At 38.4% G+C, this 72,089-nt stretch overlaps 1 pseudogene; it reads left to right on the top strand.

Annotated features, from left to right (window-relative positions):
- The first annotated feature begins 22,042 nt into the window (after positions 1-22,042).
- LOC131826739 (mRNA decay activator protein ZFP36L2-like) lies at positions 22,043-23,383 on the top strand (annotated as a pseudogene).
- The last annotated feature ends 48,706 nt before the right edge of the window (positions 23,384-72,089 follow it).

The raw sequence follows: 72,089 nt of genomic DNA, 5'->3' as shown, positions 1-72,089 counted from the left end.
GTGCCCTCCACCTGGGGACTGTCTGAGAGGACAGAAGCCTGGAACACATTAGAGCTCAGGGGGTCAATTGCAGTGTATGAACCCTGCATAGGGAATGTGAGCCAACATCTCAGGAGTGGGTGCACTCAAGTGACATCTATATTACTCTACCAAAAAGGGGCTCTGATTATCAAAGAGGGGATAATGCAAAGAGATAACCCCAAATGATGTCATTAGCCTATTCTGGAGAAAAGGGGGAGAAAGTAGTATTCTGAGTCTGTCTTGCCTTGTTAACATATTATGCTTATTCTTAGAAATACATGCCCTAAATAAAAACATTATTTCCATCCCCTCAAATTACAATCCAAAAATACATGTGTGAATTATCACTCTCTTAAGTACAGAGTCTCTAGGTTCTTCCCCTGTAAATGACATTTCAAAACTAATGAATGTCTTAGATCTTTTACTTCACATCTGGGAGACACCAAAAACTGCAACGCTTCAACACTAAGTCACTTAAAAATAATGCAAGACATTTCTTTACACAATAAATGATGAGTAGCTCTATTTTTTTGTGTGTGTGTCTTAATGCATATTCAGCAACCAAGGAAGTATCTAATTAATCTGTACTACCAATTCCAGGACAATATTACTTCACTTCTCAAGGATAGTTCAATATATATGAGAGATTTTAGGGGACAAGGGAGGAAGGGTTAGTAGTTGAAGATTTCAACATTCATCCAGATTTTGTTTTCAAGACAATGTATCTTTACTTTTTTTATTATTATGTTAATTAACATATAGTACATAATTAGTTGTTTTGTTTGTTTTTAAAGATTTTATTTATTTGAGAGACAGAGATCACAAGTAGGCAGAGAGGCAGGCAGAGAGAGAGGAGGAAACAGGCTCTCTGCTGAGCAGAGACACTGATGTGGGGCTCCAACCCAGGACCCTGGGGATCATGACCTGAGCCAAAGGCAGAGGTTTAACCCACTGAGCCACCCATGCTCCCCCATCATTAGTTTTTGATGTATTGTTCATCAATTCATCGTTTGCATATAACACCCAGTGCTCCATTAAATATGTGCCCTTCTTAATACCCATCACCAGGCTAACCCAACGCCCCACCTCTTCCCTTCTAAAACCCTCAGTTTGTTTCTTGGAGTCCATAGTTTCTCATAGTTCCTCTCCCCCTCTGATTTCCCCTCCCCTTCATTTTTCCTTTCCTTCTCCTAATGTCCTCCATGCTATTCCTTAGGTTCCACAAATAAGTGAAACCATGTGATAATCTACTTTCTCTGCTTGACTTAATTCAATTAGCATAATCTCCTCCAACCCCATACATGTTGATGTAAAAGTTGGGTATTCATCCTTTCTGATGGCTGAGTAATATCCCATTGTATATATGGACCACATCTTCTTTATCCATTCTTCTGTTGAAGGGCATCTCAGCTCATTCCACAGTTTCGTTATTATAGACATTGCTGCTATGAACATCGAGGTGCATATGACCCTTCTTTTCACTATATCTGTATCTTTGGGATAGGTAACCAGTGGTGCAATTACTGGGCCATAGGGTAATTTTTTGAGAACCTCAACACTGTTTTCCAAGGTGGCTTTAACAATTTGCATTCCCACCAACAGTGTAAGAGGGTTTCCTATTTTCTACATCCTTGCCAACATTTGCTGTTTCTTCTTTTGTTAATTTTTGCCATTCTAATTTTATAAGGTGGTATCTTAATGTGGTTTTGATTTGAATTTCCCGGATCACTGCCAGTAACATTTTTTCATGTGTCTGTTAGCCATCCATATGTCTTCTTTGGAGAAATGTCTGTTCATGTCCTCTGCCCATTTTTTAACTTGATTTTTTGTTTTTTGGGTGTTGAGTCTGAGAAGTTCTTTATAGAACTTGGATATCAGCCCTTTGTAGTGTCATTTGTAAGTATCTTCTCTCATTCCACAGGTTGCCTTTTTGTTTTGTTGACTATTTCCTTTGCTGTGCAGAAGCTTTTTTAACTTGATGAAGACCCAAAAGTTCATTTTCACTTTTGTTTCCCTTGCCTTTGGAGATGTGTTGAATAAAGTTGCTGTGGCCTATGTCAAAGAGATTACTGCCTATGTTCTCCTCTAGGGTTTTGATGGATTTCTATCTCATATTGAGGTCTTTCATCCATTTTGTGTTTATCTTTGTGTATGGTATAAAGAATGCTCAAATTTCACTCTTCCATATTTAGCTGTCCAATTTTCTTAGCACCACTTATTGAAGAGACTGACTTTTTCTAATTGGATATATTTTCCTGCTTTGTCAAAGATTATTTGACCATAGAGTTGATGGTCTATATCTGGGCTCTGTATTCTGTTCCAGCGGTCTATGTGTCTGTTTTTGTGCCAGTAGCACATTGTCTTGGTGATCATAGCCTTGTAATATAGTTTGAAATTGGGCAACATGATACCCACAGCTTTGTTTTTCTCTTTCAACATTTCCTTGGCGATTTAGGTCTTTTGGTTCCATACAAATTTTAGAATTGTTTGATCCAGCACTTGGAAAAATGCCATTGGTATTTTGATAATTGGTATTTTACATTCCTCTGTGCAGCATAGATATTTTAATAATATTTATTCTTCCAATCCATGAGCACAGAATATTTTTCCATCTTTTTGTGTCTTCTTCGATTTCTTTCTTTAGTGTTCTGTAGTTGCTAGAGTATAGATCCTTTACCTCTTTGATTAGGTTTGTTCCAAGTTATCTTATGGGTTTTGGTGCTATTTAAATGGAATCAATTCTTGATTCTCTTCCTTTTTTTCTTTCTTTTTTTATGATTTTATTTATTTATTTGACAGAGAGAGAGATCACAAGTAGGCAGAGAGGCAGGCAAAGAGAGAGGAGGAAGCAGGCTCCCCGCCAAGCAGACAGCCCAATGTGGGGCTCTGACCCAGGACCCTGGGATCATGACCTGAGCCGAACGAAGGTAGAGGCCTCAACCCACTGAACCACCCAGGCGCCCCTCGATTCTCTCTTTCCACAGTTACATTGTTATGTATAAGAAAGCAAATTATTTCTGTGCATTGATTTTGTATCCTGCTACATCACTGAATTGCTATATGAATTTTAGCAATTTGTGGGTGGAGTCTTTTCGGTTTTTCACACAAAGTATCATGTCATCTCCAAAGAGATAGATTTTGATTTCTTCTTTGCCAGTTTGAATACATTTTATTTCTTTTTGTTGTCTGATTGCTATTGCTAGGACTTCCAGTACTATGTTGAACAACAGTGGCAGGAGTGTTCTTCCTGTTTTAGTCTTGTTAGTTTATAGGTTTCCAGAAAAGCATCCATTTCTTCTAGGTCACTTAACTTATTGGCATATAGCTATTGATAATAATTTCTGATAATAATTTCGATTTCCTTGTTGTGTTCCTGAGAGAAAGGCTCTCAGCTTTTCCCCATTGAAAATGATATTTGCTGTGGGATTTTCATACATAGATTTTATGAAGTTGAGGAATATTTCCTCTCTATCCCTACACTCTGAAGAGTTCTAATCAGGAAAAGATGCTGTATCTTCTCAAATGCTCTTTCTGCATGGAGAGGATCATGTGGTTCTTCTCTCTTATTAATGTGTTCTGTCACATTGATTGATTTGTGAATGTTGAATCACCCTTGCATCCCAGGGATAAATCCCACCTGATAATGGTAGATGATACTTTTAATCTCTTGAATGCCGCTAGGTCAAAGAGGCTCCTTACTTATAGAGGAAAGCCCATCAGAATAACGTCAGACCTGCCCACAGAGACCTTGCAAGCCAGAAAGGGCTGGAAAGATATATTCAGGGCACTAAATGAGAAGAACATGCAGCCAAGAATACTTTATCCAGCAAGATTGAAATTCAAAATGGATGGAGAGATAAAGAGTTTCCCAGACTGGCAAGGCTTAAAAGACTATGCAACCACCAAGCCAACACTGCAGGAAATATTAAGGGGGATATAAAAATATAAAAGAGGAAAAATCCTAAGAATAGCATTGAACAGAAATATAGAGACAATCTACAGCAAGAAAGACTTCAAAGGTAACACGATGTCAATAAAAACATATCTATCAATAATCACTGTCAATGTGAATGGCCTAAATGTGCCCATAAAATGGCACAGGGTTGCAGATTGGATAAAACAACAGGACCCATCCATATGTTGTCTACAAGAGACCCACTTTGAACCTAAAGATACAGCCAGACTGAAAGTGAAGGGATGGAGAAGCATCTTTCATGCCAATGGACTCTCAAAAGAAGGTCAGGGTAGTGATTCTCATATGAGATAAATTTGATTTTAAACTAAAGACTAGTCAGAGATACAGAAGGACACTACATAATTCTTAAAGGGACTATCTACCAAGATGATCTAACAATTGTAAATATCTATGCCCCCAATAAGGGAGCAGCTAATTACATAAGAAAGCTGTTAATCAAGATAAAGAGTCATATTGATATTATTTAGGATCTTGTTGAGAATTTTGGTATCCATGTTCATCAGGAATATAGGTCAGAAATCCTCCTTAATGGGATCTTTGTCTGGTTTGGAGATCAAGGTGATGTTTGTTTCATAGAAAAAGTCTGGATGTTTTCCTTCTGTTTCTATATATTTTTTTAATTTTTAATTTTTTATAAACATATATTTTTGTCCCCAGGGGTACATAGAATAGGTATTATATCTTCTTTGAATGTTTGGTAGAATTTTCTAGGGAATCCATCAGCCCCTGGACTCTTGTTTTTTGGGAGGTTTTTGATCACTACTTCAATCTCCTTACTGGTTATTGCTCTAATCAGGTTGTCAATTTCTTCCTGTTTCAGTCTTGGTAGTTTATAGGTTTCCAGAAAAGCATCCATTTCTTCTAGGTCACTTCACTTATTGGCATATAGCTATTGATAATAATTTCTGATAATAATTTTGATTTCCTTGGTGTTAGTCATGATCTCTCCCCTTTCATTCATAATTTTATTAATTTAGGTCCTTTATCTTTTCTTTTGGCTATAAGTCTGACCAGTGGTTTATTGAACTGATTAATTCTTTCAAAGACCCAGCTTCTAGTTTCATTGATGTGTTCTGTTGTGTTTCTCATTTCTAATTCATTGATTTCTGCTCTAATCTTAATTATTTCCCTTCTCATGTATGGGTGAGGCTTAATGTACAGAGTTGAAATTATTGACCACAACCCAAACAGCATGCACCTGTTTTATAGGGACTTTAATGTTGTAGGCCTTTTCTTCTGGGACTGGAACTGGGAATGCCATTACTCAGGCAACCCTGTTTGGGCAGAGTTGAACAGGCTCAGTGAAAACTGGTTTTGGGGGGCTTTTGTTCTCTGCCAGCTTTTCCTGGCAACTTTCTGCATCTTTCCAAGAGTCAGAGCAGAAGTGACCATATCCAATATGATGAATACTGTTATGCTGAAAATAGAAAAAAAAATAAATTAAAAAAAAAAAGAAAAAAGAAGTGACCATATCCAAACTTATGTCTCAAAATAGAGATTGCATTCTGTTCTCCAGTGAGCTCTCTAGGCCACACTGTTTCTGTTTTTGTCTGTGCTGCTAAAGGGCAACATCCTGAGTTGTGCACCCCACAGTACCACTCCCAGTGCTCACTTCCAAGTGACAGACAAGTCTCTGTCCTTTGTGCTTCTAAAACTGCCAGTCACCCCCTGTTCACTTGTGTGCCCCTGCGGCTTCAGGTTTCAGTCTGGGGGCTGCCCTAAAGTCCTATCCCCACTGCTAGCTAATAGGCCTTTGTGCCTGGTTCCTGGAGGGGAGGCTTTTGTGCTGCAGAGGTGCAGGATCCTGGAGGCTCCTTCTCCATTCCATTTATCTTCCAATATTTGCCCTCATAATCATAGCTCCCTGCTTCATACCTCAAAATCAACCACCAGATATATTCTGTTTATAGAGATCTGGATATATCTTCTTACATCTCTGGCTGATTCTGTGGATGTTCAGAGTGGGCTGGCAGCTATCCAGCTCAATTCAGGAGACTGGTTGAATTAGGGTCCCCTACTCTACAATCTTTGTCCCCTCTCCCACAATGTGACTTTCAAAAGTTAAGCATTTATATGATAAATTTCTATATGGATGAAAAATGATGCTAACAGTATAAGCTAGACATAGCTGACACCTAGCACAAACGTTGTGAAGTAGACATAACATGCTTAATATAAAATTTTGCTCTCTATACATTTTCCTATGTGAATTTTCTCACCCTATCACTGCTGCACTGTCCTAACCTCATGTCCCACAAGGCACAGAGTCCATGGTCAATCATGAGAGAAAGGCAAACACAAGAACTACTCCCCTCAACATATCCCAAGTGCCTCCATCTCTACCATTTCCTCCTCTTATATGTAGATCCTCTGGATCCTAATAGATGCACAATAAAGTCTGCCTCTACAAAAAATGAAGAACACAAACTGAGTGCACTATCCTCTGTGATCTGTAAAGATCTTTTTAAAGATAGGATTTTATACATCCATAAACATAATTAAAAAATATAAATAGCCTATTGAAATTAACACTTGGGAGATACATACTGACATCAGGAGAGTAAATGGAGCAATTATTTTATGCAAGTGATGTAAAACTAAAGGCTTTGTGGAATCAGGACAAATTTATTATTTTTTCCCCTTTGATGTCCAAAAGTAGGTCAGATCCTCTCTAAGAGACCAGCCCTTGCCAATTACCCTGATGTCTCCAATATAGATGAGAGATAACTCTTACATAGCCTTTCATTTAGAATTTTAGATACCTGCTTTTGACTCTGAAAACTGGGCTTTTGGTGGGGGGGGGCACAACTTTCTCAAGTGTCTAGGGACCAAAATAGATCAAATTATTTCCCAATCAACCTTTCCTATCAGTACACAGAATTCCTACTTTCTCTCAACTAATAGGTTAGCTATAAAAACAAGTGTTAACTCTAATATCCATGTGAGTCACTGTACTGCCTAAAGAGGTCAGAAAAATACAAAGAAGTGAGAGAAGAGAAGAGGAAATGCTTCTTGGCCATAGCAGAAAGCTGGCACTTTAGAGAGCTGAAGGACCTAATATATAGCACACAGCAGATGAGCAATGAGTTAAGTCAAAAGCCAGTTATCTAGACAACTTTCACTTTGCATTGTGGGGTCTTCCCACCATTAATGTATCTATAGCTGCCTCCCCCCACCCTGTTTCTCACTTGAATGATCACAGGAGAGTAAGCTTGTCTTCAGGAAGAATGGGGTCTATTAGACTAGCCAGGTAGCATCCATGTGCTGACATGTCATTTTCCAGTGTGTATTCTGAGAACAAGTTTCTCAAGATGCTCAGGTGAAAAATTATCCAAACCTTCTGGAAAACTGTAGAATTTGTCCCTTCTTAAGATTCACAATGAATATTTACATTTTCCTAACTGGTTTGACCTTGGGACCTATTTATTAAGTAGTTTTTATTACTATACCAAACATCTTATATTCTATAGAACATCTTCTGGAAAGAGTTGAGTTTATGCATTTGAAATCTTCTTATTAATGTCTATGTTTTAGGTAACTCCACAAAGTGGTGAAGTGGACTTTCTGAATTTATTAGCCCCAACAGCTTAGAATTCATTTCTTCTGCTCTACCTTTCTGAATGAAAGAAGTGCTGTTTTCACCATATACACAGTGTTCACTGCTGAAATATACCCCTGAAATGTATACTCTGTTCTCTTTCTCAGTGCCAGCAATCTGAAGGTCTACCCTACCCTCTTTCCTTAGCCAGCTAACTTCTGCTCATCATTAAAGACCATTCAGTCACCAGGTAGCTGCATAGTATTCCATTGTGTATATATATCACATCTTCTTTATCCCCTGGGCATAAAAATATATGTTTATAAAAAATTAAAAATTAAAAAAAAATTTAAAGACCATTCAGTCATCACTTCTTTTGGGTTCTGTAGGATGTCTCAACTTCTCTACTTCCCACCAGCCCTAAACTCTCTCCTCCCCCAGGATTGATCAAGTGTCCCTTATCCACACTTATCTCCACCATTAAGCAAATAAAGGTAAATAAATACTTCTTTATTACTTGCTTGGTGCTTAGAACTTGAAGGTAATTCAACAAATGCTTGGGAATAAATTTCCAACTAATATACTTGCTCTTGAAGGGCAAGTAATATTTTACTCATATTTCTTATTCTAGCACCATGCAAGAAGTTAGTAGCTATCCAATAAATATATTAGCTTCAAAAATACTTTTTGTGTATATTCCATTCATATCCAGCTCCTCACATCTGCACAAGAGTCAAAATATTAACTTTCTGGATAAATTAATTTATATATAATAGAAAAGGGTTGGGATAGGGAAAGGTGAGTCTTCTAGTATAGACAAAATATGAGATGTTCATCCTCCTGACACTGTTCCACTTTTGCTAATTAGTTCAAAAGAAATTTTTGTTATGAAGTAGGCGAGGAGGAAGGAGACCATTTTTCTAGCCACTGTCCTCTGCTTTAGATCTGGATTAGGCTTATGCTAAAACTATAATAACCAAGAAGGCCAACCTGTGTGCCAAAGAGCCTCTAAAGTTAAACAGTGTGGGGTTCTATGTGCTGTAAGCATTTCCAGCACTCTGGACAGCTGCACTTTTCTTCCACATTTTCAAAGTAGAATTTGTACTATGTCCTGCCTGTGCAGAAGACAACCTGGGGGACTGCAGGCAAATTAATTCACAAAGAGCACTAAAATTTGCTACGCATGGCAATTTCATTGTTTCATCGCTCATGTGAATTTGAAGTGTCCATTTGAGAAACACAATTATAATTAACCTTAAAACAGGACTCTAAGGGCTCCCAGATCTGAGTCAAGGAAAACCATATAGCACTGAGGTTGAGAGAACAATAACACAGCATAAGCTCAGTCACTCATCAGCTGTGTGATCTGCAATAAGATCCTCAGCTTCACTAAGCATTTATTTCCCAGTCTGAAAAATGGTCATTTATGGCTAAAATTAATTGGAATGGCATAGAAGTTTTCAGACACTTATTATTATAGAACCATCTCCCCTCTCCCATAATTTGAGCAGTAGAGGATGGAGGTATGCAAATTGTTGCTTTCTCTCCATGGAGCTCAAATTAAGGTATCAAGCAACCTATGGAATTCAGAACCATTGTATCTAAAAGAACTGCCAAACTTAAGTTTAAAGAACTGACAGGAGCCTATGGGGATACAAAACACCAGCTAGCCCTAACTGCAAGTTGATCATTTACCACTGGCTGGGTGAAACGTCAGACAAAGGAGTATTTTTCCCAGGGTACTTCTCCCTTCACTTGTTCTTCCTTTCTTTTGCATGTTTATGGGACAGGCCAGATGGTTCTATAGAAATAAATGCAATAAAAATATTTAATAGGGAAGCATTTACTGCTTATTTTCTGAGTTACTTTTAAGTGTTGAATTAGTTCCATTTGCATTTGTCTTAGAGAACACTGGCCATCACTTCCCTTTTTTTTAAATTTTTTTAAAATATTATTTATTTATTTATTTGACAGAGAGAGATGACAAGCAGGCAGAGAGGCAAGCAGAGAGAGGGGAGGAAGCAGGCTCCCTGCTGAGCAGAGAGCCAATGTGGGGCTGATCCCAGGACCCTGGGATCATGACCTGAGCCGAAGGCAGCAGCTTAACCCACTGAGCCACCCAGGCACCCCTGGCCATCACTTCCTTGAGCTTGTTTTATAACAATAGTATTAACATCAACGAATTACAATTTACTATTGTCTAAAGACTTCTATACCATTCTAATTAATTTTAGCCACAAATTACCATTTTTCAGACTGGGAAATACATGCTTAGTGAAGCTGAGGACCTTATTGCAAATCACACAGCTGGTGAGTGACTGAGCTTATGCTGTGTGATTGATCTCTCAACCTCAGTCCTATATGGTTTTCCTCAACTCAAATCTGGAGGCCGCTAGAGTCCTGTTTTAAGGTTAATTATAACTGATGATGAGTAACAGTGGTTTTCTCACTTTTGAGTTTTAAGAAGCTTTTATTCTTAAAAGAGTGGGGAGGTGGGGTGAAGACCCAAATGGTTTTTTGTTTATGTGGGTTATAATGATTGGTATTTACACTATTAGAAATTAAAACTTATAGGGTGATGCTTCTGTGGTCTTTTCTTTTCCAGTTTAAAACTAATATTTGACTTTTAAAGAGTTCATAGTGTCTACAGTATAAATATTCAATTCCCTTTTCTTTAAATTCTTAATGATTGATCTCAAAATAATGCCACAATTTAACTAGGATTACAATGCTATAACAAAATGTTCTGTTGCATAAGACAAAAATTATTCACATTTATAAAGCAGAAAGTAAGATAACTTTCATCATATTTTCATTTTTCATTTACAGTTTTACCCAGTTCCTTCAGAGTAGATTCTTCTAGAAGTCTGAGAACTCACCATGTTCATTTCAATATCTTCAGCATGAGTCAGGGGAATAAGTCTTCTATTTTTTCTTTTAGTCAACAATCCATGGTGCTCCATGTCCATATTATTCAGCATATATTAGGGTGGTCCAGGTGCTGGATTTGGTGCCATTATCTCAGAGAGGGAACAGAGAAGGGTCTTCATTTATTCCTTCTCTAATATTCTTCTGTATGTAGAAAGGAGTTTTTAGGGCAACTGGTTAAGTGTCCAACTCTTGGTTTCAGGCTCAGGTCCTCATCTCAGGGTCATGAGACTGAGCCCTGTGTCAGGTCCTGCATTCTTCATGGAGTCTGCTTAAAACTCTCTCTCCCTCTCCCTCTGCCCTTCCTCGCTGCTCTGTCTCTCTCTCTCTCTTTCTCTCAAATAAGTAGATAAATCTTTACCAAAAAAATGTTTCTGACCTATATCATTTTCCTCCTCTCTGAAGAACTTCTCTTAACATTTCTTGCTTGGCAGAACTACTGGCAACAAATTCCCTTAATTTTTGTTTGTCTCAGAAAATTTTTATTTCTTGTATACTTTAGAAGGATAATTTTGCTGGAAATAGATTTTTAGGTTGGTGGTTTTTCATGCTTGCTTGCATGGTTTCTGAAGAGAAGTCTGATGTAATTCTTATTCTTGTCCCTCTGTATGTAGGCATTCCTCCTCACCCCCAGCTTCATTCAAGATTTTCTCTTTGTCTTTGATTTTCTGAAGTTTAAATAAAATATGCCTAAATGTAGATTTTTTAAATATTTGCCTATTTAGTGTTATCCAGGTTTCCTGGATCTATGGATTGGTGTATGTCATTTATTTTGGAAAATTCTCAACCATTACTTTAAGTATTTTTTTCTTTCCTTTCCTTCTTCTCTTTTTGGTATTCTCATTACACATTTGTTCTACATTTTTAAATTGTCCCACAATTCATGAATACCCTGTTATGTTTCTTTCACTATTTTTTTCACTTTGCTTTTTAATTTGGGAAATTTCTATTGATGTATCTTTGAGTTCACTGATTCTTTCTTTGGCTATGTCCAGTCCAATTATGAGCCCCTCAAGTTTATTCTGCATTTCTGTAACAGTGTTTCTGATTTCTGCTGTTTTCTTTGGATTCTTTTTCAGAGTGTTTATCTCTCCACTTTTACTTACATATATTTGCATGTTGTCCACTTTTCCCCATGAAGCCCTTATTTTATTAATTATAACTATTTTAAATTTCTAGTTTGATAATTCCAAAATCTCTGCCATATCTGAGTCTGATTCTAATGGCTCTATCTGTTTAGGCTGCTTTGTTTTGTTTTTAGCATGTCTTTTAAATTTTTGTTGAAACCTGGACACAATGTTCTCAGTAAAAGGATCTATGTAAATAAGCCGTGAGCAGAAGGTTTTATGTTTACCTGGCTAGGAGTTGAGCTGTATTTGCTATTTGCTCTAGCTGTAAGTGTTAAAGGTCAAAATTTCATCAGTGTCACTTTTTTTTTTTTTAAATCCGTCAGTCTTTGTGTTTTCCTTGAAATTTCTTAAAATAGGACTAAGGCTTATAGTCTTCTCTTTGTAATCTTTTGTGCAGGAGCATTATTGAGATGGTGGTAAGGAGTGGGGTGAGAAGTGTTTTATAGTTTCATGATTAGGTCTCTAAGCACAATACGCTGTAGTTCCATCCATGGCCTCAATCTTGTAGTGATCCTATGCCACTGGGCTTTGACCTTCGCAAGTGCTTCTCAGCCACTTCCCGTCTCTGCTTAGGTGAAACAAGGGGACTAGAGGAAACTGGAGTTCAATAATTCTCTTCCCCCAATACTCTCAAGTCTCTGGTAAAACCCAAAGTGGTTGGGTTCTGGTGAAATAGTTTTCTTTGAGGGTAGGCTTGTGTTCAGAAGTACAAAATGCTCTCGGCATATTTCAGAATATTTCAGAAAGGCTAATTCTCCTTTCCCCAAAGGAAGCTCCCTGATCCTCATTCAGAGCTCCTGATGGGATTCATAGAGATAACTCATGGAAGTGTTGGGCCCCTAAGACTCCCAGTCCTTATTTTCAACTCTTCATCATTGTGCATATTGATCTTCCAGGAATTTGTTGATTATAATTTAATTTTTCCTACCTTGGTTGACTCCAGCAGCCAGCTTCTCCAGGGCTTTTGTTCCCAGTAAGCTGTGATTCTCTATATTCACCTGTCCCCAACTTGGGAGGCATTGGTCAACCTTGTGACACAACTCTTGGATGAATCTAAGAAAAAGTCATTGGTGTTCTATTTATTCAGCTTTATTCTTCTTGGAAGTGATGACTCTCAAGTTGGAAAACAGAAGTCTCATTTAGTTTTCAAGGTATTTTTTCCTCTAAGACAAATAAGAACACACACATTCTTGAATATGTGTACTTTTGAAGTACCTATGCCTGGTTTTCCATTACCAAAAGAGTAGAATAACTGAATACTAAGGTATTAAAATTTTCTTTAAAGTTTAATTCCAATGCAATTAATACACAGTGTTATATTCATTTTAGGTGTATACTTAGTGATTTGACAATTCCATATATTATTCAGTGCTCATCAAAATAGGTGTACTTTTCATGCCCATCACTTATTTCACCCATCCCAACAGCCAATTATCCTATGGCAACCATCTATTTATTCTCTATAGAAGAAAGATTAAAGATTTTGTTTATTTGACAGAGAGCACAAGATAGGGAAGCAGCAGGCAGAGGCAGAAGGGAGAGGGAGAAGCAGGCTCCCTGCCAAGCAAGGAGAACAATGTAGGGATCATGACCTGAGTCAAAGGCAGACATTTAACCAACTGAGCCACCCAGGTGCCCAAGAGTGTGTATATGTATGTATGTATGTATATATATATATATATATATATATATATATATATATATGTGTGTGTGTGTCTTTTTCCCCCTTTGTTCATTTATATTGTTTTTTAAATTATCATGTACCAGTGAAATCATATGGTATTTATTTCTTTTTGGCTGACTTATTTTACTTAGCATTATATACTCTAGATCCATCTATGTTGTTACAAATGGCAATATTTTATTCTTTTTTTTTAATCCCTGAATAATATACAATTGTATGTTATACCATGCCTTCTTTATTCATTCATCTACCAAGGCACACTTCCATAATTTTGCTATTATAAATAATGCTCTAATAAACATAGGTGTGTATAGATCCTTTCAAGTTAGGGTTTTCATATTCTTTGGATAAATACCAGAAATGGAATTATAGATCAAAGGTAGTTCTATTTTTAATTTTATAAGGAACCTTCATACTGTCCTCTATAGTGGCTATACGAGTTTACATTCCTCCTAAGAGTAGATGAGAGTACTTTTCTCTCAATATTCTTGCCAATACCATTTCTTATTTTTTGACATTAGGCATTCTGGCAGGTGAGAGGTGTAATTGTGATTTTGATTTGCATTTCCCTGATGATGAATAATGCTGAGCATCTTATCATGACTGTTAGCCCTTTGGATGTCATCTTTAGAGAAATGACTGTTCCTGTCTTCTGCCCATTTTAAGTTGGATTATTTGGTGTTGAGTTGTGTAGTTCTTTGTATATTTTGGATACTAAGCCTTTATCAGATATGTCATTTGCAAATATCTTTACCTATTCAGTAGGTTATCTTTCAGTTGTATTGTTTCCTTTGTTGTGTAGCAGTTTTTTTTTTTTTATTTTTTTGATGTAGTCCCAATATTTTATTTTGCTTTTGCTTCCCTTGCCTCAGGAGACATATCTAGAAAAAAAGTTACAATGGCCAATATCAGAGAAATTATTGCCTCTGTTCTCTTCTAGGGTTTTTATGGTTTCAGATCTCACAAATAGTTCTTTACTCCATTTTGAGTTTATTTTTGTGATGGTGTAAGAAAGTGGTCCAGTTTCATTCTTTTGCATGTAGTTGTCCAGTTTTCCAAAAACCATTTGTTGAAGAGGCTATCTTTTTCCATTGCATATTGTTGCCTCCTTTGTCATAAATTAATTTACCATATAATTATAGGTTTACTTCTAGGCTTTCCATTCTGTTCTATTGATCCTCTCTGTTTTTGTGCCAGTACCATACTATTTTGATGACTACAGCTTTGTAATATAGCTTGAAACTGAAATTGTGTCACCTCCAGCTTTGTTTTATTTATTTATTTTTTTCATGATTGCTTTGATTATTTTGGGTCTGTAGGAATTTCAAACAAATTTTAGGTTTGTTTGTTCTAGTTCTGTGAAAAATGCCATTGGCATTGTGATAGGAATTGCATTAAATCTCTAGATTGCTTTGGGTTGTATGGACATTTTAACAATATTTGTTCTTCCAATCCATAAGCATGGAATGACTTTTATTTGTTTCTGTTTTCTTTAATTTCTTTCATTGTTGTTTTATAATTCTCAGTACAGGTCTTTGAACTCCTTGGTTAAGTTTATTCCTAGGTATTTTATTATTTTGGGGCAATTGTAAGTAGGATCTTTTTTTAGTTTCTCTTTCAATTCATCACCAGTGTATAGAAATGCAGTGGATATCTGTATATTGATTTTTTTTTTATCCTGCAACTTTACTGAGTTTATTTATCTGTTCTAGTAGGATTTTTGTGACATCTTTAGGGTTTCTATATATAGTATCATGTCCTCTGTTAAACGGTAGAAGTTCTATTTCTTCCTCACCAATTATACACCTCTTTTTTTTTTTTTTTTTGTCTGATTGCTTGTGTATAACTTCCAGTACTATGCTGAATGAGTGGTAAGAATGCACATACTTCTGTTGTTCCTGACTTTAGAGGGAATTTTTTTTGTTTTTCACAAATAGTATGGTACTGGCACATTGAGTATGAGGTAAGTGATGTGTTTTTCATTTGTAGACTTTTTTGAGATATGTTTCCTCTAAACCTACAAGCTTGCTATCATAATTGGATGTATTTTTTCAAATTTTTTTCTGCATCTATTCAATCGATCATATGATTTGTGTTCTTTCTCTTCCATTTTGATCTTCACTCTCTCTCTTTCTCATCTCTCTGTGTCTCTGTCTCTCCCTCTTTTTTTTCTTTCTTTTTTCTTTCTTTATTTTTGTGATGAATCTGGCTAAAGTTTTATCAATTTTGTTGAACTTTTCAAAAAACCATCTCCTGGTTTCATTGATCTGTGCTATTGTTTTGTTTGTTTTCAGTTTCTATTTTGTTTATTTCTGGTCTAACCTTGACAGTTTCCTTTCTTCTACTTGTTTTCAATTTTGTTCCTCTTTTTCTAGATTGTAAGATTGGGTTGTTTATTTGAGATTTTTCTTGCTTCTTGAGGTATGCCTGTATTGCTATAAACTTCCATCTCAGAACATCTTTTGCTGCATCCTAAAGATTTTGGACCACTGTGTTTTCATTTTCTTTGTCTCCCTGTAATTTTTATTTCCTCTTTGATTTCTTGGTTGATTCATTCATTGCTTCATAGCATGTTATTTTACCTTGATATGTCTGTGCTCTTTCTAGATTTTTTTTCTTGTGGTTGATTTCTAGTTTCATAGCATTATGGTCAGGAAATATGCATGGTATAACTGATATTTTTGAATTTTTTGAGACTTATTTTGTGGACTAATATGTGATATATTCTGGAGAATATTATATGTGCACTTGAAAAGAATGTGTATTCTGCTGTTTTAGCATGAAATGTTCTGAGTGTATCTGTAAAATCCACTGGTCCAATGTGTGATTCAGTTCCCTGTTTCCATGTTGAATTTCTGTTTGGATGACCTCTCCAGTGATGTAAGTGAGGTGTTAAATCCCTCTTCTATAATCATTTTATTATCAATTACTACCTTTATGTTTGTTATTAATCATATTATGCATTTGTTTATTCTTGTGTTGAGTGCATAAATATTTACATTTGCTATACCTTCTTGTTGGGTTTTCTTCTATATTATCAAGTAGGGCCCTATTTTGTCTCTTATTATCTTCTTTGTTTTATTTTTTTAATTTTTTAAAAAGATTTTATTTATTTACTTGACAGGGATTACAAGTAGGCAGGGAGGCAGGCAGAGAGAGAGGAGGAAGCAGGCTCCCTGTGGAGCAGAGAATTCGATGCAGGGCTCAATCCCAGGACCCTGGGATCATAACCTGAGCCGAAGGCAGAGGCTTTAACCCACTGAGCCACCCAGGTGCCCCATCATCTTTGTTTTAAAGTCTGTTTCGTTCAATATAAGATTCTCTACTGCAGCTTTCTTTTCAAACTTATTTGTATGATGAGTATTTGCCCATCTTTTACTTTCAATTTGTGTGTATCTTTAGGTATATGAAATGAGTCTCTTGTAGGCAGCATGTAGGTTTTTATTTTTGTTTTATCCATTCCATCACCCTATGTCTTTTGATTGATGCATTTAGTTTATTGATATTCAACATAATTATTTGAAGGTATGTACTTACTGCCATTTTGTTGCTTGGTTCATGGTTCTTTTTATAGATCTTCTTTATTCCTTTCTTCCTTGTTCACTTCTCTCACAATAATTTACCTCTCTTTAGTGATTTACTTGGATTGTTCTCTCCTTACTTTTTGTATAAATATTACTGTTCTTTGATTTTGCATTACCAAGAGGTTTGTATATAACATCTGCATACAACAGTCTATATTAAGTTGATGTTTGCTTAAGTTTGAACCCATTTTTGTCTCATCTCCCTGTCATGTTTTAGGTATTTAATGCCATACTTTACATCCTTTTCTTTTGTGAGTCCTTTGATTGATTTTTACAAATATGCTTACTTTTACTGCTTTTGTGCATCCTGCTTTTCTTAACTTACGACCTTTCCTTTCCACTAGAAGAGTTATCTTCAACATTTCTTGTTGGATTGTCTTAGTGTCATGAACTCATTTAATTTTTATATGGGAAATTCTTTATTTCTCCTTCTATTCTGAATGATAGCTCTGCTGGATACACTATTTTAAGTTGCAAGGTGTGTTTTTTTCTTTTTTCAGCATTTTGAATATATCATGCCACTCATATCTGGCTTGCAAATTTTCTGCTGAAAAATCAAGCTTGCAGGGGCACCTGGGTGGCTCAGTCATTAAGCATATGCCTTCAGCTAAGGTCATGATCTGAGAGTCCTGGGATAGAACCCTGCATCCAGTTCCCTGCTCAGCAAGGAGCCTGCGTCTCTCTCTCCTCCCCACTCCTGCTCCCTCTCATTATCTGTATCTCTCTCAAATAAATAAATAAACTCTTTAAAAATAATCAGGCTGACAACCTAACAGGGTTTTCATTGTATGGTACTGTTTTCTCTTGTTTCTTTAAAATATTCTCCCTTTACTACTACCTTTTAGCAGTTTTAATTACTGTGTGTCTTGGTGTGGACCTCTTTTGGTTGATTTTATTGAGCCATCTCTATGCCGTCTCAGTCTGCATTTCTATTTCCTTCCCCATATTCAGGAAGTTTTCAGCTATTATTTCCTCAAATAAATTTTCTGCCTCCTTTTCTCTCTTCTTCTTCTGGGATCTCTATAATGTCAATGTCATTATGCTTTATGGTGTCACTGGTTTCCCTAAGTCTATTCTCACTTTGCCTAATTTCTTTCTTTCTTTTTTTTTTTTTTTTTTTCCACCTGTGCAGTTTGCTTATTTTCCACCGCTCTGAGGCCATTAATCCATTCTTCTGCTTCCTCTAGTCTGGTATTTATCCTATCTAGTGTACTTTGAACTCCATTTATTGTGTTCTTCATTTCTGATTGGTTCTTCTTTATCTGTTTGTGAGGGTCTCACTGACGTCCTCCACTCTTTTCTCAAACCCAGTGTCTTCATGATCATTACTTTAAATTCTCTATCAGGCCTATTACTCATCCCTATTTCATTTAGCTCTCTCGCTGTGATTTTGTCCTCTTCTTTGATATTTTTTCTGTCTCCTCATTTTGTCTAACTATCTATGTATGTTTCCAGATATTAAGAAAGTTAGCTATGTCTCCTTCTCTTGAAAGTAGTGTCCTTATGAAGAAGAGGTCCTGTGGTGCTCTGCAGTGTCCTTTCCCTTGTTCACCAGAACCTGGCATTTCAGGCGTGTTTCCTGTGTGTTGCATGTACCCTGATGTTATGGCTGAGCCATTTTTCCTTTAGTCCAGTTGTCTGTAATGGCTCTCTTTGCTTGTTGTGGGCAGGTTTCAGTCCCTGTGGTGTTAGTAGACTAGTCTGGGGCCACCTTGGGCTGAAGTTGAGTCAGCCCAGTTGTTTGTCAGAGAAGTAATAGCACAAAATTGCAGAGTGTTTTCCCTTGAGAAGCTTTCATTGGTGAGTGGGGCTACATTCAGAACAGCTGTTTGCTACCAGCCTACTTCTGGGTTGGGTGGTCTTACTGTTGTGTGTAGTTATCTTTCACTCTCCCTTGGGCAGGACTCAGTAAGGAGTGGTGCTGGCTCTTGTCAAGGCTGCTTGCACATTGCCAGTTTTGTGAAACTGCTTTGGTTGGTGTCTGGCCAAGAGCGTATTGGAGGAGACAAATCTGCAGTGTGCACGGAAGAAGGATGCATGCTGATTTGCAAGGTCTTCACACTTGTCTTCTAGGGGAGGGTATCTGCAGTGCTGGGACAGAGGCCCACCTGGATGGAGGGAGTGGGGCACACTGTTAATCAAGTTAGGTAGTGAGGTGGCTGTGTGTTTATGCTGGGAGACATGGGGACTGAAATGGTGCCTGCCATTTCCTTTGTTCCTGCAGGATTTTGCCAGTGACCTAATCCCTCTACGACATGCTCTGAGATGAGTAAACAACTTTCTTACCCATATGCCTCACACGTTTTTCAAGCTGCAACTTCTATGCTATATCTTGTGGAACTATTTGTTCTGTTGTCTCTTTAAGGGTAGGGATTCTTCCCTATGGACCTCCCCCTCTCCCAGAGCCAAGCCCACTGATTTTTTAAAATCCCAGGTTAAAATCCCACTGATTATAAGTACTTACAAAATTTCGCCCCTCTGGTTTTCAAAGCCATATATTATGGTGATTTGTCTTGTCCTTTCAGGTTCCCCAGTGTGAGGGCATGTTTCTCTTTCCTCTCTTTACCCATGACATCCCTTCTAGCTGCAGATAATTCCAAGGGACTGTTTAGGAACTGTGTTTCTGTCCTTCCTATGCTCTTCCATGTGGCCGCTCTTCTACACTTAGTTTAGTGGGGTTTGTTTTGCCAGTCTTGGAGTCATTTTCTGGGCTATTTACATTGATGCAAGTGTTATTTAGTATTATCTATGGGTTTAGGTGTGCTTAGGGTCCTCCTACTCTTGTTATCTTCCCAGCTATCCCAGGGTATGCTAATTTTTAGATCTAGTATATGCCACCAAACTCAGTGTGCTTCCTCCTGTAGAAAATGAGTTGTTGTTCTGAATCCATGTGAACACTGAGGGGTTGTCAGTCTTTTCAATTTTAGCTGGCGTTGTATGTGTGGTGGTGCCTCATTATTGTGATTTTTGTTTGCTCTGATATATTTATTAATGAAGCTTCAACTCCCCTGGTTGACTTGAAATGGCTATTGTCTGAGGGCTTTAAGTTGTCTGAGGGCTTACTTTTCTGTGTCAATAAGCTGTAGAATCACATCATATTTTAATAATGATTGACATTATTTTTAAATATGAGGATATATTATTATAATAAAAGTGAATATGACTTAGAAAAATCTATCCTAGGGCACCTGGGTGGCTCAGTGGGTTAAAGCCTCTGCCTTCAGCTCAGGTCATGATCCTAGAGTCCTGGGATCGAGCCCCGCATCAGGCTCTCTGCTCAGCAGGGAGCTTGCTTCCTCCTCTCTCTCTGCCTGCCTCTCTGTCTACTTGTGATCTCTGTCTGTCAAATAAATAAATAAAATCTTTAAAAAAAAGAAAAATCTATCCTAGTTTTATAAATTCACTAGTATGACAAGATTTCCATTTTATTTCATAATAAATGTGTTATCCTGAATGGAATCCAACATTCTATCAAAACAGGCATAAAGCTGCCCAGACACTTAAGTATTCCTGTGAGTCAGTCAGTGTGCAAGATTGAAGTGTCTAGCTGGCAGTTGAACTTGTGTGGCTTCTAGGTGAATCTAACTGCTGCTTCATTTTCCAGGAGTACAGGGGTTCAGAAGTGTCCTTCTCTCAGTGAAACTAATCGTGGCCCAATATCTCAGGGTGCTCACATTTGCTCTTTGGGATTGCAATACCATCCAAACTGGGAGCATTTAAGGTGGAAGTGGAGGGCAAGGTATATCTACTAATTACATAGAGTAATAGCTGGTGGGCCAAGCATGGGGAGAGACTTTGGTTGAGGAAAGAGTGTACAAACTATATAAGAATACGAAGTGGAGTTGGGAGACAGCTCAAAGATGTACATCTGTGCTCCACTTTAAGTGAAGTGATATTAAATAGGAGCACTGTATGAGATTTGAATTTAGGGTTTAATATTCTTTTTGTTTGGGGAATGATGTGGTCCATATCTGTTAACCCTGATCTGAGTTTCAAAGTTCTGAGTAACAGTGTCTTCCTCCAGGAATCCAGACATTTTCAATTATAGGAAGTAGTGGTAAATATGGAGTAATATTAGACTTATTCTCCAGAAATCTCTTGCTTGATATTCCACTGCTGACAACATGTCTTTTCTGGTACTGAGATCAACAGCAGGAAGGAGCACTCCATGCATGAGCCTATACTTCTGGGGTTTTAATGGGCTTCAGGAAACTTCTTTGTGAGCAGTAATGAATCAGCTGGAAATAAGAGCTGGAATTAAGACAGATTCTTTACCATTGGCCTGGTGCTGAATGACTTGGATGGATACTTGCTGTGGCAATAATAAGTCTTTAGTGATGCAAACTGGTAACTGCTCAGGACCAAGGGGTCTGAGATTTATAATCATACATCACTGAGTTTTTGAAAGCTTAAAATCAAGCCAATAATTAAAAGATACTGACTCCTAATATTTGTTGAGAGATTTTTGGTTTTGTTTTACTTTCTTTTTAATCAGGGGAAATGATAGTAGGGGGAGAAGGAAAAGAAGGAAACCCTAATGAGCATCAGAGTCATTAATTATTGAAAATATCCTATGGGATTACTCTGACTTACAATTTTGGTTAAAATTGGAGTCAAATCATCACTTTTAAAGTTCAGATTTCTATTTTGGTTGCTTAAGGTTATTCATTAACACTTTAATTAGAAAACTGTGGTAGAGTACTCTGTATGATTTAGTTTTAAACCCTCATTCGATCATTTGCCCTATTCTTCATTCTAAAAAAAAGGGAAAATGGGTCTATTGAATATATATTATTTATGATCCATGAGAACAAGAACTATATCTTCCTTATTTATTGCTGATTTCAAAGCTTAGTACAGTGTCCAACACATACTTAGTTCTCAGTAAATATCAATTAAATGAATTTCTATCTTCCATATTACCTTGCTTCCTAAACCAAATACTAAGAGCTTCACATAACGGCAGCTCTGGTAAGTTTGACACCAGTTTTCCTTGTGGTGTGACATTTATTTTTAGGCACCAACTTACTTATTTAGATTGAAGTTAAAGAAAACAAATGAAATGACAAATGAAAATTACGTGTTGTGGTCCAGCAGTCTGCTAGCTGTCGCGGGCTCCACGCGGGGGGGTGGGGGGTGAATGGGTGGGGGGCGGACAGGCCGGGCACCCCCAAGGGGCAGAGGAGAGCTCTTTTTCCTCTGTCCTCTTTCCCCCCCACTACGCACTCCCGGGCACCCTCAAACCAGGTCGCGCTGCTTCCCTTTCCCTCTTGTCTCCTCCCCCGGCAAACTTTCGGTCCCTCCCCCACCGGTCACCCATTATTCTTCGTGGCCGCCCTGAGGGCTCCTCCGGACCTCCCTGCCTGCAATTTGGACCATTACAGGATCCAGAAACATGTCAACCACACTTCTGTCCGCCTTCTACGATATCGACTTCTTGTGCAAGACGGAGAAATCCCTGGCCAACCTCAATCTGAACATGCTGGACAAGAAGGCAGTGGGGACGCAGGTGGTCACCGCCCCTAGCTCGGGCTTCACGCTGTGCTTTCTCCAATGGCACTGGGCCAGCAACTTGCACGCGCTCGCCCACCCCGCGCCTAGCCCGGGCAGCTGCTCCCCCAAGTTCCGGGGCGCGGCTAACAGCAGCAGCTGTGGCAGCGGGGTGGAGGGCGGCCGGATCTCCTATGTCACACTCAAGGAGCCATCATGGGGCGGAGGCACGGCCCTGAAGAACTAGGAGAACAAATTTGGGGACCAATCGTTCAGCGAGAACGGCGAGTGCAGCCAGCACCTCTTGCACCTGCAGCAGCAGCAGCAGAAGGGGGGCGGAGGCTCCCAGATCAACTCCCACGCACTACAAGACTGAGCTCTGCTGGCCCTTCGAGGAAAGCGGCACGTGCAAGTATGGCGAGAAGTGCCAGTTCGCGCATTGCTTCTACGAGCTACGCAGCCTGACCCGGCACCCCAAGTACAAGACCGAGCTGTGCCCACCTTCCACACCATCAGCGTCTGCCCCTACGGGCCGCGCTGCCACTTCATCCACAATGCAGATGAGCGGCGGCCCGCACAGTCTGGGGGCGCCTCTGGGGACCTGCGCGCCTTAAGCGCGTGGGACGCGCTGCACCTGGGCTTCCCGCGGAAGCCTCGGCCCAAGCTGCATCACAGCCTAAGTTTCTCAGGCTTCCCATCGGGCCACCACCAGCCCCCGGGGGGGGCCGCGAGTCGCCGCTGCTGCTCGACAGCCCCACGTCACGCACGCCGCCGCCGCCACCTTCTTGCTCCTCAGCCTCGTCCTGCTCCTCTTCTGCTTGGTCCTGCTCCTCTGCCTCCACAGCCTCCACGCCCTCCTGCGCTGCGACATGCTGTGCCTCAGCGGTGGCTGTGGCCGCTGCGGCGCTGCTGTACCCAACAGGGGGCGCTGAGGATCTGCTAGCGCCCAGCGCCCCAAGCGCGGCTTCCTCTTTGGTCTTGTGCGCCAGCAACAACGCTTGGGAGAATAACTGCTGAATTTTTAGCTGTTTTGAATTGATTTGCACCAGTGCACCACAACTCAATATGAAAAAAACATTTAACTTATTTATTATTTTGTGAAAAGTATACATTGAAATTTTTGTTCATACTGTATTTATCAAATATGATGAAAAGCAATAGATATATATTCTTTTATTATATTAAATTATGACTGTCATTATTAATTGGCAAAATGTGGCGTGTATGTTCTTTTCACAATAATATATGCCTTTTGTAACTTCACTTGGTTATTTTATTGTAAATGAGTAAAAAAATCTTAATTTAAGAGATTGCATATAATATTTATTTCATTAATTTCTTTCCTTGTTTACATAAATTTGGAAAGATTGCATGATTTCTTTACAGAAATCTATCCTGATGCTGTGGAAGTAGTTTGAGGAATATCTTATGAGTTTTCTTAGAATGTATAATGGTTTTAGCCCATCCAACTTTAAAGAAAAAAAAAAAAAAAGTTGACCACATACTTTGCAAGCAGGCTTAAATGTGGCATGTTTTTTGTCATTCCAGCTTTTTAAATTAGCAAGAAGAAAAAATTTGTTTTTTGTTTATCCCACCAATTCTACTGTGACATACTCTGCATTTAAAGACATGTAGCAATAATGGGGTGGAAGAGTTAGTTTCACAGTGCCTTTGGCCAACTTCATGAAAGGAGAAGATATTTACCACTTTCTAATATAGATATAAAGTGAAGAGGCCACCTCTTAGTGCTAAGAATGGTATGTAGTACATGAATGTGCCTTGTTTTCACTACAGAAAATTCCAAAACTTGTACTTTTTATTATTTTTTATTTTTTTATTTTTGCGTGTGTAGGTAGGTGGGAATGCTTTCCTGGACAGCGAATGAATGAGCAGTAGCTTTAGTTTGTATGTAGGTATAGATGGGGCACTATGTATGTATGTACTCGGGACTGTTTTGACAGAAGTAGGTTTTTGAATGTAATAAGATAAGTCAACTTGAGTTGTAATCTATTTTGGGGAATCAGTTCACTACAAATTGTGACTGTAAACATTGTACTGTAAATGTTTTGTATTTTTCCTCCAATAAATTTTTTGGGAAAACAAAAAACAAACAAATAAAAAAAAAACAACAAAAAAAGAAAATAACGTGTTGTGGACCCATTTAGTCAGTGTTTTACTTATATCAGCCATTCTTAATTTTTTTAAAGATTATTTTTAGAGCAGTTTAAGGTTTAAAGCAAATATGAGAGAAAGGTACAGAGATTTCCCTTCTACCCTTGTCCTCCCCACATTATCAACATCCCCCCACCCAGATTAGTACATTGGTTATAACTGAGGACCCCAGATCATTACCACCCAAAGTCCACAGTTTATAATAGGGTTCACTCTTGGTGTATGTTCTGGGGGTTTGGACAAATGTATAATGATATGTATTTACCACTGTAGTATACAGCATTGTTTCACTACCCTAAAATCCTGGTAATTCACCTATTAATTGGTCCCCCAACCCCTGGCAACCACTGATCTTTTTTTACCATCTCCATAATTTTGCTTTATCCAGAATATCCTTACAATCATACAGTGTATAGTCTTTTCATATTGGCTTTTTTCATTTAGTAATATGCATTTAACTTTCCTCTGTGACTTTTTATAGCTTTATGGATCATTTCTTTTTAGTGCTGAACAATATTCCATGGTTTAGATGTATCATAGTTTATCCATTTACCCACTGAAGAACATCTTAGTTGCTTCTAAGTTTTGGTAATTATGAATAATGTTGCTATAAACATTTAAGTATGGGGTTGTGGGGGTATAAGTTTCCAAATGCTTTGAGTAAATATCAAGTAATGTAATGACTAGGTTGTGTGGTAAAGTATGTTCAGCTTGGAAAATAAGCAAACACACCAAATAGTCATTCAAAGTGAATCCACTGTTTTGTATTACCACCAGAATAAATGAGAATTCCTGTTGCTCCACAGCCTTACCAGCCTTTGCTGTTGTCAATGTTCCAGATTTTGGCCTTTCTAATAGGTGTATAGTGGTATCTTATTGTTATAATTCACATTTTCTGATGACATATGATGTGCAGCATTTTTTTTCATGTTTATTTGCCATTTATATCTTTTCTTTGGTGAGGTGTCTGTTAAAGTCATTGGTTTCTTTTCAGTCTCTCTCCCCCTCCCCGCTTTTTTTAAAAGATTTTATTTATTTATTTGACAGAGAGAGATCATAAGTAGGCAGAAAGGCAGGCAGAGAGAGAGAGGAGGAAGCAGGCTTCCTGCTGAGCAGAGATCCCAGGACCCTGGGATCATGACCCGATCCAAAGGCAGAGGCTTAACCTACTGAGCCACCCAGATGCCTTTTTTTTTGGTTATTATCCTCTTGAGTTTTAAAAAAGGGTTCTTTATATATTTTGAATAATAGCTCTTTATCAGGTATATCTTTTATAAATATTTTCTCTAAATCTATAGTTTCTTTTTTCATTCTTTCAAAAATATCTTTCATAGATAGACCAGAAATTAATTTTATTTCATCTTTCATTCCTTTCATCAGATTTTTTTTGTTTCTTCATGTAGATTTTGTACTTTTCATATATCTAAATATTTCATTTTTGATGACTCTAATGTAAATGTTACATTTTCAGTTTCAAATTTCACCTATTAATTGCTGTTGGTATATAGGGAAGCTGTTGACTTATGTACATCAATATTATATCTTAAAACCTTATAATAATCATTTATTAGTTCCAGAATATTTTTATGGATTCATTTGGATTTTTACATAGATAATAATGCCAAACAAGACTTTTTAATTTCTTCCTTCCCTCTCTATATACTTTTAATTTCCTTTCATTATTATACTGCATTAGCTAATACTTCTAGTGCAGTATTGAAAAAGAATGGTGAGAAGAGACACCCCCGCCTTATTCCTGATCTTAGTGGGAAAGCTTCTGGTTTCTCATCATTAAGTATAGTGTTAGCTGTAGAGTTTTTTTAATAGATATTCTTTATCAGGTTGAGGAAATTCCCCTCTATTCCTAGTTTACTGGGAGTTTTTATCATGAATGGGTATTGGATTTTGTCAAATACTTTTTTTCCGCATTTATTGATGTGATTTGATATGATCGTGTGATTTCATTTAGCCTGTTGCTGTGAAGTATTACATTAATTGATTTTCAGATGGTAAACCAATCTTGCATACCTGTAATAAATCCCATTTGGTCATGGTTTGTATTTGGTCATGGTTTGTATGTATCCAGCATGTGGTCTATCTCAATTAATGTTCCCTGTGAGCTTGAGAAGAATGGCCATCTGCTGTTAGATGAAATAGTCTATGGATGTCCATTATAGCCAGGTTATTAATAGCAATGTTGACTCCATTTGTGTCCTTACTGATTTTCTGCCTGCTAGATCTATCCATTTCTGATACAGGAGTGCTAAAGTCTCCAATTATAAATAATGTATTCATCTATTTCTCTTAGTACTTCTACAAGTTTTTGCCTCATAAATTTTGGCCTCATATATTTTGATGATCGTTTATTAAGTTCACACACACTAAGAACTGTTATGTTTCCTTGGAGACTGACTTCCCTTGCTTCCAAGTTTGTTCAGTCTAATATTAGTATTATAATCTTTATTAGCATTAAATATATTTCTCTATTAACTTACTTTTAATTTACATATGTCTTTATGTTTTAAAGTTGTTTTCTTATGGGCCGCCTGGGTGGCTCAGTGGTTGGGTATCTGCCTTCAGTTCAGGTCGTGGTCCTCAGGTCCTGGGATGGAGCCCCGCATAGGGCTCTCTGCTCAGCAGGAGACATGCTTCTCCCTCTCCCACTCCCCCGGCTTGTGTTCCCTCTCTTGCTGTGTCTCTCTCTGTCAAATAAATACATAAAATTTTAAAAAATAAACAAATAAATAAAATTGTTTTCTTACAGACTACATAGAGTTGGGTATTTAAATCCATTCCAACGATTTTTTAATTGTCATATTTAGATGATTGACATTCAAGGTGATTACTGACATAATCGGATTGATATTTATCATGTTACTATTTTCTATATGTCACCCCAATATTTTCTATTTTTGTCTTCCACTCTTTTCTGTCATGTTGTTTTTTTTGTTTTGTTCTGTTTTGTAGTTTTTTTTTTTATTAATTTTTTATTTTTTATAAACATATATTTTTATCCCCAGGGGTACAGGTCTGTGAATCACCAGTTTAACACAGTTCACAGCACTCACCAAAGCACATACCCTCCCCAATGTCCATAATACCACCCCCTTCTCCCAAACCCCCTCCCCCCAGCAACCCTCAGTTTGTTTTGTGAGATTAAGAGTCACTGATGGTTTGTCTCCCTACCAATCCCATCTTGTTTCATTGATTCTTCTCCTACCCACTTAAGCCCCCATGTTGCATCACCACTTCCTCATATCAGGGAGATCATATGATAGTTGTCTTTCTCTGCTTGACTTATTTCGCTAAGCATGATACGCTCTAGTTCCATCCATGTTGTCGCAAATGGCAAGATTTCATTTCTTTTGATGGCTGCATAGTATTCCATTGTGTATATATACCACATCTTCTGGATCCATTCATCTGTTGATGGACATCTAGGTTCTTTCCATAGTTTGGCTATTGTGGACATTGCTGCTATAAACATTCGGGTGCACGTGCCCCTTTAGATCACTACGTTTGTATCTTTAGGGTAAATACCCAATAGTGCAATTGCTGGGTCGTAACGCAGTTCTATTTTCAACATTTTGAGGAACCTCCATGCTGTTTTCCAGAGTGGCTGCACCAGCTTGCATTCCCACCAACAGTGTAGGAGGGTTCCCCTTTCTCCGCATCCTCGCCAGCATCTGTCATTTCCTGACTTGTTGATTTTAGCCATTCTGACTGGTGTGAGGTGATATCTCATTGTGGTTTTGATTTGTATTTCCCTGATGCCGAGTGATATGGAGCACTTTTTCATGTGTCTGTTGGCCATCTGGATGTCTTCTTTGCAGAACTGTCTGTTCATGTCCTCTGCCCATTTCTTGATTGGATTATTTGTTTTTTGGGTGTTGAGTTTGCTAAGTTCTTTATAGATTCTGGACACTAATCCTTTATCTGATATGTCGTTTGCAAATATCTTCTCCCATTCTGTCAGTTGTCTTTTGATTTTGTTAACTGTTTCCTTTGCTGTGCAAAAGCTTTTGATCTTGATGAAATCCCAATAGTTCATTTTTGCCCTTGCTTCCCTTGCCTTTGGCTTTGTTCCTAGGAAGATGTTGCTGCGGCTGAGGTCGAAGAGGTTGCTGCCTGCATTCTCCTCAAGGATTTTGATGGATTCCTTTCTCACATTGAGGTCCTTGATCCATTTTGAGTCTATTTTCGTGTGTGGTGTAAGGAAATGGTCCAATTTCATTTTTATGCATGTGGCTGGCCAATTTTCCCAGCACCATTTATTGAAAATGCTGTCTTTTTTCCATTGGACATTCTTTCCTGCTTTGTCAAAGATTAGTTGGCCATAGAGTTGAGGGTCTATTTCTGGGCTCTCTATTCTGTTCCATTGATCTATGTGTCTGTTTTTGTGCCAGTACCATGCTGTCTTGATGATGACAGCTTTGTAATAGAGCTTGAAGTCCTGAATTGTGATGCCACCAACGTTGGCTTTCTTTTTCAATATCCCTTTGGCTATTCGAGGTCTTTTCTGGTTCCATATAAATTTTAGAATTATTTGTTCCATTTCTTTGAAAAAGATGGATGGTACTTTGATAGGAATTGCATTAAATGTGTAGATTGCTTTAGGTAGCATAGACATTTTCACAATATTTATTCTTCCAATCCAGGAGCATGGAACATTTTTCCATTTCTTTGTGTCTTCCTCAATTTCTTTCATGAGTACTTTATAGTTTTCTGAGTATAGATTCTGTGTCTCTTTGGTTAGGTTTATTCCTAGGTATCTTATGGTTTTGGATGCAATTGTAAATGGGATTGACTCCTTAATTTCTCTTTCTTCTGTCTTGCTGATGGTGTAGAGAAATGCAACTGATTTCTGTGCATTGATTTTATATCCTGACACTTTACTGAATTCCTGTATAAGTTCTAGCAGTTTTGGAGTGGAGTCTTTTGGGTTTTCCACATATAGTATCATATCATCTGCGAAGAGTGATAATTTGACTTCTTCTTTGCCGATTTGGATGCCTTTAATTTCCTTTTGTTGTCTGATTGCTGAGGCTAGGACCTCTAGTACTATGTTGAATAGCAGTGGTGATAATGGACATCCCTGCCAAGTTCCTGACCTTAGAGGAAATCTTTCAGTTTTTCTCCATTGAGAATGATATTTGCGGTGGGTTTTTCATAGATGGCTTTGATGATATTGAGGTATGTGCCCTCTATCCCTACACTTTGAAGAGTTTTGATCAGGAAGGGATGCTGTACTTTGTCAAATGCTTTTTCAGCATCTATTGAGAGTATCTTGTTCTTTCTTTTATTGATGTGTTGTATCACATTGACTGATTTGCGGATGTTGAACCAACCTTGCAGCCCTGGAATAAATCCCACTTGGTCGTGGTGAATAATCTTTTTAATGTACTGTTGAATCCTATTGGCTAGTATTTTGTTGAGTATTTTCGCATCTGTGTTCATCAAGGATATTGGTCTATAGCTCTTTTTTTTGGTGGGATCCTTGTCTGGTTTTGGGATCAAGGTGATGCTGGCCTCATAAAATGAGTTTGGAAGTTTTCCTTCCATTGCTATTTTTTGGAACATTTTCAGGAGAATAGGAATTAGTTCTTCTTTAAATGTTTGGTAGAATTCCCCCGGGAAGCCGTCTGGCCCTGGGCTTTTGTTTGTTTGGAGATTTTTAATAACTGTTTCAATCTCCTTACTGGTTATGGGTCTGTCAGGCTTTCTATTTCTTCCTGGTTCAGTTATGGTAGTTTATATGTTTCTAGGAATGCATCCATTTCTTCCAGATTGTCAAATTTATTGGCGTAGAGTTGCTCATAGTATGTTCTTATAATAGTTTGTATTTCCTTGGTGTTAGTTGTGATCTCTCCTCTTTCATTCATGATTTTATTTATTTGGGTCCTTTTTCCTGTCTTTTTGATATGTCGGGCAAGGGGTTTATCAATTTTATTAATTCTTTCAAAGAACCAGCTCATAGTTTCGTTGATTTGTTCTATTGTTTTTTTGGTTTCTATTTCATTGATTTCTTCTCTGATCTTTATGCTTTCTCTTCTCCTGCTGGGCTTAGGGTTTCTTTCTGGTTCTTTCTCCAGCTCCTTTAGGTGTAGTGTTAGGTTGTGTACCTGAGACCTTTCTTGTTTCTTGAGAAAGGCCTGTACCGCTATATATTTTCCTCTCCGGACTGCCTTTGTTGTGTCCCACAGATTTTGAACCGTTGTATTTTCATTATCATTTGTTTCCATGATTTTTTTCAATCTTCTTAAATTTCCCGGTAGACCCATTCATTCTTTAGAAGGATGCTGTTTAGTCTCCATATATTTGGGTTCTTTCAAAACTTCCTTTTGTGGTTGAGTTCTAGCTTTAGAGCATTGTGGTCTGAAAATATGCAGGGAATGATCCCAATCTTTTGATACCGTTTGAGTCCTGATTTAGGACCGAGGATGTGATCTATTCTGGAGAATGTTCCATGTGCACTAGAGAAGAATGTGTATTCTGTTGCTTTGGGATGAAATATTCTGAATATATCTGTGATGTCCATCTGGTCCAGTGTGTCATTTAAGGCCTTTATTTCCTTGCTGATCTTTTGCTTGGTTGATCTGTCCATTTCAGTGAGGGGAGTGTTAAAGTCCCCTACTATTATTGTATTATTGTTGATGTGTTTCTTTGATTTTGTTATTAATTGGTTTATATAGTTTGCTGCTCCCACGTTGGGGGCATAGATATTTAAAATTGTTAAATCTTCTTGTTGGACAGACCCTTTGAGTAAGATATAGTGTCCTTCCTCATCTCTTATTATAGTCTTTGGCTTAAAATCTAATTGATCTGATATAAGGATTGCCACTACTGCTTTCCTCTGATGTCCATTAGCATGGTAAATTCTTTTCCACCCCCTCACTTTAAATCTGGAGGTGTCTTCGGGCTTAAAATGAGTTTCTTGGAGGCAACATATAGATGGGTTTTGTTTTTTTATTCATTCTGATACCCTGTGTCTTTTGACAGGGGCATTTAGCCCATTAACATTCAGGGTAACTATTGAGAGATATGAATTTAGTGCCATTGTATTGCCTGTAAGGTGATTGTTACTGTATATGGTCTCTGTTCCTTTCTGATCTACCACTTGTAGGCTCTCTCTTTGCTTAGAGGACCCCTTTCAATCTTTCCTGTAGAGTTGGTTTGGTATTTGCAAATTCTTTCAGTTTTTGTTTGTCCTGGAAGCTTTTAATCTCTCCTTCTATTTTCAATGATAGCCAAGCTGGATATAGTATTCTTGGCTGCATGTTTTTCTCGTTTAGTGCTCTGAAAATATGCTGGCAGCTCTTTCTGGCCTGCCAGGTCTCTGTGGATAAGTCAGCTGCCAATCTAATATTTTTACCATTGTATGTTACAGACTTCTTTTCCCGGGCTGCTTTCAGGATTTTCTCTTTGTCACTGAGACTTGTGAATTTTACTATTAGGTGATGGGGTGTGGGCCTATTCTTATTGATTTTGAGGGGCGTTCTCTGAACCTCCTGAATTTTGATGCTCGTTCCCTTTGCCATATTGGGGAAATTCTCCCCAATAATTCTCTCCAGTATACCTTCTGCTCCCCTCTCTCTTTCTTCTTCTTCTGGAATCCCAATTATTCTAATGTTGTTTCGTCTTATGGTGTCACTTATCTCTCAAATTCTCCCCTCGTGGTCCAGTAGCTGTTTGTCCCTCTTTTGCTCAGCTTCTTTATTCTCTGTCATTTGGTCTTCTATATCACAAATTCTTTCTTCTGCCTCATTTATCCTAGCAGTGAGAGCCTCTATTTTTGATTGCACCTCATTAATAGCTTTTTTGATTTCAACTTGGTTAGATTTTAGTTCTTTTATTTCTCCAGAGAGGGCTTTTATATCTCTCGAGAGGGTTTCTCTAATATCTTCCATGCCTTTTTCGAGCCCGGCTAGAACCTTGAGAATTGTCATTCTGAACTCTAGATCTGACATATTACCAATGTCTGTATTGATTAGGTCCCTCGCCTTCAGTACTGCCTCTTGTTCTTTTTTTTGTGTTGAATTTTTCCGTCTTGTCATTTTGTCCAGATAAGAGTATATGAAGGAGCAAGTAAAATACTAAAAGGGTGGCAACAACCCCAGGAAAATGTGCTTTAACCAAATTAGAAGAGATCCAAAATCGTGAGGGGGGAGTAAGGGGATAAAAAGAGGTTCAAAAAGGAAGAAAGAAAAAAAAAAGAAAAGAAAAGAATTAAAAAAAAGAAAACACCTAAGAAAAATGTAAAAAAGAAAAAAATATATATATATTAGATAAACTAGTAAAAAATCATTAAAAAAGAAAAAGGTTATAGTTAAAAAAAATTTTGCCTGAAGGCAAGAAAAAAAAAATGAAAAAGAAAAAAATTAAGTTAACTGCAAGACTAAAAAACATCACAGGGAAAAAGCCATGAGTTCTGTGCTTGGCTTTCTCCTCCTCTGGAATTCTGCTGCTCTCCTTGGTATTGAAACCGCACTCCTTGGTAGGTGAACTTGGTCTGGGCTGGATTTCTTGTTGATCTTCTGGTGGACAGGCCTGTTGTAGTGATTCTCTTTGCCCCAGGCAGAATTACACCGCCCTTACCCGGGGCCGGGGTGAGTAATCCGCTCGGGTTTGCTTTCAGGAGCTTTTGTTCCCTGAATGCTTTCCGTAGAGTTCTGGAGGACGGGAATACAAATGGCGGCCTCCTGGTCTCCAGCCTGGAGGAGCCGAGAGCCCAGGGCCCCACTCCTCAGTGCACCCTCAGAGAACAGCGCCCAGTTACTCCCGTCTGCCTGACCTCCGGCCGCGATCCGAGCTCACGGAGCCTGCGACCGGTTCAAGGTAACCCCGAGCTGCGAGCTTACTGTTGGCTCTGTCTCTGTAGCCGGCTTTCCCGTTCCAATACCCGCAAGCTCTGCGACACTCAGACACCCCCGATCCTTCTGTGACCCTGCGGGACCTGAGGCCACGCTGACCCCGGGTGGGCTTCACCCCGGTTTAGCTTCTGGAGCGATGTCCCTCAGCGGAACAGACTTTTAAAAGTCCTGATTTTGTGCGCTGTTGCTCCGCCGTTTGCCGGGAGCCGGCCCCTCCCCTCGGGGTCTAGCTTCCCGTCGCTTTGGATTCACTTCTCCGCCGGTCCTACCTTTCAGTAAGTGGTTGTTTTTCTGTTTCCAGAATTGCTGTTCTTCTCTTCGATCTGCCGATGGATTTTCAGGTGTTTGCAATCTTTAGATAAGCTATCTAGCTGATCTCCGGCTAGCTGAAGTAGTCTCAGCCTGCTACTTCTCCGCCATCTTGACTCCATTGTCTGTCATGTTGTTTTTAATTAAGCATTTTTCTTTTGTTTCAAGTTATCTCTTTTCTTAACATATTAACTATATTTTCTTTTAGTTTTTTTTTTTTTAGTGGTTGCCATAGAATTTGCAATATACATTTACAGCTAATCAAAGTTCATTTTCAAATAACACCATACAGCTTCACAGATAGTGTAAGTAACTTATAATAATGAAACACACCTCACTTGTCCTTCCCATCTTCTGTCAGTGCTTTCATTCACTTTATTTTATATAAGCATACATAAGCGTATGTTGTATGTTAGATACAGAAACAAGTATATATCATCAAATGCATTGTTGTATTTTGAACAAACAAATTATATATTAACAAAGAGATACTGTTATATACTCTGTAATATATACATAACAAATAAAAACTGTCATATACTCTACATAATGAGTAATAAATAAGCCACAGAGATCTAATGCACAATATAATGAACATAGACAACAATATTGTACTCAATTTAAGTAATATAATAAATATCACTACAATGGCAATCATATTACAATATGTAAGTGTATCAAAGTTACATGCTGTACACCTTATAAATTTCATGATATGTCAAAATTTATTTTTTTAATAAAGAAAAACAAAATTTTTGTTTTATTTTCATTTATTCCTTCTCTACTACTTTCCCTTCTTTAAGTAGTTCTGAGTTTTTGATATCTATAATTTTCCTTCTTTCTATAGAATTTATTTTAATAAATGTTTCTTAAAATGTAAGTCTATGAGCAACAAAGTCCCTCAATTTTTGTTGCAAAAGCCTTTATTTTTCATTTATGAAGTATAATTTTTTTTTTTTTAAAGATTTTATTTATTTATTTGACAGAGAGAAATCACAAGTAAGCAGAGAGGCAGGCAGAGAGAGGAGGAAGCAGGCTCCCTGCTGAGCAGAGAGCCCGATGCGGGACTCGATCCCAGGACCCTGAGATCACGACCTGAGCCGAAGGCAGCGGCTTAACCCACTGAGCCACCCAGGCGCCCCTATGAAGTATAATTTTTTAATGTGCCAAATCCTAAGTTGGTGGTGTTTTCTTTCAATGCCTTAGATATTTCACCTCACTCTCTTCCTACCTTTGTGATGGCTGAAAAGAAGTTGGATATAATTATTTTATTTTTGTCTTCAGTAGGCAAGGTACTTTTATCTGTGGCTTCCTTCAGGATTTTATCTTTGACTTTTTTATAGTTTGAAAATAATATGCTTAGGTGTAGTGTATGCGGTTTTTTTGTTTGGTTGGTTTTGGTTTGGGTTTGAATTTATCCTGCTTGTTTTCTGAGCTTCCTGGATATGCAGTTTGATGTGTGACATTAATTTGGAGAAGTTCTCAGTCATTATTGCTTCAGTTTCATTTCTGTTCCTTTCTCTCTTATCCTTTGGTATTCCCATTGCACATATATTACATCTTTTATAGTTGTCCCACATTTCTTGGATATTCTGTTCAGGTTTTTCATTCTTTGTCCCCATATTTTTTACTCTTGGAGGTTTTTACTTATACATCCTCAAACTCCAAGATCTTTTCCATGTCCAGTCTGTTAATGAACCCAAAAAGTCACTCTTTGTTTCTGTCACTATCTTTGGCATTGTTTTTTTCTTAAGATTTCCATATCTCTGCCTATCTGTTCTTGTATGCTGTCTAATTTATCTACTGGAGCCCTTAGCATATTAATCATAGTTGGTTTTTAAAATTTCATTTTTAAAAATTTCAGTATATATAATGTACAGCGTTATATTAGTTTCAGGTGTACAATAAAATGATTCAACAATTCTCTACATCACTCAGTGCTCATCGTGATAACTGTACCCTTAGTCCTGGTCACCAATTCCACCCATTGCCCACCCACCTTTCTTCTGGTAACCTTCAGTTTGTTCTATATTAAAAGTCTTTTTTTTTTTTTTTTTGGTTTGTCTCCTTTTCTTTGATCATTTGTTTCATTTCTTAATTTCTACATACAAATGAATTCATGTATTTGTCTTTCTTTGACTTATTTCACTTAACATTTTACTTTTTAGATGCCTTCATGTTGTTGTAAGTGGCAAGATTTCATTCTTTTTATGGCTGAGTATTATATTATATATAGAGATATATAATGTAATATATATAGATATAGATATATAATGTAACACATATAAACACACACATATATATTTCTCCCACTTCTTTAGCTATTCATCTGTTGATGAATACTTGGATTGCTTCCATAATTTAGCTATAATAAATAATGCTGCCATAAACATAAGGTACATATATCTTAGCAAATTAGTATTTTCATATTCTTTGGGGAAAATACCCAGGAGTGGGATTACTGGATTATATAATAATTCTATTTTTAATTTTTTTGAGGAAACTTCATTCTGTTTTGCCCAGTGACTGTACCAGTTTACATTCCCACCAAGGGTGCATGAGGTTTCCTTTTTCTCCCCATCTTTGCCAACACTTATTTTTTATGTTTTTGATGTTAGCCATTCTGACAAGTATGAGTTGATATCTCATTGTAGTTTTAATTTGCATTTACTTGAGAATAGGTGGTAAGGAACGTTGTTTTTTTTTTTTTTTCATGTGTCGGTTGGCCTTCTGAGTGTATTCTTTGCAGAAATGCCTGTTCATGTCTTCTGCCCATTTATAAATTGGAATATTTGGGTTTTGGGTGTTGAGTCTTATAAGTTCTTCATATATTTTGAATACTAATCCTTTATCCAATAGATAATTTCCAAATACCTGCTCCCATTCACTAGGTTGCCTTTCAGTTTTATTGACTGTTTACTTCACTATGCAGAAGCTTGTTATATTTATGTAGTCCCAATAGTTTATTTTTGCTTTTGTTTCCCTTTCCCCAGGAGACATATCTGGAAAAATGTTGTTATGGCCAATGTCGAAAAGGTTGCTGCCCATGTTTACTATAGGATTTTTATGGTTTCAAGTTTTGCCTTTAGGTCTTTAATCCATTTAAAAAGTATTTTTGTATATGGTGTAAGAAAGGGGTCCACTTTTATTCTTTTGCATGTAGCTGTCCAGTTTTCTCAAAGCCATTTGTTGAAACTTTTCCCCATGGCAATGTCTTGCCTCCTTTGTTGAAGATTAATTGAGCATATAACCAAGTATTTATTTGGGGGATTTCTATTCTGTTCCATAGGTCTATTTTTGTGCCAGTACCATACTGTTTTGATGACTATAGCTTTGTAATATAGCTTGAAATCTGCAATCACGATACCTCCAGTTTTATTTTACTTTTTCATAATTTCTTTGGCTGTTCCAGGTCTGTTATGGTTCCAAACAAATTTTAGGATTGTTTTTTCTAGTTCTGTAAACAATGTTGTTGGGGGACCTGGATGGCTCAGTTGGCTAAATGTCTGCCTTCTGCTCAGTCATGATCCCAGGGTCCTGGGATCTATCCTGTATTGTTCTTCCATTGTTCAGCAGGGAGTCTTCTTGTCCCTCTACCCTCCCCTACCACTTGTGCTCTCTCTCTATCTCTCTCTCTCTCAAATAAATAAAATCTTTAAAAAAATCTTGTTGGTATTTTGGTTGGAACTGTATTAAATCTGTAGATTACTTTGGGTAGTGTGGACATTTTAACAATATTTGATTTCTCCCAATCCATGAACATGGAATGATTTTTCCTTGGTGTTTTCAATTTTTTTCATCACTGTTTATAGTTTTCAGAGTATAGGTCTTTTACCTCCTTGCTTTAGTTTACTCCTAGATATTTTATTGTTTGAGGGGCAATTATAAATTGGATTTTTGTTAATTTCTCTTTATTCAATTTCATTGCTGGAAATCAGTCTGTTCAAATTTTCCACTTCCCTCTGCTTCCGGTTCAGGAGGTTGTATGTTTCCAAAGATGTATCCTTTTCTTATAGGTTGCCCTATTTATTGGCATATAATTATTCATAGTTAATCCCATATAATCCTTTGTGTTTTCATGGCATTAGCTCTTATTTCTTCTTGTTCATTTCAAATTTGTTTATCTCCTGGTATCATCGATCTCTTCTATTGGTTTTTTGTAGTTTCTATTTTGTTTATTTCTGCTTTAATCTTTATTATTTCCTTCTTTCTACTGGTTTGGGTTTTGTTTGGACTTTTTCTAGATCCTTTAGGTGTAAGGTGAGTTGTTTGTTTGTTTGTTTAGTTTTTCTTGCTTCTGGAGGTATGCTTGGACTGCTATCATCTTCCCTCTCAGAACATCTTTTGTAACATCAAAGAATTTGGATCATTGTGCTTTCATTTTCATCTGTCTCCATGTATTTTTTTAATTTCCTCTTGATGTCTTGGTTGACCCATTCATTGTTTAGTAGCATGTTTTAAGCCTCTATATATTTGCGTTCTTTCCAGATTTTTTCTTGTGCTTGATTTCTAGTGTCGTAATGGTGTGGTCAAAAGATGCATGGTAAAATTCCAGTCTTTTATAATTTGTTGAGACTTGTTTTATGGCCTTAGTGGTAATAAGTTCCTTTAACTCTTTATTTCTACTTTTATTCTGAATGATAGCCTTGCTGGATACAGTATTTTTTTTTAATTTTATTTATTTATTTGACATAGAGAGATCACAAGTAGGCAGAGAGGCAGGCAGAGAGAGAGAGAGAGAGAGAAGCAGGCTCCCTGCTGAGCAGAGAGCCCAATGCAGGACTTGATCCCAGGACCCTGAGATCATGACCTGAGCCGAAGGCAGCGGCCTAACCCACTGAGCCACCCAGGTGCCCCGGATACTGTATTTTTGATTGCAGGTTCTTTCCCTGTCAGCACTTCGAATATATGATGCCACTTTCTTCTGGTCTATAAAATTTCTGCTGAAAAATCAGCTGATAGCCTAATGGGATTTTCTTGTCTGTAACTGTTTTCTCTTGCTGCTTTAAAAATTCTCTCTTTATCAGTACTTTTTGTTATTTCGATTACTATGTGTCTTGGTGTAGACCTCCTTTTGTTGATTTTGTTGGTGTCCCTCTGTGCCTCCATGATCTGGATATCTATTTCCTTCCCCATATTCAGGAAGCTTTCAGCTATTATTTCTTCAGATAAACCTTCTGCTCTCTTTTCTCTCTCTTCTCCTTGCATTACCTCTGTAATGCAAATGCAATTGCACTTGATGGTGTCACTTATTTCCATTCATCTACTTTCATTTATTATAATTCTTTTTTCTCTCTCCTGTTCAGCTTCATTCCTTTCTATTATTCTACCCTCAAGATCACTGATCCATTCCTTTACTTCCTCTAGTCTACTATTTATTCCCTAACATATTTTTAATTTTACTTAAGATGTTCATATCTGACTTGTTCTTTTTATGTGTTCTATCTCTTTTTCAAGTCCCTCCTTTAGGTCCTCCATTCTTTTCTCTTTTTATGACCATTACTTTAAAATCTGTATCAGGTATATTACTAATCTCCACTTTGTTTAGCTTTCTTGCTGTGATTTTATCATGTTCTTTCGTTTGGAATCTTCTTTTTTTTTTTCCCTGTTTCTTCATTTTGTCTAACTCTCTGTGTCTGTTTCTATGTATTACAAAAGTCACCTATATCCCCTGCTCTTGAAAGTACTGGTCTTATGAAGAAGAGGTCTTGTCATGTCCTATAGCACCACCTCCCTTGTTTACCAAAAATTGGCACTTTAGGGTTTTCTCCTATGTGTGTTGTATGTACCCTTTTGATGTGGCTGAGCCATGTTTACCTTCAGTTCAGTCATCTGTAATGGTTCCCTTTGCATGTTGTATGTAGGGTTTGGTCCCTGTGTTGTTAGTGTGTTAGTGTGGAACCACCTTAAAATCGTGTTGTCAGACCAGGCATTTGCTAAACATGCAGTAAAACCAAACTGCACGGTGCTTTGCCTGTGTTTTCTCTTGAGAAGTTTTCATTGATGGATGGGGCCTGCGGTCATACCAGATGTCTGCCCCCTAGCTCATTGCTGGGTGCACAGTGGAACTGGTGTGTGTGGTTATCTTCTCCTCTTCCCAGAACTAAATCACTCTGGAGTGGTGCTGGCTGCTGTTGGACTGCTTGCACAGTGCTGGGCTTGAAACACTGCTTTTGATGGGCTCTGCTCCAAGGGTCTATTGGTGGGAGCAGGTCTGCAGAATGTGGGGGCAGGACACATGGTGCCAGCAAGATTAGAGCTGGCCTGATGCTGGACAGGACCTGAAGCTGCCTGGGAAAAATGCTGGGGAGTCAGGTTAGGATGGAAGGTACGGTTTCACAGAACTGTGTGGGGACAAGGCATACCGTTTGCAAGCTAGTTCTAGAGTATTAATGCTGTGCTAGTTCCCTCAGGTGTCCCTGTATTTAGGCTGGGGTGCAGGGGAGCAAAATGGTACCTGCCAGCTGTTTTGTTCTTGGTGAAGTCTCCCAAAAATCCTTGCCCTCCAGCACATACTCTGAGATTAAGAAATCAATCAATCAATCAATTAATCAATCTTCCTGTGTGCTCTAGGCATTTTTCAAACTGCTACTTCTGTGCTGTATCACAGGAATGGTGCTGGTTGTGCTATCTCCAGCTCTCCTAGAACCAAGTTCCTGGTTTTTAAAGTTCCAGGTGGAACTGATTGTTTGCCCACTCTGGTTTCAAAGCCAAATATTATGCTGATTTGTTTTCCCAGTCTGGATCTCCCATGCCTGGGATGCCTGGTGCGGGGGGTCTGTTACTCTCCCCTCCCTGAGCCCACAACATCCCTCTCTCGTGCAGATAGTCTCACAGGTCCATTTGGCTCCTGACTATGTCTCTGGCCTTCCTATTGTCTTGAATGTGGGCTTGTCTCTACATTTAGCTGTGGGGAGTCTCTTTTGCTAGTCTTCAGGTCATTTTCTGGATAATTTACACTGATGTTGGTATTTTCTAGTTGGGGATGAAGAATGAGGTTAGGAACTTCCTACTCTGCTGTCTTCTCCTGATGTCCAATCTTCATTGTTTTAAATTCCCTCTCTGAAAATTCCAACATCCTTGTCATGGCCAGTTCTTGTCATGGCTTTTTCTCTTCAAACTCTGTTTATTGCCTTTTAATATGCTTTGTAATTTTCTCTTGATTACTGGGTATGATGTTCTAGGGGAAATGAACAAAAGTAAGGCCTTTGGTAATGTAATCGTAGTTCTAGTGAGAGGGAAGCATTCTATAGTGCTATGGTTAGGTTTCAGTCTTTGAGTGTTCCTATGCCTCTAGACTGTGAACTTCACAACTATTTCTGGTTTTTGTTTTGTTTTTGTTGTTGTTGTTTTAACTCCACAAAGGTTGAAGTTGGGTATTTTCCTCCTTAGGTCAAATAGGCTCAGAGAAAATCCCAGCAGGTTTTCTAGCAGGTTAACTAGTTTCTCTTAAAGATAGACCATGTTAAGAAGATTAGAGTGCTCTGACATATTTACAAATGACTCCTTTCCCCTCTTCCTGCCAAAAACATGAAGGGAATTTACTGAGCTATTTCCTGTGAGCACCAGTCAAGCTCCTGACGGTAGAGTCACAAAAGTGTGGCAGTCTCCTATGACTGGTTTCCCCTAAAGCCTTTAATTCTCAGATTTGTACAGGCCTAGCATCCAGCAATTTATCAATACAGCTCAGATTTTCTGACCCTATTTCTGGTTCCTGGGGAGGTTTCTACTCCAGTATACTGTAATTCTCTGTCGGTCCAATTTTGTTGAAAATAGTTTGCCCCATGACCTTAATCCTCTTAAAGATCCCCCCCAAAAGTATTGATTTTTCAGTTTGTTTAGCTTTGTATCTGTTGTTAAGATAAAGTGGTGACCCTCTAATGTCCTTACATACCAATCCAGAAACCATAACCACCCTTAATTTTTAAGCCTAAATAATTCTTATAAAACTTACATTGGCAGTATGTTTACACATTCCATAAACGTAATGTATCTGTTAATTCAGCCCTTGCAGGCTTACTCCAAACATTTGGATAGGTCAAAAGGACTGAGACAAAGAGAGAGTTTCCTATTATGGGGAGATGGTGTGCTTCAGGGTAGGCTTTGAATGGAACCCTTCTTGCAGTGATCATCTAACTTTTTAGGTTTCACTTTCTGCCTCTATTCAATGAAAGAGGAGCTCCCAGTGGTGTAACTTGAACTCATTCCACACTCTTAGGACCTCTAAGAAGCTAGAGCATATCTTCTCACCATTATAACTCATCAAGGAAGTGCTTTTCCAAAAGGCAATTAATTTACAGGGTGACCAGCATTTTAATAGGTGGGCATGTACAAGATCTCCATGCAGCAGGAGGGAGAGTAGCTATCTGAAGAGACCTGCTCCTGTGAAATTTGGTTTGGTTTTGAGGTTTTAGGCTTGTAGAGAACATCATCATTTACTCTTCTAGGCAGGAGCATAAAGTAGGCAGAGAGAGTAAAGATAGAAATAGTGGCTCATGACAAGCTGGGAATAGGTAGCCACTAGAGCAGAGACTCTATAACAGTAGTTCCAGCTCTGGCAGCAGTGTATGCCTGTTCATGAGAACTAGATAGGAGTTGTTTAATCACAGAGCTGCTGTCAGAGGCTGGACATGGCACTCTCCTCACATGACCTTCCTTTCTGGCCCCAGATAGCTGTTTCAGATCTTTATCCTTCCTATCTTCTTAGCTAAACTGGAAGAGCCTAATAAGCACATGTGTAAATAAGTTAGGATTTCTTCTGGTTCTAATATTCTAGAATTATTCTGAACACAGTAGAAGCACATTAATTCAGATAGCTTGTTCCAAATATCTAATTATTATTCCATTTGGATGAAGTTGCAATTTATTTTTGTTCAGCAAAATTTTATTATAGATAGCTCAAACTAAAAAGAAAGGGGGTAGAGGAATTATTAAAATATTTAAGGAGACAAACTTAATTTAATATGTTAAACTATTTTATCTGAATATATATATATATATATATATATATATATATATATATGGAACTTCCATCTAAACAGCTTAAAAATGGATGGGGAAAACAGACAAATCAACAAATAGATTGCTGTGACAAATGTTGAGAGAGAGATATACACACGGTGTGTTAACAAGAAGAATAATTCCTCAGGTACACTAGGGTTGGGGGTCCAGAGAGAGAGAGACTCACTCCCTGGCAATTACAGAGTGTGGAGGATAAAACAAAACTCCTTCTGTGTGCTGCTTCTCTCTCATTACTCTACTACTGTACTGACAGCACTTCTGATAACAGGTGTGTGTGTGTGTTTCCCAAATAAAGCAATTCTCTGAAATGCCTGTTGGGTATCCTAAAGTTTAATTCAATTTTAATACTAGTTGGAATTAATGCAGACCCCACAAGTTAAGGGCTCATTTCCACAAGACTGCACCCAACTTCAACTTGTCAAGTAATAGGTCCCCAGGTTACCCATAACTTAACTACAAATCAGAGTTTCCCATGATTCCTCCTCCCCCCTTGAGTTCAATTATTTCCTAGAAAAACTCACTGAACTCAAGAAAACTCTTACTTGCATTTATTGTGATTATTATAAATACAGTATATGATTAAGGATGTAGATAAGCAGCCAGATGAAGAGCTCCATAAGACAAGGTCTGGAAGGGTTCTAAGCACAAGAGCCTCTATCCCTGTGGAGTTAAGTAATCTCCCAACATGTGGTTGTGTACACCAATCTGGAAGCTCCCTGAATCCCATACCTTTGGGATTTTTATGGAGACTTCATCACATAGGTATGATTAATTGTAAACTCAATTTCTAGCCCCTCTTCTGTTCCTTGGGAAAAAAAGTTCCAAGCATCTTCCTGGTAACCAGTCCTCATCCAGGAGCCAGAAAATTCCAAAGGATTTAGGAGCTCTGTTTAAGGAACCAGTGTCAAAGACCAAATATAAGAACAAATGCTCCTAGTGCCCTTATCACTTGGGAAATTACAACAGTTTCAGGAACTCTCTGTCAGGAACAAGGGCCAGAGGCCAATATATATATTTTCTATTATTTCACATGTTGGCTATGTTTAATGGTTGAATCTAGGTGTCTAGATGAAGAGGAGAGGGCAAGAACACCAGGAAAAGTGTTTATAGGCAACCACAAATAGTGCCATGGAAATGGAGACCCTATAGTAATAATATTGGAGAGCATAATCAATTCTCACTATTCATGGTAGTTATATACTTTAAACTTGTGAGCACTGAATTATGGAACACTGAACTATTACTTTGTGGTATGGGTCACAGAATATAGGGTTAAGTCTGTGAGTCTCTGGTCAAAACATTTCATCAAATGAAATGATGGTCTGTGTTTTTGTTTGTTTGTTTGTTTGTTTGTTTTGTTCCTTCACCATTGCTATTTGTATTCTGTGATAGATTTTTCTATAGTCCCACACAGACCAATTTCCAGTTTCATTTCTAATCAACCAAACTCAAATTAGGAAAACTTATAATAAGGGTTTTATTCTTGGGATTTCACAATATGAAATCTAATATGAAATATGACCTTAAGACAGAAAACTGAGTAACAGAAAGTTAAATCTTACTCATGCAACCTGACTGGGCATTAAAACATTTAGACTTGTGCTCGCTTCGGCAGCACATATACTAAAACATTTAGACTTCCTTGTTGCATTGAACATGAATTATATATAGAAATAATTAATTAGTAAAAACAAAAAGTCAGCAATACAGAGTTAATTAAGCTACTTTACATAGACAAATTAGAGCCAGAGGAGGTGTCAACCAACTTTTTCAACTTCTCAATAACACAATAATAATGCAATCACTTCCATACAATGTTATCCTTAGCTCATAAAAATAAGTTATCTCTCAGCCTTTTTTTTCCCCCCTCCATCCTTTCTGGAGATGGTTGAATGTACAAAAGATTAAGAATATATAGCAGAAATCAATATTTATTCATTTAAGACAGTTTAGGAAAAAGTGTACATCCTTTCTCATACCATACAAAATTAATTGTCTATAACTGAAAGATTTAATAACAAAATGAAATTATAAAGACATAGAAAATAAATATTCTTGCACTGAGAATTATCTAAGTAGAAAGTTGAAATTATGAATAACAAAACATGGGGTCAAGAAAAAAAAAGTAAAAATAAAAGAAATGGAAAGCCTGTAAAAAATCTGAATGAGGGAGAGCTGGCTGGAATATAAAAGTTATGAAGCAAAAGTCTTAATCCAGTAGTTTATAATTGTCCAATTCACATAGTGAAGGGATAGAATAGCCAAAGGACTAGAAGTCAAGCCAGTGGTTGACTGGGTCCACCAGCCCATAGACCTAATTTTTCTCTCTCCTGTGGCAAGTATGTCACTCTGAAAATTATTAAATTTGGCGTTGTACCCTAGGGATAGTAACAACAATAATGGCCTTTTCCTGTCATAATTATGTGCTCCCCATGCAAGCTCTTAATTAGAATATGACTTGCCTATAAATATCTACTTACAGGGAAAGACTGTTGTTATGGCGACCCAAGTTTTCTCGTATATTCAGTAACCAAATATTATTCATTTATTTATTCATTCATTTAATAAGCTCAGAATATATCATATGCCCTAGGCATAGCCCTAAGATTATTAATTTAAGTAACCATAAAAGAATTCCTATATGACACCAAAGAAATAGGGATCTTGCTTTTTGCTTAGTTTTTTTTTTCCCTTAATATTTATTTATTTATTTAAAAAGAGAGAGTGTACTCTAGTGAGGTGGAGGGGAAGGGCAGAAAAAGGCACTTGCTGAGTATGGAGGCTGATGTGCATATGGCTCCCAGGACCATGAGATCATGACCTGAGCCAAAATCAAGAGTCAGCCACTTAACTGACTGAGCCAATCAGGTGCCCCCTGCCTTGCTTTTTAAATAATTCACTCCATCCTTCAAATTGTTTCAACATGCATAACCATATATAAATTACATATTTATGATATTCTATGTGAATAATATACTGTACATATTGTAAAAATATTTTTCAGAAAAATTCCAGGATGACATGATGTGCCTTCCATCTTCTTCCTATGACTAATCTATCTGTATGTCTTCTTTGGAGAAATGTCTGCTCATGGCTTCTGCCCATTTTTAATCCATTTAATTAGATCATTAGGGTTTTGGGGGGGTTCGCATTGATTTGTATAAGTTTTTTTTAATGTATTTTGGATACTATTCCTTTATTGATATATCATTTGTGAATGTCTTTTCCCATTCAGTAGATTGTCTCTGTTTTGTTGATTCTTTCTTTTGCTATGCAGAAAATTTTTGTTTTTATATAGTGCCAATAGTGTACTTTTGCTTTTGTTTCTCTTGCCTCAGGAGACTTACCTAAGAAAATGTTGCTATGGACAATGTCAGAGAAATTACTGACTGTGCTCTCTTCAAGGATTTTTATGGCTTCAGGTCTCAGATTTAGGTCTTCACTCCATTTTGAGATTATTTATTTATTTATTTTTAGTTTTTTGGGTTTTTTGTATGATGTGAGAGAATAATCCAGTTCCATTCTTTTGCAACTAGCTGTCCTCCTTTTTCAACACCATTTATAGAAAAACCTATCTTTTCTCCATTGTGTATTCTTGTCTCCTTTACCAAAGTTTAATTGACCACATAACCATGGATTTATTTCTGAGGCATCTGTTCTGTTCTATAGATTTGTGTGTCTATTTTTGTGCCAGTACTATATTGTTTTGATAACTGCATCTTTGTACTGTATCTTGATATCTGGAATTATGATACCTTTAGTTTTGTACTTCTCTTTCAAGACATCTCTGGCTTTTCAGCATCTTTTGTGATTTCATACAAATTTTAAGAGGATTTGTTCTAGTTCTGTGAAAAATGCTGTTGGTATTTTAAATGTGTAGATTGCTTTGGGTAGTATGGACATTTTAACAAAATTTGTCTTGCAATCCATAAGCATGGAATATCTTTCCATTGTTTGTTTCATCTTTAATTTCTTTCAGTGATGTTTCATAGTTTTCAGATTACAGGTCTGGAAGTTTATTTGTTAGTGTTTTATTATTTTTAGTATAATTGTAAATGGAATTGTTTTCTTAATTTTTTTTCTGCTACTTCATTATAAGTGAATAGAAAGGCCACAGATTTCTGTACACTGATTTTGTATCCTGCAACCTTAATGAATCCATTTATTGGTTGTAGTAGCTTTTTGGCAGTCTCCAGGGTTTTCAGTATATTATCATGTCATCTGCAAATGATAAAAGTTTTACTTCTCTCTTCCCAATTTGGATGACTTTTAATTCTTTTTGTTGTGTGGTTGCTATGGCTAGGATTTCCAGTACCATGTTGAATAAAAGTGCTCAGAGTGAATATCTTTGTCTTATTCTTGACCTTAAGGGAAAAGCTCTCATTTTTATCACCATTGAGTATGACATTAGTTGTGGGTTTTTCATATAAAGCTTTTATTATGTTGAGGGATGTTCCCTCTAAACCTACTTTGTTGAGGGTTTTTATCATGAATTAGTATAGTACTGGGTCAAAGGCATTTTTATCATTTGTCAAAATGACTATATGGTTCTTACCCTTCTCTTATTGATGTGATGTATCATGTCAATTGATTTGCAAATATTGGACAATCTTTTTTTTTTAAGATTTCATTTATTTATTTGACAGAGAGAGAGAGAGTGCAAGCAGGAACACAAGCAAGGGGACTGGAAGAGGAAGAAGCAGGCTTCCTACAGGGAGCCTGGTTTGGGGCTCAAGCCAATGAAACAATTTCATTATTCCCAGAGCCCTGGGATCATGACCTGAGCCAAAGGCAAACACTTAATAACTGAGCCACCCAGGCACACCCCTTATATTGGGCAACTCTTGCATACCAGGAATAAATCCAACATGATCATGGTGGATGATTTTTTTTTCATAAGTTATTGGATTTGTTTTGCTAATGTTTTGTTGAGGATTTTTGCATCTATGTTCATCAGAGATATTGGCCTGTAGTTCTATACTTTTGTAGTGTCTTCGCCTGGTTTTTGTATCAGGTTAATGTTGGCCTCATAGAACAAATTTGGAGACTTTCCATTCTCTTCTATTTTTTTGTAAAAGTTTGAAAAGAAAAGTTATTAACTTTTCTTTAAGTGTTTGGTAAAACTCACCTATGATGTCATCTGGTCCTAGACTTTTGTTTGGGGGAGGTCGTTTTTTTAATTTTTATTTTCCTAATTACTGATTCAATTTCATTGTTCATAATCAGTCTGATAATTTTTTTTTTATTTCTTCTTGATTCAGTTATGGGAGGTAATATTTTTCTAAGAATTTATCCATTTCTTCTAGAATTTATCCACTTCTAAGAATTTATTCATTTCTTGTCCAATTTGTTGGCATATAATTTTTCATAATATTATCATGGCTTTGTTTTTCTGTGGTGTTGTTATTTCTACTCTTTCATTTCTGATTTTGAGTCCTATTTCTCTCTTTCTCTTTCTCTCATTCCAATGGGTTTGACTAGTAGTTTATCAGTTTTTTTAAATGTTCTCCAAGGATCAGCTACTGATTTCATTTATATCTTTAAATGTTTTTTTGTTCATTTTGAAGTTCCATTTCATTTATCTCTGCTTCAATATTTTTTTCAATCTCTGCTTTCAATCTTTTTTTATATAATTCCTTCTGCTGGTTTTGGTCCCCCTCCCAGCTCTGTTAGATTTAAGGTTAGGTTAATTATTTGAAATTTTTCTCACTTCTTTAGGTAGGCCTCTAAATTTGATTTGAAATTCCCTTTTAGAATAGCTTTTGCTGCTTCCAAAAGTTTCCAGGCTATTGTGTTTCATTTTCATTCATATTCATGTATTTTAAAACTTTCTCTTTGATTTCTTGGTTGACCTTTCCTTGTTTAGTTGTATGTTATTTAACCAAGCTGTATGTGTGTGCTTTCCAGAGTTTTTCTTACAGTTGATTTCTAGGTTCATAGCGCTGTGGTCAGAAAAGATGCATGGTATGATTTCAGTCCTTTTTAATTTGTGGAGACTTGTTTTATGGTCTAATGCATGATATATTCTGGAGAATATTTGATGTGTACTTGAAAAGAATGTATATTGTACTATTTTAGGATGGAATATTCTGAATATACCAATTAGATACATCTGGTCAAATGTGTGATTCAAAGCCATTGTTTCCTCATTGATTTTCTATTTGAATGATCTATCCATTGATGTAAGTAGGGTGTTAAAGTCCCATGTTATTTTGTATTAGTATTGATTACTTCCTTTATGTATGTTATTAGTTGCTTTATGTATTTGAAGGCTCCATTGGTGGGTGCATAAATATTTATAATAGTTATATCTTCTTGTTGAATTGTTTCCTTTATGGTTATATACCATATATATGTATATATGGTTATATACCATATACCATATATAGTGTCCTTCTTTGTAACTTGTTACAGTCTTTGTTTGTAAAGTCTACTTTGTCTGGAAGAATCCTGTAGATGATGTAAAAGGGGAACTGTGTTTCATCTGGTCTCTTGAATTTACCTAGATATCTAACAGATCATTCAGAAGATCTGAAAATTCAACCTGAGATCTAAGGAAAGAATTGCTACAATACTACAAATAGAAAAAAGACTACTATTTGCAAAGGAAGAAGGTGAAGAGACATGATTTTGAGGGGATATATAAACCACAGTCGGGAGGGATCCTCTGTAAGCAGGCCGCTGGAAAGTAATACAGCAGTAGTACATAGAATCAGAACTTTTAGAAGTCGGCTTCCATGAGGGACATCGCTGGCTGAAATATGCTCAGGTGGTAAAGCAGGGCAGACTCTTAAGCAGTGTGGTCTCAGGATCCCCAGGGTCACAGAAAGAAGGGGGATGCCTGAATGCAGCAGAGTGCCCAAGTGTTGGAGCAGAGAAGCCAGCTATAATTAGCGAGCTCCAAAGTGGCTTCTCAGCTATGTGTTGCAATAAACTATGAACCCCAACACAATCAGGAGACCACTCTCCAAGCAGGGACCCAAAAAAAGAACAACTGCTATGAGAGCTGGATCCTTTGTCCAGGAGGAGTAGCATGGATCAGAAAAAAATAAGGCAAAGCCTCCCCAAACAGGCTTTTTTGAGGCACCTCTCCTTCCCCTGGGAGGATTGATGTTGGTACACACAGCAGGAGTCTGGGGAGTTTGAAGCATATGAAAGGGTTTGACTGTCTTTCCCTGAAGGGGCACTGAAGAGTGGGGGACATGATCCTTCAGCTCTAGGGCTGGAGATTGGGGTGGCACCATTTTTTTGTTGTTTGTTCACCCTATAAAGCAGCAGTAAAAGACAAATAGAGTAATCCATATGAGTTTACATTGAGCCTGGCCCCTGGCAAGGAATGGTGCAATTCCACCTAGGCAAAGACACCCGCGGATCAGTGCAACAGCCCTCTTACCCAGAAGACCAGAAGGATCCTCAGGGGAATACCAAATAAATAGATCCCTCAAAACTGAAAAACTCTTGTGCTGGGGAAAATAGTATATAGAATTGGGGTTTTGGCATGAGTCTTTAATCTTGCAGTTTAAGATTTTTCTTTTTCCTTTTCAACTAGTTTTTTATTTTATCAACTCTTTGTTTTTAAGTCTTTTTTAAATTCCATTTTTTCCATTTTCACTTGATAGATATACACTTCATTTTTTGCTTCCTTTCACTGTATACAATTTTATTTTGTTATATATAAATTTTGCTTTCTTTACAATTCTGAGATTTAGCTTCTTCTAACAAACAGGACAAAATACACACAGGGCAAGTGGATTACCCTGTTTTGTCCACCTGTGTCCACACTTGTGAGATTATGTTCTTTCTTTTCTACTTTTTTTTAATTTTCTGTTTTGTTTTCTGACCTCTTCAGATTTTTCTAGTATGTATTTCACTTGATATTTTTTTTATTTTGTTTTCCCACTCATCCTTTCTTCTCTGGGCAAAATCACTATAGGAAAGAAATGACAACAAAAGAAAACAGAGGTAATACTTTCTGCCACAGATCTTATCAATATGGACATAAGTAAAATGTCAGAGCTCATTAAAGATATCGGTTATAAAGTTACTAGCTCTCTTTAAAAAAAGACTTTAGAGAATCTCTTAGTGCAGAAATAAAATCTAATCAGGCAAAAATTTAAAAGTGCTGTAACTGAGATGCAGTCTAAAATGGCTGCTCTAATAGCTAGAATAAATAAGGCAGAAGAGAGAGTAAGTGACATAGGAGACAAAACAGTTGAAAGGAAGGCAGCTGAGGAAGAGAGAGAAAAACAATTAATGTACCATAAGGGAAGGATTTGAGAAATCAGTGATACCATAAAGTGCAACAATATTAGAATTATTGGGGCCCCAGAGGAAGAAGAAAGAGAGAGAGAGACAGAAGGTATATTTGAGCAAATCATAGCTGTGAACTTCCCTAATCTGGGGAAGGAAATAGACATTTAAGTTCAAGAAGTAAACAGAATGTCCCCTGAAATCAATAAAAATAGATGAACACCCTGCCATATAATAGTGAAGCTTGCAAATTACAGAGATAAAGAGAAAATCCTAAAAGAAGCTCAAGGCAGGAGCTCCTTAAACTACAATAGTGGAAACATTTGACTGGCAACAGACCTATCCACAGAGACCTGGTAGAACAGCAAGGGCTATCATGATATATTTAGAGTACTAAATGAGAAAAACATGCAGCCAAGAATATTTCATCTATCAAGGCTGTCATTCAGAATGGAAGGAGAGATAAAGAGTTTCCAGGACAAAGAGAAACTAAAACAATTGTGATCACTAAACCAGCCCTGCAAGAAATATTAAAGAGGATCCTGTAAGTGAAGAGAGAGCCCAAAAGTAGCATAGGCCAGAAAGAAACAGAGATAATTTACAGGGACTTTACAGGTAATACAATGGCACTAAATTCATTTCTGTCAATAGTTACTCTGAACATAAGTAGGCTAAATGCTCCAATCAAAAGACAGAGGATTGCATGAAGCAATAGGTGTGTTGCAAAAACAATGAATTCTGTTACGCTGAAAAGAAATAATAATAAAAAAAAAAAAGACAGAGGATATCAGATTGAATAAAAAAGCAAGAACCATCCATATTCTGTGTACAAGAGACTCATTTTAGACCTAAAAACACCACAAGATTGAAAGTGAGGGGGTGGAGAACCATTTATCATGCTAATGAGCATTAAAAGAAAGATGAAATAGGAAACCTTATATCAGACAGATTAGGTTTTAAACCAAAGATGATAACAAGATGAGGAAGGACAGTATATCATGTTTAGGATCTATCCAACAAGAAGATCTAAAAATTATAAATATTTATACTCCTAATTTGGAAACAGCCAATTACATAAACCAATGAATAAGTAAATTAAAGCAACAGATTGATAATTACATAATAATAATAGGGTACTTCAACAACCCACTCAGCAATGGACAATCATCTAAGCAGAAGATCAACATTGAATGACAATGACACACTGGACCAGGTGGACTTCACGGATATATACAGAGCATTCAATCCTAAAACAACAGAAAACACATTCTTCTTGAGTGCACAGGGAACATTTTACAGAACAGTCCACATACTGGGTCACAAATAAGGTCTCAATGGGTACCAAAAGATTACGATTATTCCCAGTAATTTTCATACTACAATCATTTAGAACTTGAACTCAATCACAAGAGGAAATTTGGAAAACATTTAAACACTTGGAAGGTAAAAAGCATCTTACTAAAGAATGAATGGGTCAACCAGGAAATTAAAGAAGAATTTTAAAAATTTATGAAAACAAATGAAAATGAAAACACAACTGTTCACAACCTTTGGGACACGGGAAAGGTGGTCCTAAGGGGGAAATATATAACCATCCAAGCCTTTCTCAAAAAATTAGATAAGTCTCAAATACACAATCTAACCTTATACCTAAAGAAACTGGAGAAAAAAAAAACAATAAAGCTTAAACCAAGCAGAAGAGAAATAATAAAGATTAGAGCAGAAATCAATGAAACAGAAACCGAAAGAAGAGAAGAACATATAAATAAAAGTTGAAGCTGGTTCCTTGAAGGAATTAATAGGATTGATAAACCCCTAACCAGATTTAAGAGAAAAGAGAAAAGACCCAAATTAATAAATTGAAAATTTTAATAAATTAAAAAATGAAAGAGGAGAGATCACGATCAACAGCAAGGAAATACAAACAATTATAAGAACATATTTTGAGTTACTGTATGCCAACAAATTAAGCAACCTGGGAGATATGGATACATCCTGGAGACTTATAAACTACCAGAACTCTAAGAGGAAGAAACAGAAAACCTGAACAAACCCTCACCAGCAAGGAAATTGAAGCAGTGATAAAAAAATCTCCCAACACCTGAGTCCAGGTCTGGATGGCTTTCCAGGGATATTTTGCCAAACATCTAAAGAAAAACTAATACCTACTCTTCTGAACCTGTTCCAAAAAACAGAAACAGAAAGAAAACTTCCAAACTCTTTCTATGAGGCCAACATTACCTTGATCCCAAATCCAAAGAACTCACCAAAAAAAAAAAAAAAAAAAAAAAAAAAAAAGAATTATAGACCAAAATCCCTGATGAGCATGGGTGCCAAAATTATCACCAAGATATTAGTAAGGTCCAACAGATACATTAAAAGGATTATTCACCATGACCAAGTGGAGTTTATTCCTGGACTGCAAGGCTGTTTCAACATTTGCAAATCAAACATAGCATATAACTTTAATAAAACTAAAGACAAGAAACATACGATCCTCTCAATTGATGCAGAAGAAGTATTTGACTAAATACGCCATTCTTTCTTCATTAAAATTCTCCCCAGTGTAGGGATAGAGGTAACATACTTCAATATCATAAAAGGTACCTACCAAAAGCCCACAGCAAATATTATTCTCAATGGGGAAAAACTGAGAGCTTTTCCCGTAAGGTCAGGGACACAACCGTGGATGCCCACTCTCAACCACTGTTGTTCAACATAGTACTAGAAGTCCTAGCCTCAGCGGTCAGACAACAAAAGGAAATAAAAATAATTCAAATTGTCAAAGAAAAGGTAAAACTCTTACTCTTCACAGATGTCATGGCACTTTATGTGGAAAAATCCAAAAAACTCCACCCCAATTGAAATTCCTTACCCTATTTTATGCATATCTATTACCAGTTTTTTATTTGTGGTTATTATTAGATTTGTATATAACATCAGCATATAGCAGTCCATATTAAGGAGACAGTTGCTTATGTTTGAACCCATTTTTTCTCCTCTCCTTCCCAAGTTTTATGTATATGGTGTCTTACTTTACATCTTTTAATTTTGTGAATGTCTTGACTGATTTTTGTAATTATACTTAAGTTTAACACTTTTTGCTTTCTTACTTTTCTTACTCCTTCTTATGGCCTTTCCTTTCCATTCAGAGTCCCAGAAACCATTTTTTTTTTTTTTTTGTAGGATTTCTTTGGTGGTGATGAATTCCTCTAATTTCTTTTTTGTCTGTGAAACTTTTTATCTCCCCTTTTATTCTGAAGGATAGCCCTGATGTATAGAGTATTCTTGTTTGCAGAGTTTTTGTTAGCACATTTAATATATCATGACAGTCCCATTTGGCCAGCAAAGTTTCTGTTGAAAAATCAGCTGATAACCTTATGGGATTTCCTTGTATGTAACTGTTTTCTTTTCTCTTGCTGCTTTTAAAATTCTCCTTTTGCCATTTTAATTAATATATGTCTTGGTGTAGACCTCCTTGGGTTTATTTCAGTGGGTTTCTCTGTGCTCCCTGGATCTGGATATTTGTTCCCACCCCAGACTCAGGGAAGTTTTCAGCTATTATGTCTTCAAATAATTTTTCTGCCCACTTTTCCTCTCTGTTCTTTTGGGATCCCTATAATATGAATGTTATTATGCTGAATGTATCACTAAATTCCCTTAGTCTATTTTTTCTTTCTTTCTTTCTTTCTTTCTTTCTTTCTTTCTTTCTTCTTCTTCTTTTTCTTCTTCTTCTTCTTCTTCTTCTTCTTCTTCTTCTTCTTCTTCTTCTTCTTCTTCTTCTTCTTTTTTTTTTTTTTGGTTATTCTTTTCTCTCTGTCACCCCACTTCATTGTTTTCCATTACTCTGTTCTCCAGGTCGCTGATCTGTTCTGCTTTCTCTTGTCTACTATTTATTTCCCCTAGTTTATTTTTAATATCCATTACTGATTTCCTCATCTTTGATTGGTTCTTTTGTATGTTTTCTATTAATGGTCTCACTGAGGTCCTCCACTCTTAAGTCAATTATCTTTTTGACCATCACTTAAAGTTCTCTCAGGCATATTATGTATCTTTATTTTATTTAGCTTTCTTACTGTGATTTTGTCCTGTTCTTTCATTTGGGACATATTTTTCTGTCTCATTTTTTCTAACTACTTATGTCTGTTTTTCTTTGTTTGTTTGTTTGTTTTTGTTTTGTTTTGTTTTTTAATACTAGGAACATCAGCTACATCCTTTGCTCTTGCAAGTAGTGGCCTTATGACTAAGAAGTCTTATAATACCCTTCAGTGCCATGTTTCCTGTTCCCTAGGACCTGGCACTTCAAGGAGTGACTCCTATGTGTGTTGTGTGTGTCTTGTTTTGTTCTGGACACTTTTTTCTGCAGTCCTTTTGGCTGCAGTGGCTTTCTTGCCTATAGTGAATAGTGTTTGGTCCATAGCTGATGTAGAGTGGGTTTTAACAAGGTACATGCCCATTTACTTGCTAAGTGAGACCTGGAGCCCCTGCTTCAGGACTGGGCTGACCTAGCAGAAGTGCTGAGAGTGCATGGGCTGTCACTTCCAGGAAAGAGGATCCCACAAAAGGCAGGGTTTGTGTTGCTGTAAAGATTTGCACTGGTCTTCTAGGGGTGTGAACTGGCAGCACCAGGACTGAGACAAGTGTGACTGGGAACAGTGTATCTACTGAAGTGATGGAGACAGAGCTTGGTCCAAACAAGTTAAGTAGGGAGTGGGGGCATTGATCTGGTTTCTGCAGATGGAAGTGTGTTTATGCTAGGAGCTGGGGACAGGGAGGAGGGGAGGGAGAGGAGCATGGTGCCTATCAGTTCCTTTGTTCCTGGAGGAGTCTTTCTGAGATTCTTGTATCTCTAGGACATCCCATGTGATGAGTAAATCACTTTTCTTCCATTCTTTCCCTGGTGATTTTTCAAATTGCTGGTTCTATGTTCTATCTGCTAAGGTTGCTTGATATGCTATCTCTTTAAGGCTGGGGACTCAACTTCCTAACATTCTCAGGGCTCTCCTAGAGCTGAGCTTAATGACATTTAGAATTCTATCCAGGTACTAACCAGGCCAAGCTTTTAGGTTGCTTGTTGTTAAGAACTAGTGAAATGTGTCTCCTCTCCCTTCAAAGCCAAATGTTATGGGGTTTGTCTTACCCTAGAAGTTTCCTCTGTGTGACAGTCTGTTTCTCACCCTTCTCAGCACCCCTGGCTACTTCCTCTCCACAAGTAGCCATGGCCTGTTTAGGCTTCAAATCACCTCTCCACCTTTCCTACCTTCTTCATGGTGGCCTCTCCTTGCCAGTCTTTGGGTAGTTTTCTGGGTTATTAAACTGATGTGTTATCTTGTTGTGTCTGTTGGACAAGGCAAGCTTAGGTTCCTCCTACTCCACCACCTTCCCAGTCTCCTCTATATGTATATACTTATTGACTTAAAATAGAATGACCACTCTGGAGGTTTGCAAAACAAGCACTTTCCAATATTGGTTATAATTTTACTTGGGAGAACAGGGATGGAGGAAATAGAGGTTGAAACCCATGCCTATGGGTTTGCTTTTTGACTGTGCCCAGCCCATGCATCAGACATTGAGCTATGAAGCCATCAGGATATCTCTAGTCCAGCCATTCTCTGCCTATACTACAGGAGACATCCTCAGTGAAAAATGCTTAACTGAGTCCAGTCTATCCTCAGATCTATGAGAGATCATAACAATAAATGATTCTTGTTACAGGACGCTAATTTTGGGGTAGTTCACTTACAGAAAAAGGCAACTGAAAAAGGGAGTAACCACTCCCATTACTCATACTCAACTTTACTTTTATATTTTTCCTAATAGATGGGACTTTAATATTTACTTGGGTTACTTAACAAATTTAGGGTTTTTTTTCACTTCATCTATAGCAGAAATAGCTTTTGGCCCAAAGGCTTTACCTTTGTCTTATGGATTAGTTGAACAAACTTTGATCTTCTAAAAACTCTGCTTCTGGGACGGGAACACTCGGACTAACACTGTGATCTTTTACAAATCACCTATACAAAAGTCTAGAGAAAAAAAAAAAAAAAACACTCCTTGAAAATAACTTTTTATTTCTAAAGTTTGCAGGGTGCCTGGGTGCCTCAATGGGTTAAAGCCTTTGCTTTCTGTTCAGGTCATGATCCCAGGGTCCTGGGATCAAATCCCATGCTGGGCTGTCTGCTCAGCAGGGAGCCTGCTTCCTCCTCTCTCTCTGCCTACTTCTGATCTCTGTCAAATAAAAAAAATAAATAAATAAAACCTTTAAAACAAAACAAAAACCAAAGTTTGCATGACATCTTTACAAAAGAATAAAAGAAATACACCAGTATGATAAAATGAAGGCATATTATAACAATCTTATAATAGTAAAAAAAATTTTTATTGCTTAATGTCATTTACTTAATTGTTAATCCATTTTTTCTGTTTAGTAAGCATTAAAACTACAACTTGCCTTCTACATACTCTGTTGAGCAGATCTTTTGCTTTGTCCCTTCCTCTGTTCAGACATGAAACAATTAACTTCATAAAATTGAAAATAGCTTTCAAATGTCATTATCTTTTTCTAATTTTCATGGGCACTTAGAAGAATGCTAATTAAGGGCACCTGGGTGGCTCAGTGGGTTTAGCCGCTGCCTTCGGCTCAGGTCATGATCTCGGGGTCCTGGGATTGAGTCCCGTGTCGGGCTCTCTGTTCATCAGGAAGCCTGCTTCCTCCTCTGTCTCTCTCTCTCTCTCTGCCTACTTGTGATTTCCCTCTGAAATAAATAATAAAATATTTAAAAAAAAGAATGCTAATTAAGTTCAAATTGAAATTTTCATATTTTTTCATTTATTGATGGAGCTGCATTATTTTGCAAAGAGAACCTCTTTAATAATATTGTCATATTTTTTGAGAACTCTACATTATAAAATGATGAACATCATTTCCGTGAAGTACAGAGGTTTTATAACAATAATGTCTGAAAATACATCTATCAGATTTCAATTCATTGCCAGTTTTGGGGTTCCTAGTGATCTGTTCCTAGTGATCTGCTAGAGGTCATTGCGCATCCTCTAATCATTCATCTCCCAACTATGTATTAAGAATTTTAAAATAACCTATCTGTCAGCTTGATGAGGGAGCAGGAGGCTGGCGGAGGACAAAGCAAAAGCTGGCGCCTTGCACCCCCTCTTCACCCGCTCCCCTCCATATGTGTAGCATTCCTCAGGCACCCCTGATTGCCATACAACGATAAATAGTTAACTTGCAGGGATCGCAATCCTGCAGAACAGGAATCTCCCTTGCTCTACAAGATGTCCTAGAGACCTAAACAGGGAGGTTACCTTATCAATAGCACAAATTTCCAGAGGCAAATAACTCTTGGTTCCTGAAGCCCTAATGTCCCCCTCCCACCATAAACTGGAGGAGACTGAGGTAGAAAGGTATGTAAATGATAGCCAGATCATAGTGCCCCACCAAGAATCTCCCAATTATCTTGATGTTAATGCCTGATCTAAAGATGACATTGATCAAGCCATAAGGGCAAAGACTCACCCCGGCACCTTGTAGGCCCTCTCTAGCATGTGAAAACTCTGTTGAAACCTCCCATTCCTTCACCACCTCCCCCAACTGTGGGGTATATAACATGCCCACCCTCACAACCCGGGGCAGCAGCTCTTCTTGCCCATGGGTCCTGTCCCCGTGCTTTAATAAACCACCATTTTGCACCAACGATGTCTTAAGAATTCTTTCTTTAGTCGTCGGCTCCAAACCTCCTCACCCCACCGAACCTGACTTAGGTTCTGGGACTTCATCATTTTTGGCAAGCCAGCCAGGAGTTTTATGTGTCTTTACATTTGGACTCTGAGCTTCGGTGCAAAATTGGTGAGTACTTTCTCTCCTTTTCCTGTACTCTCATTCCAGGGCTTTTTTAAGGAGTATGGTCTTATTGGAACACTTGCATGTCAATTGCTCAGGCTGTAATCCTCTAGCCCATGGCTACTCTATGGGGAGAACGTCTGCCTTTTGGCTGTAAGTTAGTACCCTGGCCGGAATGGCAATAAGACCCAGAAACTTGGATGGCCTCACTCTATTCCTGTTCTTATAGAAAGTTGTCTCTCTTGGGCACGGGACAGCCACCTAAGTCACCAGGATGGCTGCCAATCTTAAGACTCCCATGTGAGGATTCCTCCTGATTGATCTAATGTGATCCCCTCCACATCCCTGGTCTAGCCACTTCTGGCCACGAGACCTCCACTGGAAGCCGGCCGAAACCAGTACCCGATTGAATTAAAACGCAACCCGGGACCGTTTCCTAGGGAAGTTGGCTGCAAGGACCACATGTGTTGGAATGTCGCATAGACCATAATGGATTTCAGTCTTTACTGTTTCTCGTCAGTGTCTTCTGCAAACCGCCTAAAGCTATGAAATTGGGTAATTTCCCCTTGCCAAACTTTTCTAGTATTTTCATGGGTTAATATGGCAAAACAGTATGCAGTCTTCAGGACAGACAATGGCATGGCACAATTTCCTAGTCCATTCACCAGGCACCCATCTGTAGCCTAGGATGCGATGGGGAAGTGGAGGGACGCCGGTACCCCTCCAGGGCCTCTTAGGGCAGGAATGCCTTCTGGGGAAGGCATGATGGTGATCAATAGCATATCTTGAGGGATGCCTCAGGTCGCTTTTGACACCTAAAACCTCTGACATACCCTGTGTGGGACACCACCCAGGAGTCGGGGTATTTGGTAATGGACGTTCTTTACTTTTCTGGAAGCATGACCTCATTAGGCTGCTTCAGTTCCCAAGGACTCTACCTTGGGGTGCCTTTTAACCCACTGGAAATGATTTGGATTGCAAAACTTAGGAAAGGACTGAGCTCCTGTAACACTGCATGGCCTCAGTGGGATCTATCAGTTAGATCTCTGCAGGAAACAGGGCAAATGGACCTACGGTGCCTGCATTGCTCATACCTAGGCCTTCATTGCTCTGCACCAGGACCCCAGACTAAGGGGCTTTTGCGGAATGTGTTTGCCCAAATGAGTCATCTAGTAAACTTTCTCCTGACATATTGGATGGTAATTACGTAAATAAGCCTTCTTATAGTAAACCCAGGTTGCTGGGCCATCCCTTGCAAAGGGGACTCTGGCTTTATTTCTCTGTTTCTCTTAATAGATGTGGGGGCTTCTCCCTCACTCACGTCCTGTGTTAATGGCTATAACTGGAGCCAACTGGGGTTGGTCTAACTCGAGACAGAGACCATAAGGAATATTCCCAAGCAGCTGCTGAAACTCTCTTTGTTTTGGGGAAGTTTCCCTGTGTTCTCTGGCCTGACTTGGACTGCCTAACCCCTTCCCCCTTGCTGGTGGGAAAGCATGGCGTCTGCTCCTCTGTTGGGGCTTATGAGCTCTAAAACCGGGGATCTTTTCCCTGCCTCCTGGCAGCACTTTGTTTCTTCTGTTTCCCCCTTATTGTGTTTCTGTACCAACGCACGTGCAACCTGCATGACTAGCCTCTAGATCATGCACCACGGCTCCTTCTCTCTCCACTGTAAAGGAGCAAGAAGAGCACCCCCTGGACCTAACACTCCCCACTCCAGATCTTCCCACGCATGTCTCAGGTAAACATTCAAAGTGGAGTGGGCCCAGGTGGAACATAAATCACTATTGGAACTAAGTTAAGTTTGTTGGTTTAATTAAGATAAGACGTGTCTTTGAAGTTACAGCAGTAAATGTGAAACTTTTATTCTATCAAAGTTTACTGAAGTTCAAATAAGCTTGTGTTACTTGTTAAAATTTGTTAGCAAAGAAATGACTAAACTGGTGGTTAATTGTCTCAAATTTCTAATGGGTAATTGCTGAAGTAGCTTTCAAAGTCTTTGGTAACCTGAAAGTTTTAAAGTTTTGCTTGGATGACAAATGGAATTAAATTGTGGACATCTAGGTCTTAACCAAACAGGATAAAATGCTAAGTCGTTAATTACTGGATGTAGGTTTGTGCTTTTGACTTCTTACTGCAAAGAAACTAAGAGTATTTAAATCTGTTGGTAAACTTGTTTTCCACTTAACTGATTCATAAATTGCCACCTGAAGAATTCTGTTGTAACAGTTCACAATTGGTTAATAACTAAAGGTGTTTCTAAGAATACAAAGTTCTGCTTAGTGTAACTAAGACTGATGGAAATAAAGGGAAACTCTGTATGTAGGAAAGTAGGAGATATGTAAGAAAGACTTAAGGAATGGAAATACATTTTGTTGAAGGTAAGGGAAGGTAGTTTTGTCCTAAATGAGATGGTTGTTTAGAAGGAAATGGCTTGGGACAAAACCTGAATGCAAAGGAAAGTTGTAGAAGGTTTGTGAAGGGAAATCTTCAGAAAAGGAATTTTAGCTATGGTCAAGAATGGATTAAGATTGAAATGAATGGGTTTTAAAGGTACATTGGTACAAGACTGAAATTGTCTCTGTTCAAAAGGACAATGTTTTCTTAGATAAATTGATCTGCTGTTAAGAAAATGTAAATGGTTTTCTCTTTGCCTGCCCAGAAAAACCAGTTTCTATGTTCAGTTTTATCAGGTGTTTAACATCCCTAATTTTATTTAGGCATGTGCTTTAAAACTTTATAAGATTTTAGCAAATGTTGACAAGATTTAAATTGTAAATCTCTTTAACTCAGGCTTTTCCTTGGTATGTGACATTGCTCATGAAGTACTACTGAACCAATGATAAAACTTGGATTACATTTGGGAAAATACTATAACTATTCTAGAGATTCTACGCACTTCCTAAAGTTTTAACATTTTGAGAGATCATCGCTTGATACTGTAATTATGGAAATGTTATGTATCACAGAAATAACCTGATTTCCTTGCAGCTAAATTGTAAATTCCCGTGTCTCTTTAGCTCTAACCATATCCATTCTGAGTTTTTGTCATTTATAATTGTTTTAATTCTCTTATTCTTAATGAGTTTTATCTTCAAGGAGATTCTTATAAAGGACTTTCAGGATAAATACAGATATTTGATATACTTGAAAATCCTAAAACTGAAATGGGTAAGAATTTCCAAAACTGACTAAAGCCGCATTCACCAGAATTAGTAACATGGGACTAAATGAACTAAAAGATTATAGTGTTGTGTCTCTTAATGTTTTGTCTTACTTTAAACATTGCTGGTTCTCTCTGCTGTTTGCTCTTACAGACTAGGGATACTCCCTCCTAGTTATCTGTAACTTATAGAGATGTAAAAGTGCTCATTTGTAAAAGTGCTCAAAGCATTCACCTTTTCTCTCTATCTGAACCATCTGAAACCAAAAGGTCTTAGTAAGTATTCTTTCTTCCATGGCAATCAGTCATTTGCATAAGTTCAATAAGAATCTGTTCTTATTGGAAAGAATTGGAAACACGGGTTATTTTACCAAGGCTTTGACTGGGATGTCATATTTGAAAAGACTCAGATATGACCAGACAGCTTTAAGGAACTAAGGTTGACTTTATGAAACCTGGAGCCATAAAGCCCCTTGGGACTGTTGGCCTGATACCTTGCTTACAGAGTTCCCAGCAGCCCCACCAGGTGAGTAAAGAATGTCACTCCTTGGTAGGTGCAGTCTTGGGAAGAGGAATTCGCCCAAAGGTATTGCAGGCATGCCTCATGGCAAGTACAGGGCTTGGCTTCTGGCCTGGAGAGGCTACTAAAAGTTCAACCTAGAGATTCCTTATACAAAGTTCCAGCAAAGCAGATTCTAAAAGATCTATTGATCACACTCACTGTTCTTGCTGAGCTTATGTAAATAATGGGCCGAGTTTGTTAAAACTGGACTTGTTTCACAAGTGAATTAGTCCTGATTTGGCTATCTCTGTAAATGGGGGTTATTTTAGAGAGAAAAATTATGTTTTAGTAACACGCCTTTATGGATGTTGAATTCTAGATTTGATTGTCTTTAAATGTTTGTTTACCTAAGCTAAACAATTTGAGGTAAACTTCAGAGAAGTTGCACAATAACTTCTTTAGTCTATCTTATTATTTTGTGGGGATATTAGCAGACCCCACGGCACATGACTAAACAACTGGAAAATTGATTGATTCCCCAACAATTATATAACTTAACTAATACCTAATGTGTGGCTGGGATAAGGAAATTGCCTAAAAGCCAATCTATCACACTCCATAGGATTAACTATGGACTTTTGGAGATAATGGATGACCCCACTTTCTTTATGAGTGCATTGAATGATGCATGGGGAACTCCCCTTATCTCTTGACAAGTTTTCTCACTTGCCAGTGATCCTCTGTAATCAGGATATTGTTAAGGCTGGACCACTCAAAGGTCTTCTTATTGGTTCCATCCCTTAGTCATATTTATCCTAGAGGCCAGCTCTGTTGAGTTGCAATTGTAAACAGATGCTTTAGCTAAGCATAGAACAGCCCTCATAAAAGGAGCCTCAAAGCTCACTATGGAACAGTCCCTGACTGTAATGACTTCACATCAGGTCCAGATTTGTCTTAGAAGCCAAAGGCCACCAATGGATGATGGAGGCCAACTAATTAAATATTGGGCCATACTTATAGATATGCCAGAAATAATACTTAAAATTTGTCAAACTTTAAACCTAGTTAACTGTATGCCTGAACCTGACCACTGTACTTCTTTCTCTATAGAGCAAAAATGTTCTTTTTATTTTATTTGATCTTGCTTATTCTATATGGCCAGATTTAAGATGCCCCTGTTAAAAATATGAATGACAGTTGATTTTCTGATGAGGTATGTTATAGTGCTCACTAGCACTTTGCAATTGCCAAAGCCTAAGAATTAACATTTATACTGACTCCAAATATGCTTTCCTGGTACTACATGTTCATGGAGCTATTTGGAAGGAAAGGGGATTGCTATCAAGCCATAACTCCCCAATCAAGTATGGTCCTGAGATCATAGCCCTTCTTGAGGCTGTATACTTGCCTAAGGAGGTAGCGGTGATACACATCAAAGGACATCAGAAGGATATGACCTTGGAATCTAAAGGAAACAACCTAGCAGACCATGCAGCCAAAGAGGCAGCAAAGGGTAAACAGATATTAAGCCTTATACCAGTCTTGACTCCAATAGAGTCCATAACTCCAGTCTATTCAGACCAAGAAGTTCATATTGCTCAGGAGCAAGGCTATACTAAAAATGCACAAGACTGGCTTGTTAACAATGAGGGAAAATTGGGTTACTCTCCTACCAATAGGACTTCTCAGGATGAGAACTGCCCCAAAACAACCTATAGGACTTAGCCCTTTTGAGTTAGTTTATGGGAGACCATTTCTTTCTGTAGATCTGTTATTAGATGAAGATTATAATGCCTTACTAAACTATTCACTGGAAGCTGGTTTAATTCATGTCACTTAATGAGTATACTAATCGTATTCTCCCCGAACCTGATTTAACTATAACTGAAAGCCCACCCCATGTAAATCCCGGAGATATGGTTTACTTAAAAAATTGGAAGTCAGATATAACTGAAAACTTACATCCAAGATGGAAAGGTCCATATCGGGTCATATTATGTACCCCCACTGTGGTGAAATTAGAAGGACACTCCTCATGGGTTCATATATCTAGAATAAAACCTGTACCTCCTCCACAGGAACCGAGCAAACAAACCAACGTGACTTCTTACTCCGGTGAGCCCCTAGAAGACCTCAAACTTCCCTTCAAATGAAAATGAAGGTTATATATATTCTCTTTGTCTTCCTTTCATTTGTCTTAGCTGACAGTTCCTTTCTACAGTGGGCACAGCATTTTGCTGAACTACATAATCAGCTGGATCTGTGGAAGTTTGCCTATTTCAAGTACGTCTGGATTACCCTGGTGGGTTTCTCCTTTACAGGGCACTGATTGGCATTCTCTACAAAATTATATCTCAGAGATGGTAGATGGAGACAGCACATTCCGGGATAAATCTATTACTAATCAAAATGTTTCTTCCTGGCCCATGATCAGTAAAACATGGGATTCACCAGGACATAATCAAAGTTTTTCATATTCTCAAACTATTAAAATTCTAACTGGCTTTACAGGCTCACAAGATGATACTCACCGGCTAGGGCCTAAGTTATGAAACCCTCCTTATCGCTATACTAAGGATGGTATATATCAAATCTAGGATACATATTTGTGTTTCATACCCACACCCATTGGACAGCTCACTCAAAATGCAGTTTTATGCTGGGAACAAAAGAAATCATACATATGGTACTTGGGCAAATAACACATGACATCGAGGATAACTATCATTAGAAATGTGTTCCGAAATAATAGTACTCCAGACTACTGACTGGTTTGCTACAGACTGGGTAAGGCGACCTGGCATTAGATGGCCAGCTCCAAACGGAACCCACTGGATATGTGGAACCAACCTGTGGCCCTGGCTTCCTCCAGGATGGGTAGGTCGCTGTACTTTAGGATTTGCCTGGATCCATGGGCGCATTACTAAAACCATTACAACTCCAGCTAATCTCCCCAACTTGAAACAAAGATGGACACGATCTGTTTTTAAATGGTATGATCACTTAGCATCCATTTTTGTTCCATCTGCGGGACTAGAGGGTGTCATGTGGCATGTAGAAGCGCTTAATAAATATACTACAAAGGCACTCAATGATTCACTAAATAGCATCTCCCAGCTTAATACCGAAGTGTCACAGATATGCAAGGCAGTCCTATAAAATAGGATGGCCTTGGATGTCCTGACAGCAGCCCAGGGTGGCACATGCGCAATTATCAAGACAGAATGTTGCGTATACATCCCAGACTATCGCAAAAATGTCACAGGAATAATAAAGGATGTGAACACCCAGATTAAGGCCCTACAAGATCCTTCTCTCTCTCTCAGTAAATGGTTAAGTTCCTAATTTGAAGGAGGACTATGGCCGAATCTCCTTTTCGGGCTTCTTATTCTTATCACCTTATTAATCTTAATATGTTGCTTTGTTCCATGTTTCTCTACTTGGTGCCGAGACTCCATTGCTACAATGACTATACCACGGCAGACGATCCTTGTCGCGCGCGAGGACGCCTCTTCACTGTCAGCACTGGATTCAGCTGCCTCCACCTTTCATAACTCTCTTATACGTTCCTACCCTGACCAATATTGACCCGAGCAGGTAGGGACAGCTCTATGCCCCTATTCAGCACAAAGAAGTTACAGAAGATGAGACCTTCCACCTTCAACCACCTTAAAGATTTAAGGGTCAAAATTGTTCAGGGGGAAATGATGAGGGAGCAGGAGGCTGGCTGAGGACAAAGCAAAAGCTGGCGCCTTGCACCCCCTCTTCACCCGCTCCCCTCCATATGTGTAGCATTCCTCAGGCACCCCTGATCGCCATACAATGATAAATAGTTAACTTGCAGGGATCTCAATCCTGCAGAACAGGAATCTCCCTTGCTCTACAAGATGTCCTAGAGACCTAAACAGGGAGGTTACCTTATCAATAGCACAAATTTCCAGAGGCAAATAACTCTTGGTTCCTGAAGCCCTAATGTCCCCCTCCCACCATAAACTGGAGGAGACTGAGGTAGAAAGGTATGTAAATGATAGCCAGATCATAATGCCCCACCAAGAATCTCCCAATTATCTTGATGTTAATGCCTGATCTAAAGATGACATTGATCAAGCCATAAGGGCAAAGACTCCCCCCGGCACCTTGTAGGCCCTCCCTAGCATGTGAGAACTCTGTTGAAACCTCCCATTCCTTCACCACCTCCCCCAACCGTGGGGTATATAACATGCCCACCCTCACAACCCGGGGCAGCAGCTCTTCTTGCCCATGGGTCCTGTCCCCGTGCTTTAATAAACCACCATTTTGCACTAACGACATCTTAAGAATTCTTTCTTTAGTCGTTGGCTCCAAACCTCCTCACCCCACCGAACCTGACTTAGGTTCTGGGACTTCATCAAGCTGATGCCACAATAATTCTGCTCACCAGCTACCCTAAAATTCTGTAACTTTACAGTAAGCATCTTTACAATAAGCATCTGTTTCTCAGTAATGTATCTGAGATTCAGCATGGGTGGCTCTGTTCCATGTGTCTCTTCTGGGGCCATGTGTTTCATTCTATTCTCATGAGAATGGCCAAAGAATAAGAAGCCTTAAAGTACAAGCGTTTTTCAAGGCTTCTCTCTTTAACATTGAACATTACATTGGTCAGAACAAGTCACATGACCTGAAGTCAAGGGGCAGAAAGATGAGGCCATGGCAACTGCATAGATGTCTAACTCTATTACAACAGAGTTACACATCAGAACCAAAAGGTCATTTGCCACAAATGGTAGATGAGTACAGGTATGCTTCCTTAAACCCTGAATCCTATACCTGGACCACCAGGATACACATCTAGGCCCAAACTCTAAAGACCGGCCAGGTTAGTTCTTCAGCATTTGCTCTACTTCTTGAAGTATACAAACAAAAACAGACAAACAAAAAGACTGATAAAAGTGAAAGACCCCCCCCTGTCATTAACTAATTAACTGCTCTTTTGTTGTGTAAGAGTACCCCTCCTCCCCTTGCAATGAAAAGACCCTTCCCCCAGGGTTGAATTCAATGTAACTGCTCTTTTGCCTTTCTGTAAGCACTTGGCTTTTAGGGCATGACACTTGTCTCCTGTTTGAACAAGATACCTTCTCCTAATAGCCCAGGCAAGGTCACGCAGGCAAGGGGGCTGCATGGTCACGTAGGTCACGTAGACAGGGGGCTGCATAGTCATGTAGGCAGGATGTCTTTCTGCTGAGTAATAAGGTCAAACTTCCCCTCTTTGTTTCCCCTTCCCGCCTTTCTCTTCACGCGAGGGGGTCTTCCAAAGCCAATCCGCTAACACCAAGTATGCCTTTATTCAAATGTTCAAATTGTCAGCCAATCGGCCCCGTCCCATCTGGGACTTGTTTGTACCTGTCTATAAAAATCCTGCACCACCCCAGCCAGGTGTGCTCAGCTAGCAGGAGCTGCTGACCACCCGCAGGCGCGTGCTGACCACCCGCAGGCGCTTGCATAACAATAAAGAACCTCTTGCTGTTTGCATCCTGTGGCAGTGTTGAATTCTTGGGTAAGGGGATCCACAGGTCTTTCAAAAGCATATGACAAGAGAAAAAAATGTATATATATATGCAAGTAAATGGAGAACCTCATCAAAAAGAACCCCAAGTGTAAGATTTATATACTATCAGGACAAACACAAAAACACAGAAACACTGATGGAAGAAAAAGATGGGAGAGTGGTTATAAATTCTCAGTGTGGGCGAGGAAGGTTGTTTTGATTCTTCCTGGATGTATCCTAAGATTTTTGTTAAAGGACTCAACTTTCCTAAGATAAAGGGGGATTAAAAATTGATTTACCTATAGTGGTAGTGATGAAGTTCTAGAACCTAGGTGAGGTTCAGTGGGCTGAGGTCCGGAGCCAATGACCAAGAAAGAATTCTTGAGACATCTTTGGTGCAAAATGGTGGTTTATTAAAGCTCGGGGACATGACCCATGGGCAGGAAGAGCTGCTGCCCTGGGTTGTGAGGGATGGCAAGTTATGTACCCTGAGGTTGGGGGAAGGTGAGGGAGGGAGGTTTCAATGGAGTTTTCATATGCTAAAGAGGGCCTATGAGGTGCCAGGATGTCTGAGGCCTACCAGAGGCCTTGCCCTTGTGGCTTGATCAATGTTGTCTGTAGACCAGCCATTATCATTAAGATAGTTGGGAGACTTTTTGGTGGGATGTCACAATCCTGCTATCAATTGTCTTTGTTAGTGAGATTTAGGACATTTGTAAGCCAAGGGAGACTCCTGTCCTGCAGGATTGTGATCCCTGCAAGTTAACTATTTGCTTATTGTTCATGGCAGTCAGGGCTGCCTGAGGAATGCTACAGATATGACTGAGGGGGAGCGGATGGAGAGGGGGGGTGCAAGGCACCAGCTTTTGCTTTGTCTTCAGCCAGCCTCGTTCTCCCTCATCAATAAAAAACAAATAGTTAACTTGCAGAGATCACAATCCTGCAAGACAGAGTTTCTCTTGGTTTACAAATGTCCTAGAGATCTACTAACAAAGAAGTTACCTTATCAATAGCACAAATTTCCAGAGGCAGATAACTCAGTTCCTCAAGCCCTAAATAAAGTTAAATTTCTTCTAAACCCAAATCTCACTAACAAAGACGCTTGATAGCAGAAATGTGAATGGCTTGCCAAAAGAACATTGATCAAGCCTTAAGGCCTCTGGTATCAGACACCTTGTAGGTCCTCTTTAGCACATGAAAACTCCATTGAAACCTTCCTTCCCCTCACCTTCCCCCAACCACAGGGTACATAACCTGCCATCCCTCACAACCCTGGGCAGCAGCTCTTCCTGCCCACGGGTCCTGTCCCCGTGATTTAATAAACCACCATTTTGCACCAAAGATGTCTCAAGAATTCTTTCTTGGGGTGCCTGGGTGGCTCAGTGGGTTAAAGCCTCTGCCTTCAGCTCAGGTAATAATCCCAGAGTCCTGGGATGAAGCCCTGCATTCGGCTCTCTGCTCAGCAGGGAGCCTGCTTCCTCCTCTCTGTCTGCCTCTCTGCCTACTTGTGATCTCTGTCAAATAAATAAATAAATTCTTAAAAAAAAAAATTCTTTCTTGGTCATCGGCTATAGACCTCAGCCCACCGAACCTCACCTAGGTTCTAGAACTTCATCAGGCCAGCAAGGCTCCCAGCCCCTCACGGGAGCCGGACCCCATATGCTCTCAGGCGCGCTGGTGGCTCAGGGACCAAGACCTGGTTTCTCCGCCACACTCTCTCTGGCTCTGCGCCAGGGATGGCTGTCCTGGGTCTGGGGACTTAAGCCCCTCTCCCTATGATGAGGGAGCAAGAGGCTGGCTGAGGACAAAGCAAAAGCTGGCACCTTGCACCCCCTCTCCACCCACTCCCCTCAGTAATATGTGTGGCATTCCTCAAGCACCCCTGACTGCCCTAAAAGAAAAATAAATAGTTAACTTGCAGAGATCACAATCCTGCAAGGCAGGAGTCTCCCTTGGTTTACAAATGTTCTTGAGATTTACAACAAAGAAGTTATCTTGTAAATAACCCAATTTACAAAGGCACATAACTCAGTTCCTCAAACCCTAATGTCACCCTCCACTCCATAAAAACTGAAGGAGGCTGAGGTAGAAGGAAAAGTAAATAAAGTTAAATTTCTTCTAAACCTAAATCTCACTAACAAGGATGCTTGATAGCAGGAATGTGACATACCACCAGGAGACTCCCAATTGTCTTTATGTTAGTACCTCATTAGAGGGAAAGTGGCCTTGGCTTGATAGTAAACAGGACTTCAATATCCCGACAGTCTTCTTTACCTCAATAGCCCTTCTGAACACCCCTTTGTCCTCAACTACCCAACTCCTGTGTATAACCAGCCACTCCTTACATGCCCGGCACAGCATCTCCGTCTGCCCACGGGTCCTGTCCCCGTGCTCTAGTAAACCACCTTTTTGCACCAAAGGCGTCTTAAGAATTCTTTCTTAGCCTTCGGCTCCAAACCTCACCCCACCGAACCTCACCTAGGTTCAAGAACTTCATCACCTAACCGCCCCGATTCCTACAATTCCCCCACCCCTGGCATGGTCCTTTGTTCTTTTTGAGTGCTTTCTACCAGACTCCAAGTTAATGCTGGTCCCCAGAAGCAGGGAACTCTCATATTATGATATTACTTTCTAATGGCTCCCTCCCCCTTTTGTTTATCTTCTAATATCAGTCCAACGTTCCCACTCCACTTTACCTGTCCACTGGCATCTTCTACTCCTGTAGAGATCCAGTCATGTATAATTCTGATCTCAGGCTGATTTCGTGGGTGATCAGAGTTCTTTGGAAGAAAGAACTTTAGGGTACATGTTGAAAGGGCGCCTCCTCCTACTTCCCCGCCATCTTGTTACCAGAGCCCATTTGCTCTACTTCTTGTTCAGGTCTCATTCCAGGTCAAAAGTCAATTTTCTTCCTGATTTCCAGATTTCCAGACTGATTCCAAAATGTACTAGTAGAGTGATTGTCATGCCACTATCCTCATGTCATGCCACTGTATTCTAAAGGAGTGGCCTTTTTCCAGGACAACATACTGAAATATTTTAAGGAAATATAAAAGCCATAATTTTGGAATGTTACTAAAGCTTAAGTTACTTAAGCTTTAGTAACTGCCGTCATTTATTTATGGCTTAATATATGACCAATTTCGTGCTGAGTACTTTACAGAATTATTTCACAAGATAGGAAATATCCATAAGGAGTTACCCTAAAACATGAAATATCCATCTCATGAATGGGGGCTTTGAGTAGCCAAGTTTTATATCCACTGCCAAAGCCTAACTGAAGGTGGTAAATATTATGGTTTTTGCTGCCTAGCATCTATTATCACCATTATTCTGGTAAAAGAAGAATTGATTAATTTATCAAGACAAAATGATTTGTCCTTCTTAGCTTGACTATTTATTTCCTAGGACTTTACATTTTTAGGAGAGAGACAAAGAGAGGGAAAAATTATGGAGCTGGTTTATCAAAATTATAGATTAGTCCCTGCTATGGGATGCCCAGAGCATACCATCTTCCTATCCTTTCCAGCCTAGTTCTTTAGCAGCTGTTTTATTTAGTGAACCATGTCAGATCCTTCCAAAAGTTATCATTTTCCATTCAGAGACAGTTTTTCTTGCTTTTCACCAAAAGCCTTAACTCTTCTCCCACATAAGTGAGCTAAGTAGAATCATGCAAATTGTCAACACTTATTAAATAGCTAAGGTCCTTGAGTATGGAAAGACATTTTTCATCTATATACATTTTGTGCCTAAAACAGATTCCTGAAACATAACATACTATATATTGAATGTGTGTGTTCTCCCCCAAATTCCTATGTTAAAATCTAATTCCCAATGTGCTGGCATTTGAATGCAGGGTGTTGGGAGGTGCTTAGATCATGAGGGTGGAGTCCACATAAATGGAATCAGTACTCACTATCTGGCCCCTTCCATCATGTGAGAACACAGAGCCAAGAGAGCTGTCTACAAACTAGGAAGCAGATCCTCACCAGATCTGCTAGCACCTTGATCTTGGATTTCCCAGCTTCCAAAAGGATGAGAAGTAAATTCTGTTTTTTATAAGGCACCC

Source organism: Mustela lutreola, chromosome 3 (genome assembly GCF_030435805.1).
Source record: "Mustela lutreola isolate mMusLut2 chromosome 3, mMusLut2.pri, whole genome shotgun sequence".
Lineage (NCBI taxonomy): Eukaryota > Metazoa > Chordata > Mammalia > Carnivora > Mustelidae > Mustela > Mustela lutreola.
This window is presented reverse-complemented; position numbering and strand designations above follow the sequence as displayed.